Source organism: Argopecten irradians, chromosome 2, assembly GCF_041381155.1.
Source record: "Argopecten irradians isolate NY chromosome 2, Ai_NY, whole genome shotgun sequence".
Taxonomy (NCBI): Eukaryota; Metazoa; Mollusca; class Bivalvia; order Pectinida; family Pectinidae; genus Argopecten; species Argopecten irradians.
The window spans coordinates 19199449-19263020 of NC_091135.1; the positions used below are offsets into that span (position 1 = coordinate 19199449).

Genomic DNA, 63572 nt, shown 5'->3' on the forward strand with positions numbered 1-63572 from the left:
AGGGGTGTGGAATTTATCCTTGTTTTTTTCCCCAGATTACCACTATACTAGGAAACCTTAGGTATATGTTCATTTAAACCTTGTAATCTCAAATTCAGTGGAACCATGATAACACTTTGACTTAAACAAGTATTCAAGTTACGTTTATATGATTTTGAATGATTTAACAAAATGCTTAAAATAAACGTAAATAAATGTTTGCAAGTTATACAAGTTCAAGTTAACAGGATTTTGCTGTACATATGTGTTTATACATTTGTGTCAGGATTTGCACTGGGTGTTCCATAAATGGGGTCCTCCTTGGATAAAACAGGGTTCCCTTATGTTATTGGAATTGACTTTCAGAAGAAAGTGGAGTCCTTTTGATTTTCAATGCTTAGAAATAATATGGGGACATTGTAAATGCAAACCCTGTTTATGTGTTATTCATCATAATATAAATTCTTTTATGCATAGAAAATCATAAGAAATCATCTGTATTTTAAATCTGCTTCTAAATCTCTATGTTTCCATTTGTCTTGTTTCAGAGAGAAAGACAAGGTGACAACAACAGAACTAAAAGGAAGGATGGACTAACTGTAAATCTTATGCAAAAAAAAACATTTCATTTTCATATTGTTTGTTATTCTCATGATGACAGACACATGTTCAAAACTCAGAGTAGGAGTGAACAGTTCCATTAAGTTATATCTAGGAAAGACAGACAGGCCAGAGATTGACACTCCGGAACTTGGCCCATATTGACAGTTATCTTCAATCTACTTTTGTCTTGGGATTCTGAGTGGCTGTATCTTGGTGCAGTGTTGCAATATTATGAAAATAAGAATTTTGCAACTTTAATAATAATGAAAAAAAAAACAATCCAATGTTTAGTCAAAACGTAACTAAAACATATGTATTGTGTAGATATCTTGACTGTCATAAAGATGAAGAAATTAAAGATAAGTAAAGTGAAAAGTGCTAGCACAATAGTAAGTGCACGACACAGAGATTTGTCGTCATCATTTACAGAACTTGTATGTATGGATGGTTGACACTTGTTGTATTCATTAGTATGAATCTGTGTATGCAAATAAATTTTTGTGATTAAACGAAATTGTGTTTACTTTTATATGTCTTATTTCATTGGTAACAAGCTGTGTTATTTTTGCCCACTCATGCCTTCTTAAGATATTTAAGGTATGCACCATATATTGAAAATCTGTCAAAATCTTAATGTTTTGTTGGGGTAATAGTAAACCATTAGTCGTTGCCATTGTCCACGAGTTCGACTTAGTTTTCAGGACTGAAGTGTTACTCAGTACTGTGTCTGTCTGTCTTCATCGTTTTCTCAAAATGTTACACTGCACCAAGTTTTAAAGGTTAATATAAAGGCCATGTGTCTTTAAACAATGTAGGTCACTGCGACCCACATTTGGTCACTAGGATGTCACTATACCTGTTTTCACAAGGAACTTTATAGTTGGGCATGGATTCACCTACATGTGGATGAGCCAATTTGTCATAAACGTTTGAACCTTATACCACTGTATGGTGAATTCTAGATGATAGGATATACTGTAGGTAAAAAGTAGGTGATTGGGACCTACATTTTGATCTTTGAAGGCCTACTACCTTTTCGAAACAAAAATAAAGTTTATTAAAAACAATAATATACGAAAAAGTATATTATTGGCCTAAGAGGAGGTTATAACACCAACCAAATGCAGGATTCCCTAGGTAAACTGTTAACACTGAAGGTACATGTCCCTGTTTTGTCGTCTGGCCAACTGATAATCAACCCACGCACACTAATAAGGACGACGGCGGGAAACATAAAACGACCCGCGTTATTAGCATTTTATTGTTCATAAGAAGGTGATGGTAAGTGCAGTGTAAACGGTCACTCAATAAATTTTGTGGCTATAAAATTATCAATTTCGTTTTACATCCCAGTATTGACCGTTTAACATGCTTTTAACTAAATATTTGACGATGTCAATACTTATCTATATATGTGAAGTGTACCATTTTTATTCATTCATTTGACTGACTGCGTCCAAACCGTTTGGAGACTCAATATTTTATAATGGGTCATGCTGACAAGATGTGATCCAAGGGATTAAAAGGGTCAACGTGAATATTGATCTTCCTTCTTGTAGCATCCATGTAAGTCAAGTATTCTCAATCAGATGGTTGCCTTGCATTGACTTTAGATTGGACAAAAAAACGACCAATTTGGCTGTAAAATGCTTCTCTGACAATATTCAATGGATACTGCTTTACTGGAACGATTATCCTCGCCCATCCCAAAATAAAAGAATAAATAAATAAATTACACTTTGGGTCTGCACCGAAAGAAATCAATTTGGCTGCATGTGTATTGGCCAGTATAAACCACTTTTCCTATAAAATGGCTGAAAGCACCATTGTACGTGATAGACGGCGACCCCGTCATGTAAACAATTTCGAAAAGTAACTCAAACGGAAGCGATGCTGATTAATACTTATAAATAAGTAATAAATTGTATTTGTTTAGACTTTAAATATCCACTGCCGACACAATTTAACATTCCTTTTGAGACCAATTTTAAGTTTATTTTAGTTTGGACATTCTTTTGTCAAAACAAAGACAAAATGTAATAGTTAATAGTTAGTATTGATTGATTGGTTTATTTAATTACGTTCTATTAACTGTTAACCTCCACTATATCCATTGTCCCTGTGTGAATATCTGTATATTTTAGGAGGCTGCGTAATGTTTGTGTTGCATTTCTTTGCAACAGTGGAGACCTTGTTCTTTTTTATGCTATCTCACTGAAACATACCACCAGTGACATCGGACAGCACACCCAACCGGTCACATTATACTTATAAAGGGCAAACCACTCGTCCCACTCCGTTTATGCTGAACGCTAAGCAGAAGCAGACACTTTTATAGACTTAAGTTTGAAAGAAGAAAGTCAGAGAGAAGAGAAAAGATAAGATCCTAAATTTTATCGCTTTTAACGATCATACAATAAAGCAGCAGGTACAATTTTAACGCTGGCCTGATAAATAACGAAGAATGCCAATAGGTGTTATTATTTCTTATTCTATTATTTTGTTCACGATACATATCCTAGGGACAGCAGGTACATTTTTTACAGCCTACCTGCAGGTTAACAAAATGTACAAAAAGCTCTCTACTTACTTACCTACACTGATATAGATAAAAAGATCATGGACCTAGACAATATTGATAGACATTAGATACAAAAACGACCTTTTTTTCCGTAAAATTGAAATCTTTTACTGTACTTCAAAGTAGTGAAGCACGTGCAAGAAAATCCAACGTACTTTGGTTTATATGATTAGCATATCTCTCTACCACACAGTGAAATTATAGAATTTACATCAACATTGAAGTTTCTTGAGTTAAAAATCCAACAACTATTACCACAGCTACAATTTGGACTGTTGGTGAAATATCTGTATACGAAATAAGTCAAAATTTAACTGGCTGCATCGATGTTGCGACTTTGTTTTGTCTTTCTATATGAAAACATTTACTCGCATTTTGTACCCCAATACTCCTTTTGCAATTCCAAAACTTCTTGCTAAGATTTGGTTTATTTTGTCATGTGTGCAACCCTATCACATTTTAAACATCGGAGGAACTGATGTTATACAAAAATGATTACTTTGATATTTGAACTTAAATGTGCTAGTTTTATTGTAAATATGTAATTTTTCAAAAGGCCAATGAATTTAAGACTTATTAACTTAAGTACCAGTTGAATTTGTTTTGTTCGTCTTTATGTTGATGGTATAATATACAAGTTTGCTCTCCACATTTTGACCATTGTCATCACTTGCTGTTTATTGTCGATAATGTAGCAATTCATGTATCAAACTATTCTATTCTCTGGTATATTGACACGTTCTTTAAGTTGGTAGAAGATCGACACACGTCTTTCACTTACCCACAAAATGGTCAGTAAATCATCTACATATGTATATATTACAGATTAGTGATACGGATCATCCCCATCACCGTCCTGGGTTCTGTCCCCTGGCCGAGACACACCACAGTCTATAAAATTTCTAGTTTCTGCTCCTGCATATATATAGCGCTCAGCATAAAACAGAAGGACGATTGGTTCGGCCGTTGTCGGTATAATGTGACCGGGTGGGATGTACTTGATCCGTCTCTTCGGCAACATTCTTCAGTGAGATAGCGCTAGCATAAGGACAAAAGTGTCACTTTGTCAAGGTACAATACGAATATACCGCAGTCTCCTAAACATCCAGACATTCACACACCACAACACGAATATAACTAATTTAACGCAGCCCCCTAAACATACAGACATCACTCTTCGGCGGCATGCTTCAGTGAGATAGCACTAGCAGAAGGACAAAAGTGTCACTTTGTCAAGGTACAATACGAATATACCGCAGCCTCCTAAACATCCAGACATCCACACACCACAACACGAATATACCGCAGCCTCCTTAACATACAGACATCCACACAACACAACACGAATATACCGCAGCCTCCTTAACATACAGACATTCACACACCACAACACGAATATACCGCAGCCTCCTAAACATGCAGATATCCACACACCACAACACGAATATACCGCAGCCTCCTAAACATAAAGACATTCACACACCACAACACGAATATACCGCAGCCTCCTAAACATACAGATATTCACACACCACAACACGGATATACCGCAGCCTCCTGAACATGCAGACATCCACACACCACAACACGAATATACCGCAGCCTCCTAAACATGCAGACATCCACACACCACAACACGAATATACCGCAGCCTCCTAAACATAAAGACATTCCCACACCACAACACGAATATACCGCAGCCTCCTAAACATAAAGACATTCACACACCACAACACGAATATACCGCAGCCTCCTAAAACATACAGATATTCACACACCACAACACGGATATACCGTAGCCTCCTAAACATGCAGACATCCACACACCACAACACGAATATACCGCAGCCTCCTAAACATAAAGACATTCACAAACCACAGCACGAATATACCGCAGCCTCCTTAACATGCAGACATCCACACACCACAACACGAATATACCGCAGCCTTCTAAACATTTACACATTGTACGGCAACGGGCAATGGGGGGTTGTCTTAAAAGATAGGATGTTTAATCTAATATACCTATCATCAACACACAAGATCTGTGTGGCCGACTAGCCGCAAATGTTTAAAAAAAATATATTTGGTGTCATAAGTTTGAGAACATTGTATTTCTGTGGGTGGATTTCAATTCATCGATCATTAATATAAAAAAAAACTAGATTCAGGGTCAAAGCTGTTAAAATCAATGTGTGATTTTTGTAACCATGCAATAAATAATGTTTTGCCGATTCCGCGAATTTAGTTTGTTTCCTTTATACAGTAGATACGCAAATGCAAAGTCTAATTCTCAAAGTTAATCTGATCTGACTTTTCTTCTTTTCCCTCTCTTAATTATTGATGTACAACTCCGGAATTAGTTAAAGTGATAACATTATTATTTTATATCTCAATCCTGTGTTTTTTACACTAAAGGGCAATGGTGGCTTAGGTTACAGACTTTAATATTTTGGAACCGACCTGAAAAATGTCAAGAATGGATGGTAATTTATAAATATGCATTATATCTATGTACAATGTTTATGGATGGCGCGTGACTTATTAGCGTACTAGTACTTCATCACCGAGAATGACTTCATAGTTCACACGCCACGGTATAAATTCCCACAAACAACACCTATATCATATGGCTATTTTTGGGGGGAGTAATCTACTTCCTACCATGCACGGGTAAGTCATTTAACAAAAATGCCACAGGAATAGTTGCCTTATAGCTTAAAATCAATTATAAGACGAACCACTTAAAGTTATGGCTTTTTTTAATTTGTTTATTTCATAAGTTTATGTACTCTATATCATTCAGCACAATTTGTTACTTGTATATCATAAACAAATATACAGAAAACATTTTTTAATGGGATTTTTATTTTTTTTTCAAAGCAATAAATTTTCCGTTATCTCTTATTGTGCCCTATTTGTACCTAAGATAAAAGCACATTTAGTTTTAGCAGTAAAGTACAACAGTATTTAACCAGGACGGCCAGTGACTTGTTCGAGCGGAGAAAGACAACCGATGACATTCCTATAGGAAGGACAAAAACACAAGCGATGGATATTTGACAGTATATATATATACTCAAATGCCTCAAGTACTCATATATTTGCAGGTCAAATTGATACCAAAAAATGCATGAAAGAGAATATAATATAAAAGGCCGTTCATGTCAGAAACGAGATAATTTAACGCGTTAACATTAACGCGTTAAATATACTTTACATTCAACGCGTTAAAAGTAAGTTTAACGCGTTAAATGCTATAAGCTTTTAACGCGTTAAACATGTTTTTTAAGTTTAACTCGCTAAACATTTTTTTATGTTTAACGCGTTAAATGTTGCAATTATATTTTTAACGCGTTAAAGTTGAAAAACGAAGCTAACCAGTCAGAGACGTCGTTTCATGAGTTCGCCAGATCAACAATCAGCAGCAGACCACAGATCATAAAATTAGCCATCTTGGTGGACATGTTATATGATGCTGACAAAAAAAACACGCTATTTGTCAAATACATCACATATTTGTTTAAACTTTATGGAAACCAGACGTCGAATCACGGCTTCGGGGGCTGGAAATATACATTGTTGTTCGATGACAATGACGTCATAAATAAAGGAAAATAACTCTAGATCTACATGTTATATATAGTCATCGGAAAACATTCGTTTGAATGATCAAGGTTTTTTCCCTTTTATGTCGATGATTTATAAATAATTACAATTAAAGCGTTGCATTTTATGTTCTAGTATCTAGAATTTCATAACGAATCAGAAATTTAAAAAAAAAGAATTTATGACTAGTGAAATCCATTGTCTACGATGGACAAATAATAAACATGTACAACGATAATTAGATCTAGTATATATTGCGAAGATTGATAACACACACTTCCTAAAATTGATTCTAAAATTGCATTCATTACGCTACTTTATATATAAGATTTTAATAATCGTGGAATATATGCTTTAGTAACTTGTATTGCATCTGATATGACGCCCTCTCACTATAGATGTAACATTACAGAATATATATTACAAACATAACACGTTTTAGGTTTAAATGTTTAGATCCACGTATGGTCATATGTGTATTTATCTATGGAATGCCATGTAAATTATTTTAAATGTACGTATAGCATAAAATACAGTTGAGAGTTTTCAATACTGTAATATTCATTACATCTGAATTGTATAAATTTACATCAAATTTGTCATGAGACAAAAACTGTGAAGTTATATAGTGTCTTCCTCCCAACGTTTTGCTTGGTTTGTTTTCGTTTTGTTTTCGTACAGCATTTCAAAGTCGACCATTAAGATCTTTAGAAGGTAGTACTTTCTCAGAATGAGAACATGGATTTTAAAAAATATGGCAGTTATAATCGTCGAAGTGATGTATATATGTAGAAAATGACTATTATGTATATTTAACAAATATCTCTTTCATAACAACAGTGTCCCGATAACAGACAAGATATATATGTACGTTAAAATAAAAAATATACTTCAACGAATTTATCAAATGACAAATAATTAAGATTTGGTACGCAAACCTTCCCTTGAACCAACTTGAGCTACAATAATTTTCCTAGTTCTAAGTTTATTGATACATGTAAAACAAAAACAAAAAACCGTTCCACTGCATTCCGATAAAATTTATTAAGGTTTTTCACCATTATCGATATCTATCTCATTTCCATATTTAAGTTTTATCAGTAGAGAAAGAATTACGAGGCCAATGAATCATACGGAGACGAAAAGCGAAACCAAAAATCTCTAAACCACAATATTCTAACCACAGAACATATTGCCCAAATTAATAAAATGACTTTAGTGTAGCCAATTTCTTCTCTCACCAAAAAGTAGTTTTTTGGGTGCACGAAGAAAATAATGCCAGAATGACGCATCGGCGGGAACCCATGAACCATTGATGTAGTGTTCACCATAGGGATCTGATCGAGAATTAGTTACAGATTATATAATCATGGACCCACCTGAGTACTAGTACTATGTATAGAGTTTATTCATTCTAAAGACAAATAAAAAGACACACTATGGCAATAGTGTAATGTGTATACGATTTGTTATACTATTAAAGAAAAATATTCATGTGTTTTTTTCAGTTTTTAATAGAAATACACATTTATATACATGTATTTGTATGTCTTCGACGATGTTGCACCTCTGTCACACCAAAAGAAACGCATATCACAATACCACGTGATTGTAATGACTTATACGAAGAGAGTCGAAAGCTCAGAAACCCTTTTAAAACGGAAGTGTTTGATAGGAAAATGTTCTTACTAAATACGACGTGTTTAAAACACTTACCATGAAGAGAGGGAGAAAAGGATGTTGATTAAACGTATATGTGCCGTAACTGGGCAAAAAATTTTGACGTGTTATTTTTTCTTCATACCATCAGGTATGATGAATTAAGCTGGAAAATCATTGGACTGGATAGACAAACATGTATGATACATTGTAAACATTAGGTACAAAACTAAATTTATGCACTGTAAAATTCTTGTTTTTAGGCAGGTATATGGAAACATACCTGCAGAACTCACTTTACGATTCACTGTACACATATGAAATGGAATTTAAGACCTCAACTTTGCTTCATGGTCTAACCGTATGTTTATATCTTTAGTTGTGCGCTGCAGATGTTAATGTAATGATTTTGGCATTACTTCTTAAAGTCATTTTCAGCTCCTTTTTGTTTTTTTGGTATATATTTGTCCTTAAAAAAAAACCTAAAAAAAACCCATATTTAATACCCCAGACATGTTATACATCTAAAGTCTGCCAAGGTTGGGGCCTTGGGGTCAGCCTTCAAAAATATAAACAAATGTCCCCACACAGGAGGACTCTCATTCACCAAACCACTTACATACATGAAATAAATGACTCATTACATTCATACCATAAACATAGACATTTATCACAAAATAACTTTCACTACATCTTTCAGAGTCTATTTATAATTAACGGCTAGATAAACAAATTGAAATTTGTGTAATAGAATAACAGATCATCATATAAATGTAGTCTTTATAAAAATCATCGAATGTTTATACGTACATACAGTTTGTATTTATTTGTAGAAGATAGATTTATTAATTCTGTTTGAAACATTAAAATATTTGTTGGATGTCAAGTCATGTTAAAATAAATTCCTGCATGTTGTTTTGTTTCTGGGCAATTGTTTTATGTCTTTTGTGCATTTTTAATAGGTATGTTTCAAATGCGGTTATGTTAAAGTTTGCCTTGTTTCTTGACATCAAAAATATATAGTATTTTGAGTAAAGTATAATAATGTTGATTGGAATAAAATTTTCTTTTATATCTACATCTGCAAAACCAAATAATACCCTCTTTATGTCTAAATTCAAAGTTGTATGAAATGTATCAAAAACCCGCTGTGTAATATTTTTCCCATATTGGTTTAACTTTTAGGCAATTACAAAACATAAGTTCAATTAACTCTATCTCTTTATTACAAAGGCTTCATGGGTCATTTGGTACATTGTAGTTTATTTATCATTTTTAAGTATGAATTTGTTGGAAGTATTTTGTTTTGTAATCTGTATTGGAACCAGTGAATATTTGTGTCATTTGTAACCTGAAAAGGAATCTTGTAATGATGTTGTCAAACTTTCTGTGTATAGTGTGTCACGTTTTCCAATTTTATCTCTGCTGTGTTTCTCACTGTATTCACTCTATTTAATTTATCATACATGTCTTTGGTTCCTTTTGTGTTTTTAGTATAATCTGAATGTGGTGAGGTGTATAACTACCTATGAAAGGGTTTTGTTAGTTGCATTTTGATGTTGTTATGTCGATCGACAAAGTCCCTTAAATAATAAGAAATTATCTGACAATATTTCAAATTCTAAAGGTTTTTTTTTAATTCAAAAAGGGTCATTTTCAGTAATGAGGTCACAAACATTTCTTTTCAATATTTCATAAAAATTCTGTGGTTTATTTGCTATTTTAACTTTATTCCAAGCTGTAAAAATATCTTTCCAAAAAACATATCTTATTTCCAATTTATTAAAATAATCAGACCTGAAGTCATAAATGTAGCTAATATTACAGTTTTGCCTTTCAAAACATTGATCCATTCATTACATTGTGACCTCAGAGCTCTAAGTATCCATGTTGTCTTAAGTCAAGTAATAAAATTTTCTACATTTAACATTTTCAATCCTCCTTCAGTATAATCTTTAAATAGAATGCATTTTCTTACTTTGTCTATATTTGACTGCCAAAATAAAGTTATAAATAACTGAGGTTTTTTTCTCTATTTACTTTAATTCCTGAAATCTGAGCATATCGTTCTAGAGTTTTTAAGGTTTCTTTAAATTACATCTCTGAACCATTAAAGATGAAAGAGGTGTCATCAGCAGACTGTGAAAGCTTATGTTTCTTTTTATCAATATTTATCTCTTTTATTTTTTCTTGGTTTTTTACTAGAACAGCTAAGATCTCGAGAACAATCAGAAAGATATATGGGAATACTGGATCACCTTGTCTGCAACCTCTATTTATTGAAAAAAAAGTTGGAAGGAAAGCAGCTTTGTAATATTGCTGATGATGTATGTTTGTTAAAAGTTTTTATCCATTGTTTAATGCATGGTCCAAAATTAAAAGCAAAACAAAACAAAAACAACAAAAAACACAATTGCCCTCTCTATGAACTGCCATGCCACCGAGTCAAAAACTTTTTCGAAATCAACAAATATAATTAAGCCCGGAATATTATTTTCTTGATTAATTTCATGATATCATATATTAGTCTATAGTTATCGCCTAAATATTCCCACTAAGAAATCCTGTTTGTGTATCAGATACAATTTTGTTAAGAACCTTTTTAAGTCTGTTTGAAACATTCAGAAGTGTGATCGGTCCCCAGATTTTTAAGTATTGACGCGGTTTATTTCCTTTAGGTAAACATGTGATAATTCACTGTTTTTGAGTTATTGACATTTCGTATTCGTACAAGCTCCTATATGTACTTATAAAATTAAACCTGTGTATTTTAAGTATATAAATTTGAGGAAAACAACTTCAAATCTTGTATGTAGGGGCACATGCAGATTTGCGTAAAAAGTTTTAGATTGATCTTTTTCCTTTAAATTTCAATATTATTTAAAATTTGCATTTATATGAAATTAAAATGAACTTCAATCGGCCTCTATATGTCATATTTGTGTCTCCACCGTCAATAATAACACTGTGTCGTTAAATTTGAAAATATATTTTAATCTAATTTCTGGTAATATTAAGGTTGCAGAACGAAGATGGTTGCATAATAAATTTGATTTCACTCGATCACGCAAATTTCACTAGCACTAAAAGCACCCGATGTTTTGGCAAGCTATCACAGGAAACTTTCTTTTTATTCTAACTAAATAAATTCATGTACCAGTACTTAATCAATTGCTTAATTTATTTATTTATACATTGTCAGACCACCGGTATGGTATTTTTGCCGGGCGGTTTCGGCGATTTCTTCTTAAGATAGACTGAAAAAAATTCTATTGTAAGATGTGAATCTTAATGTCAAAGGTACTTTGTATAATGTTATATCTCTTCCTCTCACAATGTCACATACTTCACTCAGCGACTGGTCAAAATGTACACCATATATTCTTATTAAAAACAAATAACTCAAGACCACCTAGATGAATACATGATCTTGACAGATGATAAAGTAAGGCGGGACCCACGTGCACTATGTTAACAAAAGCAAATCAAAGGAATTTGAAATACTAAGAAACAAATCATTTATAAATAAGTGTGATCAGATTGTATCCTAGTAAATAAAAAAAATGCATCATAGTAATTAAAGAAGAAACAACTGAAAATTTCATTCCCTTCCAATAAAAAATTAGCATAATTATTAATAATTTAAAAGACCTATTCTAATATTCATACCACCTTTAGCCTAGATTTTTAACACTATTATTGGACCCCTATGAAGTAGTTCCTACCAATCAGATTTCTACTTAAACATACATTGGATCCACAGTCCGTATCGATAATGACCATTGTTCGATGCATCAGCAACAGTGACATTTTACGATGATACGGAAACAATGCAAGCGCGTATTAGTAATAACGGAATGAGTTTACATGTGCATTTTGTCTGTTAAGCATTGGGAAATAATCCCACAAGAAAATTTATATTGATGGTCTAGAATGTGGTTACATCACCAAATGAATGCAAGATTCCCTACGTAATCTATATTAGTAAAGAAGAGTAATTCGTCGCTTTACCGTTGGTAGCAGTGATAGTCAACTAATTAACGCACGTAGTTAGGACGATGACCGGAAACATCAGACGATATAAAAAATAACATTTGATTTATTTAATTAAATTGTTCAGAAGGATTATAAGTGTAATATTCACGGTAAGCTAATAACTTTCGTGACCCTACAGAAAAAGGATCGCTTTCTAAAATTAAAAAAAAAATAAAAGTCGTTTCGGTTTAGATAATATGTACCGTTCATCATTGATGAACACATCTTTCTTCATTGTTTGAATAGGAGATGTCAGAAAAGATAACGATGCCTTTACGCAAATTTACATCAATGCTAAAACTTGTCGTGAAGTTTACATTTTCATAGTACGTTATTGCCGTCTGTTTTATTAATAAACCAATTTCTTTATTTATTCATTTATTTTGCTGAAAAAATTCCGAAAGTTTTATAATTTTATATCACCAATCTGTCAGACAAACTAAGAGTTTTAGTATATATGTTGCCATCCGTTTGGACGATTTTTTCCATTGAAAATGTCTTTGTGATATTTAGATTGAAACAAATGTGTTGCTTTAGGCCTACCGTTGGATATGAATATCGACCACTATATGTTAAAAAGGTAAAGAAAAACACATCTATTTGATATCAAGACTTCGGAGAATATTTCCACTGAGAATGTCCTTGTGATTTTTAGTGACGAGATTGAAACAAATGTGTTACTTTTGGGCTATTGTTGGATATGAATATCGACCACTATTTGTTTAAAATATCTATTTGATATCAAGACTTTGGAGATTTTTTCCATTGAGAATGTCCTTCTGATTTTTAGTGAAACAAAAAGATTGAAACAAAAGCGTTGTTTTGTGCTTAGTGTGGATCTGAGTAAACATGTCATTTTCGGCTGACATGGCTGTCGATCATCCTCCGGATCATTACTCTCAAAGTAGAAATAACAAGCGAACAGCACCCAAATATAGTCTGTGACGTTTGCGCCAAGCCCATTAATTGTAACAGAAATCCGTCACAAACACATAATTTATGTCTCCAGATGTGTATATAAATACAATGATATGCGTTTATCGAAGGTCATTTGGTTTATCGGTATGACGCACTGCTGACTGCCTCAATTTGCACCATAAGACTTTAAAGCGGCAATACAGAAATACTTATAATTGAGGTACTAGTATCTATACAGTTGAATAAGTAATACGATTACTTAGATCACTTGGACACCAAATAATTCCTTCACATTTACTGCAGAAAATAATACCAGTTTTAATTGTATAAACTAGGAGTATTTAACATATTATTAAGCTGTTGAAATAACCGACTATCATTCCAGATATGAGAGCTGCAGATTATTTAAAGTTTCGGCGTATTTTTCATTGAATTGTTTATTTAATTTTAGTTATTTCTTGCACTTTTCCGAGTTTGATTAGTTTTGCGTTAAAGTAGAATTATGACCTCTCTTAATTAATTATTTTGCATATGCTACGAGTCTTAAGGCGAGTTTTTAAGAGTTTAACAATTTTCATATTACATAGCCTAGAGTGTTAAATATAACTATTATTTATGAAAATTTAAAATTAATTTCCAGTTAGCTCCATTATCATCGAAAAATCTTTTTATCCCTGAGATTGGTAAAACATTAACATGACATCTAATTCTGATATTGTATTGTTTGTACGTTCTTTAGAACAATCTGTGTGCAAAAACAAATAAACTTTGAGTTTCTTCGTAGAATTTTTCTTTGAAGTACATTCTGTACTTGAACGAGTATTTCAAACACAGAAGAATGAAAGAGATACCACAGTCTAAAATAGATAAATAGATAACGAGATTATTTCATAATGCCCTGTTATTAAGGATACTGAACTTGTGGTCTCCACGCTGGTGGTATTCCAGGTTTACGTATGTTTGTAGGCTATTTCTTGCTTTACTAGGGAGTAAACGTCAAAGCGGATAACTTAACTTTTCAGCACTCTATACGGATTTTGCTTAAGGCACCAAGGACTCCGGCGTCATTTAATACCATATATCGTATCTGTCACTGAGTCGCCATTCTACATTGCACTAATATGCCGCAGCCTCCCAATACATACAGACATTCACACGCAGCACATTGCATACAGGGAGTACCTTACCTGTTGATATGACGTCTAGCCAGTCACCCAACCAACCAAAAATCGTGATTTTAAGACTAGTCAGTGATTTCAGGGAAAGAAATTTAGATTACCGCAGTCTCCCAAAACACGCACCGCACACTATACACGCTACACATCATGCATACATGGGAGGCCGCCCTTACATGACATTGGCTGTCAATAGGACGTTAATTAATCAAACAAACATTTCCGACGAATGATTATTGTGGTAAAGTTGCGATTACATTTATTATCTTGGAATCTGCATTTACAAAATGGCATCTGGTTGAGATTTACATATATTATCTACAAATGATATCTAGTTGTTATTTACATTTACAAAATAATATCTGGTGGAGATTTTCATATATTATCTACAAATGATATCTAGTTGTTATTTACATTTACAAAATAATATCTGGTGGAGATTTTCATACATTATCTACAATTGGTATCTTGTTGTTATTAACATTTACAAAATAATATCTGGTGGAGATTTTCATATATTATCTACAAATGATATCTAGTTGTTATTTACATTTACAAAATAATATCTGGTGGAGATTTTCATACATTATCTACAATTGGTATCTTGTTGTTATTAACATTTACAAAATAATATCTGGTGGATATTTTCATATATTATCTACAAATGATATCTAGTTGTTATTTACATTTACAAAATAATATCTGGTGGAGATTTTCATACATTATCTACAATTGGTATCTTGTTGTTATTAACATTTACAAAATAATATCTGGTGGATATTTTCATATATTATCTACAAATGATATCTAGTTGTTATTTACATTTACAAAATAATATCTGGTGGAGATTTTCATACATTATCTACAATTGGTATCTTGTTGTTATTAACATTTACAAAATAATATCTGGTGGAGATTTTCATATATTATCTACAAATGATATCTAGTTGTTATTTACATTTACAAAATAATATCTGATGGAGATTTTCATACATTATCTACAATTGGTATCTTGTTGAGATTTATATTCATCATTTTTATAATTCTCATTATTATCTACAATGATATCTGGTTGACATTCTAGAATCCGGATGAAACGCGACAAATATCTCGACTTTTGTTGTTTGTATAAACGTGTAATGATAAACAGCTGAAATTTTTATTGTCTAGGAAAATGCAATTAAACTGTAAAGGATGTGAAAAGAAAAGAATTGAAGCATGGATGATTCATTAGCATGTTCATGCATATGCACTTTTGTTATCGATACTATCTTAGATAAGCCTTGGTAATTCATATCAAATTAAGGATAAATATACATATTTATATACATATATACTATTGTTCTGTGAAGTTCACATAAATGCTTTCTTGGTTCTTAACTGTGGTCTTCATTAACCGAACGCCAGGTCGTATGTAGCTACACCTCGTGTTCGCAAATGCATGTCACCTGCCAATGTCGGAGCAATCGTCGTAGCATACACAAAATGTAAAGTCACGTGCGGCACCCAGAGGGTTTGATTGACAGCTGGCGGTCCGTCCATATCATTAAATGTACATTATTTTATGTTGGATATATAGTGTTTTATATAATTGGTTACACAACGTCTTAGTTTACGTGATATTTGTAACCTTGGGATAGCGACATATTTATCACCGTAACGTTGCTTTGATGATGTATAGCACCCAATAAAATACATTATTTAGTTAACAAAAATAGATGGGATTTAAAAGAAGATGTCATTATGACTTTTATCATATGATGGAACACGTATGATTGTTGTCGGTAGTGTGCAATTTCTGTAAAGTTTATTGAACAATAAAAATGCTAATCATATGCAATCCATATGTCTTCTTCATAGTATATGCTTTAAAAATCCGAACAGTTGAACAAAGACCTTTTATGAACCATTTATACCGACTCCAAATATGCAACTGATATCAGAGTATAAACAGAGTGAACTCATCTATAATGAACATACTTGTATCCGTATCTTTATTTATAAGCCGGTGACATAGCGTCCTACAGTAACGTGATGTACTGAAGCAATGATGTATGGACGTTTATACCTTCATGTATTATAGCTTCAATCAAGTCAATAAATAGCAATAAAAAAAATCAATGAATTAGAACGGACATTGACAGAAACATATTCAGACGTCATAGTTAGTGATATGTTTATTTATTCTGTTACATCTCCGAAAAAATCTTCACCGTTCACCCAGAGCAATTTGACTCATGCAATAATATGATAGTTAGATACATTTATTTCAACAATGTGAGAATGAGCGATATAAATATCATTTAATTTAATTTGTTTTCGTCATTTTTTTAGAAGCTTTGTAACCATTTAACCTTGAGTGCGTCTAGTTCAGTTTCAACATAATACAAAGGATTCGCACAAGTTATTGAACATGAAGCACTCTTCAACACAATTTACAGTCATTTATGAACAATAAGCGGATGTGTTTCATAATTTTACAGACAATTTATGTCACATTTTACAATAATGATGATCAACCTTAACACGACTTAATTAAGCTGAGCATTTCATTATGAAACATAGTTGTGTGATTTATGGTGTCGAAGGTGTCCAGAACAATGATCGATAGATCCTAATATTAGGCGAATCAGTTAATGAATACGTTATCAATGAGGTTACTGTCACACCTGTGTAATTACTTTTATGATTTAAATATTCCGCATTCTTTTTATCTTATTATTACATATTTCGAGAATCATGCGGCCATATATACGAAAGAACTTTCACATCTAAGGTAAAAGCTTTAATTTAAGTGTGCGTGTCGTCATTTGACGATATGTACATAAATCAATCATTAGGTATGTCCAAAATTGTAAACCAGCTCTTATTCGCGTGCGAATCACTTTCGCGAATGTTGCGAATGACTTGAATTCGCAAGGGTTTTTTTTACCTTTTAAAATTCTATATTCCCCAAATATGTCTATATAAGTTCAAGGCTGCTAAGGTTGGGGCCTTGGGGTCAGCCTTCATATATACATAATGTCCCCTCACAGCGGGGGGGGGGCGGGGGCTCTCACACATCACACATATCTCTCATCCCAATCTAAACATCCGTAGGCTTAAATTTGTTACATTAGTTTCATGCTATTCTTGCTTTCTAACTACTCCCATGCCTCAAATCTGTATGCTTATGAAATGTCCTTATGTACACTTTCATTCATTCATTCATTCATTCATTCATATTTTGTCCGTATTTGATTAACGTAATAAGCGAAATGAATTTATATTGTAGATCTACAGTAAGAGGGACCCTCCCATGTAAGCTATAGAGCGTTTACACCCCCTTCCCCACACCCAAAGATGATAACTATTATGCCTATGAAAAGAGGACGAACTTAAATAATGAGTAGAAATAATATATAAATTTCCAATATTGTGAAATTCAAAACCTGGTGTGAAAGGTATGCTCAAACGCTCCCCATTTGTTTTTGAAAAGTTGTAAAGATCTGTTTTTCCCCGATTTGTTTTTCTATAGTCATATTGTTGGCAAAAAGACTCAAACATGATCCGATATTTGGAATGGAATCTTTCATACGACAATAGTATGTATGCTGTTTAAGCAAAATAAGAAAATGATTTAACAATCTTTCAAACTTTGGATTTCCCAGAATGATATCTTGATCGTTAAAATTATAGTAAGGCTGTGTGTTGTTGTGTTCGTTGATTACCAAGCAATAAACTGTTCAAATAATCTTTGTACATTGTTATGTATGACACTAAATACATGTAGTTATGAGATAAGGGAGATAACTCCTATAGCTTTTTTTTATCAATACATCCTATGAAGGTCATATCATTGATTTAGGTTATAGAACTTTCTAGAATATAATCATGTATAAACAAATATGTTTGTAAACATGTTGATTTTAAGTAGAGATCTAGAATGATCTATTTCCAGAAAGTTATGTGTGTTTTATTTGTTACTGTGTTTTTAGTTAGATATTTCTAGAAGTAGAAGGTTCTCCAATATTCTTGAATTAGGGTTTAGCTATATATACTCCAATAAACTGAGCCCTGTAATAAGACATATCAAGAATTGTACAGCGCCATATAAATTCTATTGGGAGAGCTATTGTGACTTTATCTGTGGATTATTACAACACTTTGTGTGGATTTATTCATATTGCCTGGAACTTTACAAATCATCTGTGGACATTCAATTTTCCTTGTGGATTTGTGATTATTGTTAATTTGAAACCTGGAAGGATCAAGGATTATACCAGGACATTCGCATACAGATAAGTAACACTTTAAATCATCGTACTAGTCTTGTACCCACCACCAATTACTTTAGATATCGTAAACCATCTCTGTATAATATTGTATATATAATTAAATTGTGTTTTGAATTTAGCTGCTGGTTTCTCCTTTCTGTTATTCGTTCATGTAACAGAAATTGGGGGCTCGTCCGGGATCGATATTCAATTTGTGAAATCTAACTTTGAAAAATTAATTAAGAAATTTTCAAAATTTGTGTACAAACTTTGAGTTTACATTTGAAACCAACAGCTAGATAAATATGACTTCTATGCAGGTAGAACAGTTTGTTAAAGCGCCATCCCTGGAAGTTCTTTTGCAAGTTAGTAAGAAGGATTTACTATTATTGGGTAAACATTTAGGCCTTACTATCAAAACTAATTTGAGGAAAGCTGAAATTAGGAATGTAATTATAAGATATTTTGTTGACAATGGCAAATTTGACTCTAGTGCATTAGATAGTATAGAGGAAACAGTCACTTCAGAAATCCAAATTAGACAAATGGAACTTGAACATGAAATGAAAATGAAACAAATAGAGAATGAAATGAAAATGAAACAAATAGAGAAAGAAATGAGAGAAAGAGAAATAGAAAAGGAGTTAAGAGAAAAAGAAATAGACAAAGAAAGAGAGTTAAGAGAAAAAGAAATGGAAAGAAAATTAAAAGAAAAAGAGATCGAGAGAGATCAGATGTTAGAACTAGAGAAGCAGAAAATTCAAGCTGAAACAGAACTTAGAATTAAAGAATTAGAGCTAGCTTCTCAAGACGGTTCAAGTAATCCAACTTTTAGGGGTTTACAAGGAAACAGAGGTTTTGATGTCAGTAGAAATATTAGGTTAGTTCCTCCTTTTCAAGAGAAAGAAGTTGACAAGTATTTTCTACATTTTGAGAAAATAGCTGATAGTATGACATGGCCTGAAGATAAGCTTACAATGCTTCTTCAGAGTGTCTTGATTGGTAAAGCTAGAGACATTTATTCTTCTTTATCTGTTGATGATATTTCAAATTACCAAGTAGTCAAGAAAGCTATTTTGAAAGCTTATGAGTTAGTTCCTGAGGCTTACCGCCAGAAATTTCGAAACTCGAGAAAGAGAGATGAACAAACTCATGTAGAATTTGCCAGAGAAAAGGAACAATTATTTAATAGGTGGTGTGATTCTAAAGAAATTGATGAGGATTTCGGTAAATTGAGGCAATTATTGTTGATAGAGGAGTTTAAACGTTGTGTCCACTCAAACATAAAAACTCATTTAGATGAGAGAAAAGTTGAAACACTTAGTGAAGCAGCTACAATGGCTGATGATTACGCTCTCACCCACAAAGGCTCATTTGTTAAAAACAGTTCTCAAGACAAAAACAGTACCACAGGTACTAGTAAATTTGGTCAGCCTAGGAACCCAACCTTTAGTGGCCCTTCCAACGACAAACCTAAATTAGGTGATAAAACTAAGTCTGCTTCTAAAACAGATGATAGGGTAGGTGTGGGGTCTCCTTCTGGTCCTGTTTGTAATTACTGCAAGAAAGTAGGGCATGTTATGTCTGAATGTTATTCTCTCCAGCGTAAGGAGCAAAGGCGTAAACAGTCAGTTCCTTCTGTGTTAGCTATGTCAAAGCCTAGTCAGAAACTTAGTGATATTGTGGAAGATTCTAAAGTGTCTGTTGAGATTAAGAGCTCAGAGTCTGATAGTGTCTTGGAGAAGTACTCTCCCTTCATTTCTGAAGGTTTTGTTTCACTTACTAGTGATATTACCAACTTGAAACCTGTGAAGATTTTGCGAGATACTGGGGCTTCTCATTCTTTGATATTAGATGGCGTAGTGCCTTTGTCTGAGGAGACCTCATCTGGTAGTAGTGTTTTGCTTCAAGGTGTAGAGTTAGGTTTTGTTAATGTGCCTCTCCATTGTGTTTATTTAAAGTCAGATTTGGTTACTGGGCCTGTCACCATTGGTGTTAGACCGGAACTTCCCATAGAGGGCGTGTCGCTCATTTTAGGCAATGACTTGGCTGGAGAGAAAGTTAGGGTAGATCCCTTAGTGTCCAGTATTCCAGATAAAACAGATGATGCTGAGACTATTCAACAGGAATTTCCTGGTATTTTCCCTTTTTGTGCTGTAACTCGTTCAATGAGTAAGAAGGTTTCTGATGTTGCAGTAGTTGAGGATCATTATAGTCCAGGGTTAGGTGACACTTTCTTGGCTCATGATATAGAGGATGTCGGGAGCAAGTGTGATCTTTTGAGCAATCCTGTAGACTTTGATAGTGATAGAGTTGTTCCTAACAAGGGTACTTCTTTGTCTGACATGATGAGTAAATCATCTTTGTCTAGAGAGGAGCTTATAGTAGAACAGGAGAAAGATCCTGAAATCTCCTTATTGTGTAATCGGGCTTTGAGTGAGGAAGAGGCTGAGAAAGTCCCGGTTTGTTACTTCCGTCAGTCAGGTGTGTTGATGCGCAAGTGGCGCCCCCCTGATGTGTCTCCCGAGGAAGACTGGAAGGTTGTCAATCAAATAGTTGTCCCACCGAGGTATAGGCAAGATATTCTAAGTTTGTCTCATGACGTACCTATGGCAGGGCATCTAGGTGTGACCAAGACTTATAACAGGATCTTAGATCACTTCTTTTGGCCCAAGTTGAAACGGGATGTGGCTGATTTTTTGTAGGTCTTGTCATACTTGTCAGGTGGTAGGGAAACCTAATCAGAAAATCCCTGTTGCACCTTTGCACCCCATTCCAGCATTTGAGGAACCATTTAGTAGAGTCATTATAGACTGTGTAGGTCCTCTACCCAAAACTAAGTCTGGGAATGAGTATCTTTTAACTATTATGTGTGCTTCCACACGCTTTCCTGAAGCCATTCCACTCAGGAATATTAAAGCCCCTAACATAGTCAAGGCTTTGGTTAAATTCTTTACACTGGTTGGTCTTCCAAAAGCTGTCCAATCGGACCAAGGTTCGAATTTCATGTCTGGTATTTTTCAACAAGTCATGTACCAGCTCCAGATCAAGCAGTATAAGTCTAGTGCTTATCATCCAGAGTCTCAGGGTGCTTTAGAACGTTTTCATCAGACATTGAAGAATATGATGAGATCTTATTGTTTTGAAAACAAAAGAGATTGGGACGAAGGTATACACATGTTGTTGTTTGGCGTTAGAGAATCTGTACAAGAATCTCTTGGCTTCAGTCCCTTTGAACTTGTGTTTGGACATACTGTACGTGGTCCTTTGAAAATTTTGAAAGACAAAATTTTGGACGAAGATTCTAAAGTGAATCTCTTAGATTATGTGTGTAACTTTAAGCAAAGGTTGACAAGGGCATGTGAATTGGCAAAAGAAAATTTGGCCCTTACTCAAACCAAAATGAAAACATGGTATGATAAAGATGCCCGTGCAAGAAGTTTTGATCCAGGTGACAAAATTTTGGCTCTATTACCAATACCGGGTCAGCCTTTGCAAGCTAGATATTTTGGACCTTATATTGTTGAGAAAAAGGTCGATGATGTTAACTACATTGTACAAACTCCAGGGAGGCGCAAGAAAACTCAATTATGTCATGTTAATATGCTTAAGGAATATGTAGATAGAGAAGAGAGCAAGACCTCTCAACCTATTGCTACTTTGGCCTCTGTACCATCACAAAGTGAAAGTACAGCTGATATTTGTAAATTAGACTTAGATGGTGGTGTACAAGATGTAGGTTTAGACTGTGGTGTTAAGTTAAGGAATTCAGATGTGCTCGCGAACTTGGACAAGAAACTATGTCATCTATCGGAAAAGGAACGCAATGAACTTAAAGATTTGATACTTGAGTATAAACATTTTGTTTCCGGATACACCAGGCAAAACAGATGCTATCTATCACGACGTGGATGTAGGCGATGCGCCACCTGTCAAGCAACATCCTTACCGTGTTAATCCTTTGAAAGAAGAACACTTAAAGAAAGAAATTCAATACATGTTGGACAATGATATTATTGAACCAAGCAAAAGTGAATGGAGCTCTCCATGTGCTCTGGTACCAAAGCCAGACAAGACATACCGGTTCTGTACTGACTTCAGAAAAGTAAACTCTGTCAGTAAAACAGACTCTTATCCAATTCCAAGGATTGACTCGTGTATTGACAAAGTTGGCAAAGCCAAGTACGTAAGCAAGTTTGACCTGTTGAAAGGATATTGGCAGGTGCCATTAACAGAAAGAGCTAAAGAAGTGTCGGCATTTGTAATCTCGCAAGGTTTGTACCAGTACAAAGTTATGCATTTGGTATGAAGAATGCCCCGGCAACATTTCAACGTCTTCTTAACAGCGTGATATCAGACCTGGAAGGCTGTGATGGATACATTGATGACGTCATCAACTACCACGAACACGTGGGAAGACCATCTACGCGGGATTCGTGAATTCTTCGAAAAGACTCACTACCATGAAATTGACTGTAAACTTATTGAAATGTGAATTTTGTCATGCAACTGTTGAATTTTTAGGCCATGTTGTAGGACAGGGGCAAGTTAAACCTGTTCAGGCCAAAGTAGAATCAATTATAGATTTTCCAGCTCCTGGAGGCAAGAGAGAGCTGATGAGGTTTCTTGGTATGGCTGGATACTACAGAAAATTTTGTCAAAATTTCTCTGTTATAGCAGCTCCACTTACTGCTTTGTTAAAGAAAAATGTCAAATTTGTTTGGTCAGACGAATGTAAGTCTGCATTTGAGAAATTGAAAGCCATACTATCAAACTCACCAGTTCTGACTGCTCCAGATTTTAACAAACAGTTTAAACTGTTTGTTGACGCCAGTGATGTAGGTGTTGGTGCTGTTTTGATGCAGGAAGGTACTGAACAAATTGACCATCCAATTTGTTACTTCTCGAAAAAATTTGACAAACACCAGAGAAATTATTCCACCATTGAGAAAGAATGTTTAGCATTGATTTTGGCCTTGAACCAATTTGATGTGTATCTCTGCACTACAGTTGTGCCTGTGTTGGTCTTCACCGACCACAAACCCTTTGACATTAATTGGGAAAATGAAAAACAAAAATCAAAGAATTCTCAGGTGGAGTTTGACTTTGCAAGAATACAATCTTGACATCAAACATATCAAAGGGAAAGACAATATTCTAGCAGATGCTTTATCAAGGATTTAAATATTACTTGATATGTCAAGAAAGTTTCCTTTTCAAGAAAACTTTCTTTTCTTTAAGGAGGGGTGTGTTATGTATGACACTAAATACATGTAGTTATGAGATAAGGGAGATAACTCCTATAGCTTTTTTTTATCAATACATCCTATGAAGGTCATATCATTGATTTAGGTTATAGAACTTTCTAGAATTAATCATGTATAAACAAATATGTTTGTAAACATGTTGATTTTAAGTAGAGATCTAGAATGATCTATTTCCAGAAAGTTATGTGTGTTTACTTGTTTACTGTTTTTAGTTAGATATTTCTAGAAGTAGAAGGTTCTCCAATATTCTTGAATTACGGTTTAGCTATATATACTCCAAGCTGTCCAAAGCTAATCAGAACTGTAATTAGAACTGTAATGAGACCTGTAATAAGACATATCAAGAATTGTACAGCGCCATATAAGATTCTATTGGGAGAGCTATTGTGACTTTATCTGTGGATTATTACAACACTTTGTGTGGATTTATTCATATTGCCTGGAACTTTACAAATCATCTGTGGACATTCAATTTTCCTTGTGGATTTGTGATTATTGTTAATTTGAAACCTGGAAGGATCAAGGATTATACCAGGACATTCGCATACAGATAAGTAACACTTTTAAATCATCGTACTAGTCTTGTACCACCACCAATTACTTTAGATATTCGTAAACCATCTCTGTATAATATTGTATATATAATTAAATTGTGTTTTGAATTTAGCTGCTGGTTTCTCCTTTCTGTTATTTCGTTCATGTAACAATATTTGGAATATCGAGGATAAAATGATAGTGATATTAATTACTGTGAATATAGATGATATAACGAAAGTGATTTTTATATCTGGACTATCGATGATATTCAGTCTTTGCCTATTACAGAGTTAGCTCCCTTGCGGGTAGGTATCGATTGTTACGTCATTATTTTGTGATCAATTCACGTCGATTTCTCTGAAATGTATGACGTTACGCTCGCAAAACCACATGACGTCACAAAGAGTACCTACCCGCAAGGGAAGATAACTCTGTAATATGCAAATACGGAATAACGACAGTGAGAGTAGTCCATGGAATTATCGAGAATAAAACGACAGTTGTAGTATTCTAGACTATCGATGATAGGAATGGCCGTTTATCTTCTGAGCTCATTCTCATGATGAATAGTATAATATACACATAAATTCATTCACCCATGAAGACACGTTTGAGCTCTTCTAACAATGGCTGTAAGTTCATTTAAATTTGAAAAAGTGAATGAATAAGCCAAACGCTTCGTCAGATAACGTAGAGAGTATTGCAGTGATAATGGGATTACAACACTTCCATATTTATTAAGCATTTAATCCATACACAAGATAAATTTCCTCACGTGAATTTTACGTGAATTGGAGCAATTTTGAATTTTAAGTGAACATTTTACATGAATTTCACGTTAGATTCACGTGAATTCCACGTGAATATTTTTCACATGAAATTATCGTCATATTAACGTGAAATCACATATTCAAGTGAATTTCACGTCAAAGGAAATATTCACGTGAAATGCACGTGAAAGGCCATATGAAATTCACGTGAAGTTCATGTAAAGTTCATGTAAATTTGACGTGAAAAAAAATCAAGTGAAGATAAATTGCCTGTGTAAGCTTTATCGGTAAATGCACCATCGTGGAACATTATCAGAATATACAAGGTAGCATGTTATTTGATACATATTGAAGGTGGAATTTATATACATATATTAGTAATATATTTACCGCTTTTCATTTTCCCACGTAGCCTTCCGGGATGACTTTAATACATGGAATGCCAGTTCATACATCGTGGAGGTATCGGCTTGGGGCGGAGGGGTAGGTACGCGAATGAGTGTCCATAGACGGTAATGTTAACATTTGTCAGTGTGTCAATGTTAAATGGAGTTTTCAACAAACCGATGAGCCGAAAGGCCCAAGGTAATAAAATAATTGAATAGAATTAAATTGAACGAGAATTGATCCATTAATCGCTTATTTTGAAAAAAAGGTTATCTCATACAACTATGTTTTGCAAATTAGGATTTACCATGTAAACCCGTACATGGGAGCTACCATCTTGTAATCAATTCCGCAATAAATACTGATAAACATTTTGAACAAAATTTATTTTGAATGCAATTTTACGAGGAACTTTTTCATAAAAAAAATTGTGAGGATAAATAGTTATTTCTGATATCATAGGCCCAGTATTTACTAAATTGTCAAACTTACATTCACAGTTTAATGCACACAACCAGTGTATAAGTAGTTGGATGTACGGGATCTTTAATAATTCTTTATTTAGGATAGTATAATATTTCATTGTTGCGATGCTTGCTATTCAAAAAAATCTCACATGTCATAATAACAAAGTCAAGACATTTTCTATAAAAAAGAAAAAAAGAACCCAACAATTCCTTTCATTTTGATGTATCAAGTTATTTTGATGTATTTCAACCTTCATTTCAAATGTTTGGCTGATAAAGTCGCCATAAAAAACCCATTAAACTAAACATTTTGCGAATAAGCTTAATGGTTTTGAGAATATACTAAATACTTATTGGAGAATTGTATCTAATATTTCTGAGACTGTAAATCGATATGCATTTTTTCCCGTATATAGATTACACCGATTTTTTTTTTTTTTTTTTTGAAATTTCAGAATAACGAGTTCCAGGCTTATACCAACGATCCTAGCAATATCTACGTAAAGGGAGGCAACTTGTATCTCCGTCCGTTAGTTAGTATTTTATACTACAATGAAATATTATTAGTGAGAAAAGGAGAGACCTTCTTTTATATGATGTGTTATTGATTAAAGTTAATTTAAAGTTACGTTTATGAATTGTGACGTCATTATCATATCATAATGATGTTCTTTAAAATTTAATCCTAGAATAGTTAATCATATTTTGACATAAAACATCCAATATACTGTGAACACTTGTCGTTATAGCCAGGCGGTCTTGATACCAAGGGAAATTGCTCTTGACCTTCATCATTTGGGACCCATAGAAACTGATCTTAATAAAGCAGTAGGTCATTATACAGAGGTGGGGACTAAGGCATGATTTACAGTAGTCTCTACAAATGTTTACCTAATTGAAAATGTATACACTATTATAAAAACAGAATACATTCTTTAAATGTTGACAGACATTCACCGTAGACCACGCACAAGTTTTGACGAATCTAGACTTTATGATGGAACTATGGATTTACGCAGTAAGTCTAGCCGCCACAATCTCTTCACTTGCCAAAATAAAACTTTATGTCCTACAGTGAAATTTACATTTGCTAGCTTTACATTTCGCAATTTCAGTATTACTGTAAACAAATCAGTTTTTTTTTTTTGCGCGCAATTGATTCTGCGTATTTTGTGGCTGATAAACTATCTCAACAATTCATGTTTTAAAACACGCGCTAATTCATGTATGACGCGAAAATTTTTCATAATCCTATTTCCTGTATTTTGTCACCGAATGAAAAGCATAATTTACTTTTTGTATTTGTGCTACAATTCGACTGCCCAAAAATAAGTACGTTTACGGTACGTAAAAAACACAATAGTCAGTTGATGACTATTGTAGAAGAATGCATCCTCTCCCCTTTCCCGAACGACCAGTGAAGCAAAGTGATTACTGATGACGTCATATATTCACAGACCTGTGGCACACGTGCACGTATTCCGGGTATATGTGAGAACAAATGCCTTAAAGTTTCTGGTTCCTTGTTACAAAATGTAAAATGTCTTTTATTAGATATTTTCATTTTTACTAACACATCATTTGTTGTAAGAATTCTATGATTAATTTTATATTGAAATGTTTGTAATTTTGTTTCCATCGAACAGTTAAATGCATTTGCATACACATCACACCATTTAAAATCACCACTGATATAAAAATCAGATTTCCATTTGTCTTGACTTATGTGTTTTTTCACATAATGTTCAACAATTTCCAGTAGATAAACTTCCAGTCAGTTTTACACGATAAAAGTGAAACAATATCTATTTTCCTGGATTGTGTTGTCAGTTTCATTACGCTCAACAGAATCATGATAAACTTTTTTCAATGTCTGTCTATTTAATTTACTTTAGCATAGTACTGAATAAAATCTAAATAAGGGATATTGTCCATATCATGAAATTCTCTTACTGAACCATTTTGAAATAGATCATCAGCTGTACCAAGACAGTGTTTTCCTTTCCATATGTTACAAAACTTTATCTTTTTAACTGGAACAAAACTGACCAAGGTTTTGCCTAATTCTAATTTTTCTGCAAGAACATCAGCCTAACTTTGTATTTCTGATAAAGCTGCTTTCAGATCTTTTCAAAAAGAGTTTTTAATTTTCTCTCCTGCTTCTTTCATTTTACTTCTGCCAAGTTCATATAACAAATCAATTCAAATGGCAATATTTCCTTTAATAAGGTTTCCCTTGTATCTTCAAATTTTCTCCTGATCCATTTCACTTTCAGATATTTAATAAAAGACAAAATATGAGTCGTGTGTAAACCTCCATTTTCCTTTCATGCAATAAGACCAATAAAAGCGTCACGTATATTTTTTATCAGACTTAAAAGTGCATATGAAACCAAACAAGATTTTGTTTAAATTAGTAATAAAATATTTTGATAGGTTCCGAAGTGTCGAAAACAGATATACAAATTTGGGTAATTAGAGGGTCTATATGATAATGTTAAATCCAATTAAAGTAAGAACTCCATAAGTCCAGTATCTTAAAAGTTTGTTTATCTCACGGAGTTTGTTATCATAATTTATTTGTTCCATGTTTTCAAGGTTTAATGGAAATACCATACCCAGCAACTTAAAATTTCAAGAAGACCAGTTTATATTCAATTCAGGACATATTCTGTCATTGGAGTATTTCTTGCTACCAATACACAGGACACTGGATTTTTGTAAATTTATTTTTAATCCTGATACACAAGTGAAATCTTCAAGTATCTGAACAGCAGTGTATAGTGACTGACATTTACCATCAAGTAGGAGATAAGCATCATCAGCATATCGACCAAGTAGAAACTGGTTACCTTTTACGCTATACCTCTAATGCTAACAGTTCCATCCGAATCATGAAAATATAAGGTGACAAAGGATCATCTTGACTACAGCCTCTACTCAAACTAAATAAGAATGACTAATGACCATTACTAATAACGCAACTTTTATAATTATTATAAAATATTTCAAACCATTCACAAAGAGAATCTCCAAAAATAAAAGTCTTTAAGGCTTTCAGTATAAAATTCCATTCAATAGAGTCAAATGCCTTCTCAAAGTATAAAATAAACAAAAAAAGTTAATCTCGGCGAACTATTATCGATACATTTGTTCAAAAATGCTCTGTTAGCATTAAAATAATAAGATTTTGTTCAGAAGTAAATATATGTTCAAACTAAAAGAACAATTCACACTTCAGTAAAACTAAACCACCCGTATGAGACAGTGTTTGTGTCGGCCGCCATGACATGCCTTGCGGGAATCTTTGACATTGAGAAACTCTTGATGACAGGGGTCATTTCAATATCGACATACAAATCATTTTTACTCCCTTTTGGAGTTTTCTCAAGTCTCAGTATTTCTTAGTGATGGTATCGTTTAGCTGCATATAGTAGACGTTGTCTTGTTTTTAACCACGCTAACATCGACATGTTTACCCTTAGCTTTTGGTAAAATGACATCTTAACCTCCGCAGCCCCTAAAATGGGATGGTGTAAAGGGAAACGTTAGGAAGAAAGAAGAGATAGATCCTAAATTTTGTCGCCTTTTAGGATAATGCAATAGGGGCAACAGGTACAACAATTACGATCTACCTGCAAGGTGGCATTTTTAAGAGCTCTCCTACTTTGATACAAATGTAATATATCAGCATTTCTCTTTTTTTTTTATTGCATAAATTATTTGATTAAACTTCATACAAGTATCAAGTCACGCTTGTATCAACAGGAATGTAATTTTAATCCAAATTTAAATACTAGGATCAGTTTCATTAAAAGGAGATAACTTCACATATCCGCTTCCACTGGTCATTCACCGAAAATATTCTTTTTATAGAAACACTATTTCACTGTGACCTTTTCGAGACTTGTTGACATGTCATGATTTACATGTAAACAAATAAAATGTTTTATTACCCGTGTCCTTTACATATTCTGGTAGTAAGAGATATGTAAAAAGAATATCATTGAAAAAATGATAAAAACTAGAAGACATAACGACTACATTCTTATTCAAACGACGACGAAATTGAAATTGATGGATTTCCGGTTCTTTATAATAGAAGTAAATTTGCAACATGGCAGCGGAGTGCGTTATTGCTTCAACTCCGGAATGCAAACATATGCTTTGGCTAATATTAATTTTGAAAAACCATTAATAGAAATGAATAATAGACCACTTCGATACTGAAATGTTTAGCCCTGAATATCCATGGCTTTAGGTTTTCCATTTGCAACTTCCTGACGTCAAATGTTGATGGGTCAACCTGTGTGTCAGAACATTTGTTACACCGATGTTAATGTCAGGTAAGTGTGACCCTCATGCACTGACCATATCACAAATCAACAAGTATACAAATAAGTTAAACACTGAATAGTAATTGTTTCCACGGAAAAAAAATGATGGACTGAAATATATCCTTATGCATTTGTAAACCACAAATCAACTGAACCCCCTTCTCAAAACATTGCTGATATGCTTGTTTTATAAACTGATTGCACTCTCAATGGTATGTGTCGTTTAAATGACTAGCACTGTCACATTTTACAGACAAATGGCCGGGCTGACCAAGAAAGCAAAGGTGTTACATATACACGTTGTCGTATTCTGCTGGGCATTGTCACAATCAATGCTGAAGTTAATTGGCGTATTTTTGAAGAAAATTGAACGTAAGCAGAACTAGCTTCCGGAAATTGTGTCCATAAATATATCCATTTGAGGTTTTAACGGTGGTAGGGAAGAAGTCATTAAGTGTACAGTAGCACCCGAGGGTACGTCTATATAAGAACCGGTCCATATACATAGGCATTGTTAAATGGTATATATAAACATATGTAACAATGGAACAGAAACATCGCCGAAAGCATATACACTAAATCGTAAAAGTAATTCAGGGGTGGCACTTACGACAAGAGTTCTACAACAATAATCATTATCTCTATTAGAACGACCCAGAATTAAAATGAATGATTTAGAGGCAAAAAGGTCGAATAGAGAGAGAAAGAAAGAGAGAGAGAGAGGGGGTATTTAAAATTTGATGTATGATTAACGTGCATAGTTATAAATCTTGTTTTTTTAATTTTAGATAATGCATGTAATTTAATTTCTCTTTCGATTAATTAAGAGGTTTTTATTGCGTATGTAGTATATACGGTAGGATACGCATCTTAATTAAACTTTTCGTGATTTAGAATAATTCAGAAATATAGCTCACTACCATGTAGAATTTACATGTAGGCTTGAAGTAGAGCTGAACAATAAACGATCGATAACTGTTCATTCACCTGCTGGGTTTCTGTTTTAATAGCATGCAATGTTTGGGTAGGCTTGACCGTATGCATGGTAAGTGACTGAAAAAAGAAAGCTTTCTTCTTTCTCTCACCAAAATAAACCTTATTTTGTCAGATATACTAACCATGTATTCTCTATGTAATCTGTTTTTATCTTTATCGATAAAACCAAAGTAACATGTGGTTTCAGTAATCAAGCCCTGTGAGGTTTTATGTGTTTTCATATCCTTCAAGTCAGCCAGCAGTTAAAACGTAGACCTTGATAAATAACGATGAATAACAAACAAGTTTACGACGAGCTTTAATTATAACATATAACTGTTATTATCACACTAACAAGGTAAATGCTTTTAAAACCAATTACTTAGTTTAACATATGAACATTTATGAAGTCATGATGAATATAATTCAGAGATTTTACATCTATTAAAATAAATAAATACAGTTAATGTTACATAATACTTGCAAGTTACTTGCATCACGATAAATAACAAACAACCGCTTAATGTTTTTCACTTTAAAACCCACTACGTTTCCGATGCGGCTTTTGATTTTCAAATTTTAACTGTAAATCGAGTTTGATACGTTTTTTTCTGCTTACCGTTAATACTGCACTTGTCACATCCGTAACAATTTTAAACAGGTAAATTAAATGTTTATTTCCATGTGTCTTTTTTTCCCGGTGTTGTCTTATACCACGTAGTAGTTAACTATCACAATACCACACGGCGAAACAGGGAAATAAACGCAGATTTATACAGGAAACTTTTGCATTTGTTTGGTGTTTTGACGTAAACCATGAATATGAACTATGAATCAGATGTACTGTCGTTATGGCTGTTATTGATTCGCGTTTTAGTGCGGAAACGTAGTAGATATTTAGGTACTCTCAATTAACCACATTACTAACACGAGAGAGAAAGAAAACAATTCCTTTGATATCTTAAAACAAACATGTTTAACGTAGTCAAAATATAGTTTTTCAATGTATTTGATCATGATGTAAGTTATGCAGTTATTCATTGATAAAAAACCGGAACAGATGAACATATTTATTTCTAAAAACTTAATATATACTATAAAATAAAGGGGTACAATATCGTAATCATATATCATACAATATGCAATTATGCACCAAGACATTGTCTGAGCCATATTTATCCAGATAATTTTACTGCATCATATGCAGTGTTCACTAAGATAGAAGGCTCATTTGTCCTAGGTGTGGCGACTTTCTGTTTTTATGTTTAACTCACATATGCATTTTCTATCTAACTCTGTGATAAACTTAAACCGCCAAGTCAGTAACGCTTATTAGCTAATTATCCTATGTACGGTATTATTTTCTAATTTATATTGATCTTCAAAATAAAGTATATCCATATTCCCTTTATTCAGAAAGTTTAAATGAAGTTTGAAGTTTAAATTATCTACATATCAGATTATTATATCACATAAAGTATATTTGTACCAACTGAATTGCTCTTATGTTGATACAAACTCTTTTGTATACGAAGATATATTCACTACAGCTCTGATAAGTATTTTATGACCTACAACGGATAGCTCCCATCAGGTGACATTTTTACACGATCACTCCAATTAATCAGCCGTTAACATGAGGCATTCATTAAATGATGGACGACACCTAGTCTTCTATTTCAGACACGTTAATGTAGTTCGGATTGTGAGTGCCATTATTCCGATGTTTCGGGACTGCTATATATCAACATATATGTAAGACATGTAGCTATTGTACTGGGATAAAAACAGGGACTCGGCCCCAATTCTTGTGACAAAGATACATGTCATACCAATGCGAGGTATGTTGGTGTAATTTCAATGACCAATGCAGGGATATTCTACTGTTCAAAATATTAAAGATGCTCCACCGCCGACAGAGCATAAATAATACTCATCATTTGAACAATAATTGGGGTTTAATCGTGTATATGTATGTCTAATTAACACAAAAAAATAATTTGTTTTGATTTTGGTGCATGCGCCAATTAGTACTTCATTCCATTTAGGATATAGTTTCAGAGAATTTTTTCGGGAAGCAATTAATTATTTTTTATATTTAAACTTTAAGTAAAATTAGAAGCCCAAACTTTTCAATGGTGGAAATGGTGTAAAGTAAGTAACTTTTGTAACTGAAAAAAAACCCAAATCGTCTGCTTCTGTTTATGATAGTGAAAAAATACCCTTTGTCAGCTGTGTAGCATCTTTAACTTTTCATTAAAACATGTACTCATGCCAAAACTATATTACATGGAATTTGACCTGATGTAATACGTCATGAGGTGTTTCATAAGCGTTTTAACTGTTCTTTTCATTTTCAATCAATATTTTGTTATTTAAGCACTAATCAAATCTTTTATATAATAACAAACAAAGAAAGGTATGGGCACAGTAAAGGATACTGGAACCATATTGACAATTGGGACTCGTTCATTGTATGTAGCACTATGGACAGAGATATGATAAAACAATGGATGGCCATCTGTTAATTTACATAGGAATCACTTTGAGGTGAAAGATGAGATTTTGGGACTTAGTATTTAAAGTAAACAATGCGAGGAGGCGTAAAGTTTGGTTTCCGAGATAAGTAAGAACTTTGGTAAAAATGACAGTAATTCAATAATTAGAAACCACATTGTGGCCAAGTCAAAACAAAATCTTTATATTGAATAATTACATAAAAAACAACCTTTTTCACGACTTATAAATTATAAATAAATATTGCCGTTTAAGAAAGGATTAGATAACAATTATGCATATACATCCTGAAGTTAACTATATCTGTTAGGAATGGCGACTTGACACATTTCAGAGGTAGTTCAATGAGTAATAGAATCTTAATTAAATTACACTATCATACAGGTGACGTAAACAGGTGATCCCAGGACCAAACGTACGTACTTAAAGCGCATGTTCCTCCTTAAGTTCACCATTGACCAATAGTCCTATCCCAGCCGTTGGGGTTATAGTGGTCATTTCTATATCGCGATCCTCTTCAGCATTGTCTGTAATAGGCTCACAAACATCATTTAAGTCACCGTCTTCAATTTCCAAAATGGATGATTTGGTTTTAGTATTTCGACGATCTAAGTAGTTATCCTCCCAATCTTTCTGTATTTTAGTTGCATAGCACTTAAAACAGCGAGATAAGAGGCGATAATATCCCATTTGTACTTCCCGTAATCGCACCGCATAAATAATTGGATCGCACACACAATTTAATAATAGTAACGCGTACAGGTACTTGTTAGCGCGAAGTAACGTCACAAACAAGTTTTTCACCATCTGCCGATTTACCTGTATTTGAATCACCATGACGATTTGGAAAATACAGGTAGGGAGCCAACATACGATGAAGGTTCCTATAATTAGTAAGGTTGTTATCTGTGACTTCTTGTTATGGAAGCTGTCCTTCTGTAACTGCGTTAGTCTGTTGTTGATGGCTTTAACTTCACAATAGATCCGTAAGTATATAAATACTATTGATACTAGACAGATGAAAGTTGTGATCATGATGAGGTACTCTCCGTGGAAATCATTATACATAATCACTTCACAATAGTTCAAATAGCGTGTACGGGCTTTCGATGAACCAAGGCCTGTCAAAAAGTTACAGAAACCACCGACGAAAGCAAGACTCCATAAAAAGGCGATGATCACATTGCCTTTAACCCGGCTTAAAATGACATTGTAATACAAAGGTTGAAGAACTGCGACATAATGATCTATAGCCATGGCTAAAAGATTAAGAAGTGATATCAGATGTGCCATTGTATTAAGTCCATTAATTAATGCAAACATACACGATGACATTAATCGTTGATTTGGCTGCATCAACGGGGGTATTTTTGCTGAGTTAAAAACTTTGTTGAGCACATGAACAAAGACACTTATAGTGATAAGGATGTCTGATAGTGCTAGACTGATGATCAGCTTTGAATGTGTCGTCAATCCTCGAGGAATATTCGACGTGGCACAGATCGACACTATGTTGATTAAAAGAGCAAGAAAGCTCATCACTAGTATAAGTATTGTCTCTGGCTGTGATAGAATGACTTCCGCTCGCTCGTGTAGGTTCTGAGGCTGAAGATTCGTCAAAGATGTGGCGTTTATCACACGAGAAAATTGTCTAATTAAACTCAAGTCAGTGACATTCAAAATAGTAAACAACTCTTGGGCAGTTATATTCATTCTGGCAGAGTATCATTACGAAATCACTTGCAGACCTTCAACTAGGCGAAAGAAGAGCCCATGATAATTGCCGCTCCATTTTGAGGGAATAGCAATTTAATCAATCTGTATACGTTCGATCGAGATTTCTAATAAATCCTTTGAACTGTCACGTGAACATTTAATTAGCACAAATAAATCATTTATAAACCTGCTCCATCCATCTTTCATTCTAAGACTGTCTGAAGACATGTTCAACTTGAGACACTTAGTCTTCGAATTGTGTGTAAAATAGCTCTCCGAACTATCTAAGATTTAACGAAGAATATGGTATCGTGCGTGTCTTTTTACTGTAAAACTTCAAACAACAGATTTGTGGTATCAAACGCAGGTCGTAATATCCACATAATCATTTTCAAAGTTTACATCCGAATGTATTGAAGGAATTGGAAATAGTCATGTATATCTTACTATCGCGAAATACACAACGGGATATATCCACGTGTTTTAATATACATGCCATCAAAGCTAAAGTGCTGTGAGGCAAATTAAAACTAAAGGCACTTGAACTAATCATCTATCTGTGGAATGATACTGATTTGTAGGAAAATCGCACGCATGAATGAAACAGTCACCACTAAATCACGTTGCACATTTTCTCGTGTTTTTGATCCACTTAATCCTCATGTAAATATACTTCTATCGATACAAAAGTAGAATTGGTTTCCGTCAAGTGTTCCTATGGAGAGCTCTATGACCCTTTGCTGAACTGTTCCTAATACACTGGGCCAGTCCTCAGTTGTATAACACAATTTATATATAACATATTTGGAGAGAAATGTGTATTTCACTGTAGACTTCGCAGGTGACACGATAAATCAACGGAATGGCTAAATATAACTTTGTCAAACCCAGAGGCAACTTCTTGTGTAAAAACCTTAGAATGACGCTCAACTATATGAACCTGAGTATAAATATATGTAATATAGATAAAAATAGTTTTCTGTATGAAAATGGTATATTAATGTGACATGTGAACGCCTTTCTGTCGCTGACAAGCTCATCATTTACCTGGCCATATATAGATCCCCTCACCTAGTACCTTGTGATTGCTATTTTAGGAATATTGATGCATTCAGATTATTCTAGATCTCTTTTAAATCACTTGAACAAAAACACAATAGTCGTTTCCATAAAAGTATCACGAAACTATTATGACACATGGTATCAAAATTCCAAGGTTTTTACATAGCAAATATATTGATTGAAAGCGAAGTTGCAGGTACTCTTTTGTATAAAACATTAATATGTATGTATACATCTGAACGGGAACTATCACACATTAATTCTAGCTGCGTTCATTTGATGATAATTACAGTTGTATATCCTTGATCTATAAGATATAGTTGAAAGCATATATATCATTTATGAAAAAACAAATATCTAAATAAATCTGTCTTCGCTAGCGCGTTCGCAGCTACCGCTGCACTTCAGGGGATGTTTTTTAATGACGTTGATAAGGTAACAACACAAGAATTGATGACACATTTTTGTGTTGATACCTTATCAACGTCATCAATAAACATCCCACAAGGAGCAGCGGTTGCTGCAAAAGTGCTACATAATAGGAAAGGCAGGTTTGTTTTAATATTTTTTTTTTAATTTTCATATATCTATATATATATTGTTCCATCACAAGGGCATACTACATTTATTTATTCTATATATATATATTATTATATATGTTATTAAACATTAAAAGTTAAGAACATTTCGTTAATTACAATTACGATTTCTGGCAGTCATTTTTAAGCTACTGGCGTAACACGTAAATAGCGGAACGAAATATGCAATATGGTTTTATAACGAAGGAAATAATAGATCCTGAGTGCACTTTTTTGTAGAAGAAGACCAAACAAGATACATAATTTATACAACGTAGGTAGAAAAACTGTAAAGTTTTACAATCGAAGCCCCAGGCGATATAATTTCATTGCATTAGTTTTATTAACTTGGTGACGTTAACGTTATTTTATTTAAAGTTTACCTAACCCGGAGATTCGTTTTAACATTTTATCTATGAATGAAAAATATATTGACATGGCTGTCATGATATTAATCCGATGAATCGTTGCTTCAGGGCTAGGGTATTTCACACATAGCGAGTTACATTGACATACCATTTATATCCTATGATACTATGAAAGGTTTATGATTAAAGGATTTGTGCAGCCAATTTTTTTTTTGATAACACGTTAGCTGGATATTGCTTTGGATGAATGAAAAATCAAGTCCCATCCAACGAATCGCCTAGCTTTTAGCGCTATCGGTTGGTTTTGGTCGTGATTTACGGGTAATGTCGACAATGGTTCAGAGATAATGAGCTGGGCGGACACGTGGTCTTGTGATGTCACAGTAGTCCGCGGCTACACATGTAAGCCTAGTACATATGTACTATACATATATACAGCTCATATACAATGTACGTATACATAAATGTACGTTAGATCTACGATTTGAGTTTTTCGAGTAAATGGTTATTCTAGCTTCGTGATGTAGATATTTTCAGTTTCAAAACATTCCATTTACACCATTTCTAACATTCAAACAAGCATAAATCTAACTTTAGATTAGATAATCAGTCCAATTTGATAGCGATATCAAAATGATGTTCGGAACAGTCTGGACTGAGATTTAGATAGCATATTATGTAAATTTCTGTTTAATAAAAACAGTATAATGTAACTCGATATTTTCACGAGTAAAATCACAAAAATAAACACGAAAATATCTAGAATTTGCGTTTTTATTTGTTCAAACTTCTGCCATAACGATGCAAACACGACAGTTTTGAGTAAAAATAAAATGTGGACGGTTGTCAATAATGTTATGTTATATTCATTGTCGATCCTTTGTATATCATACCGAGATTTAAATAGTATGATATATAAACATTTATCGTATAATCCAAAAAAGTAACAACTTAAAGTGTTAAAATGAAAAATGAAATTACTTGTATACAGGCATTATAAATAGATATAATATCTTGTACCTTTTGAAAATATACTCAGTGATTTTAGATAAGTGTATTTAGTGTGGTTATGCTGTGACCCTTCATGCATGCCTATACATGTAGATTCGAAACGGTGAAAATACATGCTTAGAATTCTTACTAATACCTTAGAAATTTCGGAAGATTGCTATTTGCAACGATTCCGTAATAATTTTTAAGGTTAAAACCTTAAGTTGAAATAGTTCTTAGAACCATTTTTGTTTCTGAATAAGTTAACTTCCATTATTGTTTTACCTGTGTACGACATACATAAATATATATATGTTTACATGTAATATATATTCCTAGGTATGATCAGGGATATTTTATTTCCACTTGCTTTTACATCTTCATTTTGAAAATGGATGTGACAATAAAAATAGAGTATAGATGTACGGGGTTTCCATAATTCAATTCACAATTAACGGATGTTCTAACCTGATTGACAGTAAGACAATATCAAATGCCCGATATAGTCCACCTAATAGCAAATTGCCTGCGGCTAATTACAGGGGAGTTCGATGAATGGCGTTGTGTACAGGTAAACAACATCCTGGTCCAGGTATTACGTAGCCATCAAAACAAAGGCATGGCTAATTATATATCTATATCGGTGTATCTACTCGGACATCGATTAAAATTTGAAAGCGACCGCACGGTCTGAAAAATTATAGTTTGTTTTGCTTAATATCTCAATATTTTGATCTTTTATTACATCAAAAATAAATTCTTTATATCACATGTTGAAACGTATTGTGGTATTGTAATAAATGTATCACAACTAATTCGATTAGCAACATACAACATAATGTTTGTTATGATTAATCATCGGTGTGTACGTACGTCAAGCATCATATCCTTGATGTTTTAATCAAGGATTTCTTTAATTGTTATGTAAAATTTCATTTTACAATCACAAACTTTGCAATTCACAATGTATCTACAGACTACAGGAAAATATTATCTTATTAAAACTCATTCATTGCTGAACTCCTCCACAAAAAAATCCGAAAGGGCTAGAAAATATGCATAATCGGGCGATCAGAAAATTTGACCTCGATATCGACGACTTAGAGGTTGTTTCCTGTCGCGCGCGACACAGAGAGGTTTCTACACGTGCTAATAAAACCATTTCCAACATAAACTGAAATTATCATTTTTGACTGCACAAATCCTTAAAGGCAGTTTAAAGCAATTAAATCCAGAAAATAAAATTATTACATCGATACTTGTGCTCTACTAGATACTTTAAATATTATCTATTTTCTAAAAATAATACAAAACAAATGCAAGTGAAGTTGTTGGTTTTAATGATAAATTAACCACATTCATACTGTAAATAGGCTGTAGATCATACACACGTACACACGACGATATCAATTAGATAATTATGTCTTATATACAATTGTAATTGTAATTGTAATTTATCATTGATTTCTGAAAATATCAAAGTTCAGATAAAGTTAAAAATATGCATAGGAAGCTTTGTAGGATTATAACTCATAGATATGTGGTAATTATTTTATTAGCATGGATACTATTATTGCATTGTAAAAATGATCTAAATAACTCTAAGAAAGAGTTCTTTATCTAAGACTGTAGTCTTTTAATAAATATTCTACAACTAACATAAACTAACACAAACAAAACGAAACAACTCAAAAACAATGACCCACCATGAACATGGCAATGCCATATGCTTGTAAACAGAAAATAAATCAAATGTAATACATAGATATTGAAAAGTGTTTTGATTGCGTTAAAGGTGGTATGAACGCAACGGGATACAGACATATTCAATGTAGCGCGTTAGCGCTACCTGTAGAATATGTCTGTATCCCATAGCGTTCACACCGCCTTTAACGCGAGGAGCCTGTTGACGGTATGACCGTTAAGCTGCTGAATGTTTGTAATTCAGTATCGGTCTACGAACGCGATATAGACTAAATTCTTCACAGTCTTGACTTTTATTTTATTGTACGGATGATAGACAAGAGTTTGCATGGTGTATGACTGGCGTAACTATGGAATTTCCCGAACATTCCTGAGGAAAGCCCCCGGTTGTAGCCCCGACCAGTGATACTTTTTGTTATTTATTACCGTTACTATGCTTGAACACATATTCTGTTTTGATGTCAAATAAATATTTAATTGGATCTGATAACAACTCTTGTTATCTATTGTTATTTTGAAATCCGACAACGAGGAAACTTTGTTTACACTTCATACAGTACTGTCAATCGAGTACCGACGAGCATAACATTGTCTGTGCCGCCTAAGGACCAGTCTTGAGACAACAGAAGACCGAAATCGTTTTTAGTTTATTATTAATTCAAAGCAAATCTGTTATCTGTGAAAAGGTGAAATGTAAGTTAAGTAATTAAAGTTTATTGAGATTATCATTTATGACGAAAAATCTTACCGAAGCGTGAACTAGAAGTAGTCCGACCCTACTCTGTGTTTGTATTTATACGTCTTTGGGTTTACGCTAATTTGAACGCAACTCCTCTCCCGTTGACTATATGGCGGCATATGTAAATATATGCCCATGAGTAAGCCTCTATCTATGTAAATTCTAATATATTGCATATTTGGTACATCGTTAATATGCGTAATTTGACCAATGCACTTCCTTTTGTAAATCAAGCTTGCACTGAATTTTCATTGTGTTTTCATGTGTTATAGTGTAAATTGTCGTGACAAAATCCTTTCATGGTTATGATCATGGGAGCATGGTTTATGAGATCTGTAATCTAGCAAATGACATATATCAAACATTTAAATATATTGTATAACCAATTACATTAATCACACACTTTGTATAAATTTGTTCCGTACACCCGTACCTAAGTAAGACGTTTTCCCCGATATCAGATCTTCCAGGTTTCTTGTCCATGTCCACTTTTGAGTTCTAGAATCTGAACACGGATTTAATTTGACTTTCTGTTTTCCCTCCAAATCCAGGCATAGATTTTGTCCCCTTAGTACCAGCTGTTTGTTCTGGAGAAACGTAAACAGACATAATGGGATTGTGTTGACAAACACCATGCATTTGTACTGCTCTAGAGTTTCGCTGAACTCTTTGAACAAATGATTATTTTTTTACAATATGTACTAGAGAATTAAACAACTGGTGCTGATGCATAACATTTGTCGACATCATACAATCATGTACAAGAAGAAGTAAACAAATTGTACTAATAATAAGGTTCCATATCAAAATTAATTAGTAATTTTTTTCTTTGTTTCTATACCAAATCTGGCTTTCTGATTGGCCAATATTCTTTTTGACTACCATAAAAAAATAATCCGAGAATAGCGCGAAACCCCGACGTTATTGTGGCGTCATAATAGAGACATTGACGTTCAGTACTGATTCGGAAAAAGATTCCCTTGAAAAATCTCTAGAACAGTACATTTAAACATGCTTTATTTGATCAAACAGATTATAAAATTAATTATAAGCATTGATGTCACTATTTTTTAATTTTATTGGGGTATCAAAAAAATTGTTTGCAAATTGTGTGAATCCGCAAATTTGTTTGCAAACTTTTGTGAGAATCCACTACGAAAATTCAAAATATATATAGATATATATATATATAATAACCTTGATATACTAATATTTATTCTAAAAGATAACAAGCAGAATCAATGAAAACATACCTCTGTGTAGTCCCAAACTTGTAATTGGCTTTCAGCACACCTGTTCCAGGCTATGATGGTACTAGCCTCTCTTGCAATTAGACATCCTGTATTCATCTTTATATCACCGTTCTGGTAGTATCTAAAGTACTGAAACATTATACACATTATCTTTATTATAAACAGAAAACATTGCCACTTTATCAATTATCAATTATGCATTGCGCTATGATCATTAGCACTAATAAAAACAAGTGTACATCCGAGCATTGCACACTATCGTCGATTTACCTTTTTTCTTTTTCTTTCTTCATTGACATCTAAGACATGTTTTATCTTTGTCACAACTCGAAGAACTGGAACGCCTGTCATTCCTATTTAGTTGAATAGTTTTCTTTTTGACTTCCAATATTATATCGTCTAATGTTGGAAAAACACTCCATACTCATATATGTATCATCCCTATAAATGTATTATAATTCATTTACATAGGGTAGCTATGGTTAAATTCCAAGTATTGGTCAAAAAGAAAACTCCTTATTGTTATTGTAAAACCTATCTGGACTATAGTTCTTTTTGTTTGCTTGCTTTTGTTCTGAATTTTTGCTTTTGTTTTGCTTACATAATGTTTAACAGTTGGTAAGTTTACCTGATTACCACCAAGCCCGTGACATGCCGTGGCTCTCGGTAATGATGGAAATGATCCCATTCTATCCAAACATTGATCACTTGCTACATTGCGGATCTGGATAATGAAGAATAAAAGAAAAGTGAATTCCTAATGACATAACTTCAATCTAGTAAACAACAGCAAGGTTGGAAATACATACTTTAACAGTTTTATAACTAGGCTATGTTACGTAGTAAAGATATATCCTATTATATGAATTACATAAATATTTGTAGAAAACATAAAATCTATATTAGCCGCAGTCTGTGTCATGCTTCAAAGTTCACCATTAGGTGTATGTATATAGAGATCCAGTCGATAGTTCCAAGGCCGTTTCGGTTTTTTTATTTATTTAACGACCTTTTAACAGTCAGGGTCATGTATGGACGTGCCAGGTTTATTGATGGAGGAAAGCCGGGGTAACCGGAGAAAAACACTCACCAGCGGTCAGTACCTGACAACTGACCCACATGGGATTCGATCTCGTAACCCAGAGTTGGAGGGCTTGGGGTGATATGTCGAGAAATCTTAACCACTCGGCCACCGCGGCCCTAAAAAGGTCATTCCTATATATCAGAACGTGCGAAACATGTTATCGACATTCTGTCACATGAAAACATGTCAGTATTTATGGCTTTTGCTTAATGTCAATAATATCGGTAGGTTTCTCTGCACAAGATATTGGTTGACATTCATATCTTACTGCAGAGTGCAGCTATAAGCCTATACTATTGTATAATCGTTTTGGCGTCGGGTGTTTGATAAGTCTGTGGGTTACATGGTCAGTGTCATCATCTCAATCAAAATGTCGTGCTCGGTTATTCTGGATAATTTATCGTCTACGCTTTGATGTTTTCCCTTTGTTTACAGTCGGGTAAAAACTATTTTAGTAATTAAATAAAAAACTGTACACTGACAAGATGTAACACTTATAATGAGTAACATTATGTTAGCTTATATATTCTAGACTTAACAGCATATCCTAGAGTATAGCACCGTTCTTGTTTATAATCATATTGGTAGATATCGGAATAATGCTTTTCTTTATTCTACTGCTTGTTAATGTATTCATAGAAAATACACATCCACATTCTTACGATTATATGTAGGCAAGGAAAGAAGAACCTAAATTTAATTGCAAAAAAAGTTTGCAGCAGTTTGCACATATATCTAGCCGCAGTTTTCTTGAAAACGGATCTGTTTGCAAAAATAGTGCGGCAAAGGTTATGATGTGTTCTATAATGAGTGGTCCTAGTTAACCTAGTTTAGGAACCATTAAAACCCAAACCCAACCCGTATTCTATCATATTTTGATCATTTGGTGATTGGTTTGACATTGTGAATAAGGGAAGTGTACAGACCTTCTATCACCTTATTGAAAGTGCAAATATATTGAAGATTATGGAAATAAAGTTATTGGATAGATGAGCGTCTATATATTATCAACAATTAATTGTAAGTGTAAGTGGTGAAAACAGTGAATTATAGTGAACTTTCAGTTGATGAAGTTTAAAATCAACATTAACTATAATAAAAGAGATACTTATTTCTTTAAATAAGTAATCTCTTCTAAATCCTAGAATACAAAAAGAATTTGAATTAACAGTCATTAATTGAATGGTCGATAATTCTGAATTTACCTAAATTACAAACAAACTGCATGTATATAAGAAAAACGTCTTATCATAAGCATAAAAGAAATTATCATAGTTCCCAACATCTATACATATATAGTCTTTAGATATATATATTAAGAGAATCATTATCAATTTACTTTACAATGTTTTCTTTTTGTGAAATTGTATAAAGTTATACACATGCAAAATTGAGGCAAATCTTAACATATGAAGTTTTGAATTGGGGATTTATAAATGAGGATTATTTTTCTTTAAACACGTAAACAAGCTCAGATTGGATTTACTGCAAAGTGTTGCGGCAAGCTTGCGGCAACTGGTTGCGGGAAATAAACTAATGTGAGCTTTTTCAAACTTGCGGAAAGGTTGCGGCAAAATGTGCGGGAAGATTGCAGCAAAGTGTGCTATAAGATTGCGGCAACTGTTTGCGGGAAACTAATGCGAGCTTGGTGGTTGCAGCAAGCCTTTTATTTTTGTAAAGGGAGATCTAGGCTATATCATAACAGATCATCATGAAATGCATGTATAATAAGTACATATGATAAAGGGAGATAACTATATTCTGATAACGTCCTTATCAATAACAAATAAAGTTTTTTATATCGTGGTTCTATTGCCTTGAAATTTGACTGAATATTTACGGGGCGAATTTTCCTCAGACGACTGCTGTTTTTTCATATAAAGAATTATTAAAAAATGACAGGTTCATTTTTTCGAAACTCTGACATTCGATGCATAACAACATATTTACTTTATAGAACGAATATAATAAATATTGAACTACTTATTGTAAGTTTCAAGATTAATTTTATAAGTTTGAAATATTTGTTTCATATGAGATCATCCTACACGAGTTGAACATCTGTGTTGAATTGATATAGTCGAAGGTAACGATTCGTATCTGGCTGATGTCATTAGTAGACTCCAAACATCGATGCTACCATGGATATGTTATTTGAGTGATAGTATCAGATATTAAATGATTGTCAAAATTAATATAAGAACTGTTTCACTCACCTCTCCAGAGTAAACAACGACTTCGGGAATCTTCATTTCTGGGTAGATATTTTTGACATACCACGAGAACGGTTTACATTTCAGTGCCTGTCTGAGGGCTTTTCGTTGTGTTACGTCACCAAAGTTACCCTTAAAGAAAATCATGCAGGAAAGTTCATTGGGATGTTATATATGTGTTTTTAGTATACTGATCGTAATGTATTTATTTATACACACATGTTGATGAGTAGTTTCGATAGTTTGCTTTTGTCGCTGTTATCCTTTACTTTTATTTTTATCATCAACTATATACACATTTGTGAGTGAGATTTCCTATATTTTCTGAGCTGTATTTAACCTTTGATATATTCTATACAAGTGAATATTGGGAATTCACCATTAAACAGCCTCAAAGGGCGAACTACAACAAATAGCTAATCTTTCAATCAAGCAATATTTTTTTGTATTATATACATGTAATTGTTAATGATATATAGCGGCGTATATGTTTAAGATACCATGACCATACTTAACAGACAGCTTTTCCTAGGGAAGATTACAACATTATAATATTACATATTATACACAATAATTTTACAAAATATTAACCAAAGGCATGACGCTAGTCTGTTTTACGGAAACCCTTAGCATACTCATTTTATTCCTTATCTGTATGAAGTAGTTATCCTCATACGGCATATGACATTTTTTAGTATCAATAAAACAAACACTTAAAACATTTAGATGGCTAAAGTGTCTCTCCCAGCGTCTTTACCAGTCTGTACTGTAGTTCTTCGTAAAAGAAGAATCTGTACTCGTCAAGCCAAACCTCGGCCAACCTTATGGTGTTCTTCTTCAGGATCACCTGAGGGTCACGACCCCAACTGTAAGGGCTTTTAAACCGGAAGATGTGGCTGACGTGTGAACAAGGATGGAGTTCTATTGAGCCACCACACGTCCACAGCTACGTAAAGAGAAATGGAATAAACTAAATGCATATGGAGCTTTCATGATATGTATTTTACACAAAATAATGAAATTAAAATGCGACAAACTTGCAAACTTGAACTTTCATATTGTCGTAAAAATATGCGTGGCATATCACGACGGTGAACAGATGCAAGGACAAATAGATATAAAATTAAGGATTTCATACTTTACCGTGTGATACATACACATGTATTTTAGATAAAACAAAATAAATGCAAAGGAAAAAAAATGGAATTCAATATAAGATCTTACCAAGTATACGCTACGTCTTGTATATTAAGTTACACTATATTTAGGTTCTTCCTTTCTCTTGCCTACATATATTTTGATAAATTAATAAACAGCTATGGCTACCTACCCTAATAGACATTTCCACGTTCTCCGCTCCCCAAATCTCCATTCCAGCATCATATAATCCCATCTGCTCAAAATAAGCCTTTGAAATTGAAAATATGCCACCAGCCATTGTTGGAGACCTGAGGACACAATATGTGTAATGTAATTAACCATATATGAATATTTATCATTCAAACGACAATGGCAAAATGGCACAAGTTTAATATAACACTTCATTTGTAGACGACAAAAATAAATATATATTGTAGCAAATGTTTCAATACTGTAAAAGAGCTTGATGACGTCTGTTTTAAGTGACTGATATTTCTCTGTGAAACTGAACAAAAATTTTAATCTTCTCATCCTTGATTTACAACCTTGTTGAACTTAACTGCCAGAAAAAGTTTCTTATGCTTCCATTTTGTGGTTCATAATTTTATTAACATTCAAGGAAATTCGGTTAATTCATGATAACTCACTGACGGCCTCTTGCCCCGCTTGGTTTGTTTCATTTCTGCACATTCACTATTCAGTCAGTTATGATTTACGCTATGGTCCAAGATGATCTTTGCCTGTTTAAACGTTATAGTGTTATCTCACTGCAGAACACTGTTAACGTCTTATAGGATAAAACCCTATGTTTACTAACCTGTAAGGGTCATTGGGGGAGGTTCGGCGCTTCTCCTCTCGCTCGGGTATTCTGTCCCAGTGGAATGACAAATTTTCAATATGGAGGATCCCAATGTCCCTAGCCTCATGTTGGTCCACTCCGAACGCATGGAGCCCTATAGAGTTGATGACAGGGGCAACTGCTCGAGTTGGATCCTCTGCTATTCTCGTTAACAGTGGTTCCAACCAACCTTTCATTGTAAAAAAAAATAAAAATGACTATAAAAATAATCCACTGCTGATTCTTTATTCTAATATCGTGTCGACAATAACGAATCCGCTGAGTACATCACTCTGTTTAATATAGATTACGAGGTAAACTTATAATCAAAAGCTAATAATTGTGACGTAAAATAAAGTAAGGACTAATCATTGTTTACCTAATTAGTGGTTCGTCACAAATGTTTTAGAATGTTTTATTTTCGAGCAATAACCACTTACCAAAAAGGCATTCACAGTGCGAGTCTAAAAATGTGAGAACTTCTCCTGTTGCAACTGAATAGCCAAGTAAGCGGGCCCTAATCAGACCTTCCCTCTTCTTTGTTCTCACGATCTTGACAATCTTTAATTTGGCCATATAATTTTCTAACGGTTCCTTCAACTCTTCTGTAATAATGAAGTAGATTTTTACGGTCAAGAGTATTTGCGAAAATAAAACAGCAAGTTAAACAATTTAATAGAGTCAAAAGATAGAAACAATTTCATAAATATTTTTTCAACGTTTTATCATCTTCGGTGCGTGCACTGTACATCGACGTAGAAGGTGTTGCGAGGTTAATGCTTTGGCAGTTATGTCTTGTTGTGTGTTTTTTTTTTTTTTTTTTTTTTAAATTACTGAATTGAATAATTTGGGTGAAAATGTACATGCCGAAAGAGTAGAAGAAAGTGTGTTTGAAATACAGTATAGTAAAATAAAAAATCAATATTCGAAAGAAAACTTTATGGACATATCGTTATCTGTGGTCATTACACTAGGTATTCTAAAACATATATGTCATAGCAAAAATACGTCATTTACCTAATGTATATGCAATTAAACAAACGTGGAAATAAATAATTCGAACTCGTTGAAAACGTCGGTAGAAGGAAACATCAAAATGGCGAAGGTCTTTGCCATACCTTAACCTTTTACGTTGATGTTAATTATGTTTTGCAAAAAGTATTTATATAGGTGCTATTTAATTTAAAAGCTTTCAGACTTTTTTAATGTTGTTTCTTCTATACTGCATGGTTACCCAGGAAATCAGATTAAATCCCCAGTGGATATTGTGTACACTTCATATTGACCTGAAAAGGTATTAAAAACCTATCTAAATGCATGTGTTTATATAAGATTTATACCATGATTAACATACCCTAGACAATAAATTTCACTACAAAACAAAATCGATCTAAAAAGAAAAAAACAATCTACCAAAGTATATTATGGAATTAATGCTTAAGCCCGTTTTTTTCCATGTTGATTGGTTACATAGCCTTAATTAGTTAAAGTACGAATTCTGTAGCATTTTATGTCTCATATGTTTCAAATATGAAAAGACTTGTACCAAAATTCCCATTGATAAATATAAATATAAACTTTATTTATTTTACACCGATAGAGAAACAAGTTATATAACTTATATAATTCACTCTCGATGGCCCGGAATGGACGCGCGCGCGGGGTTTTAGTGTGGGAGGAAACCGGAGTGCCCGGGGAAAACCCACGTAATCGGGCAGGTGACCCCTGACCTTTTCACGTCCGTGCCGGGGATCGAACCCCGGCCGGCTAGGTGAAAGGCGAGCGGCTTAACCACTACACCACCCGATCACCCATTCATTCTCTTTGTACAAATTAATTAGGTAAATGCGAATCATCTACGTTATCCCTACTAGTAAACCGAAAGCAGCAGGGCATGCTCTTTTAGTTGATAAAAAACATGCCCAGATATTCAATCCATATAAAGTTGTGAAGACTTCATAAAAATGAACATTATACAAATGTAACTCACTGACTGTTGGAATGCTGTTTGTTGCTATTTTTTAAAATACAGGCGCCAACATCCATAATGTAAAAGACATACGGATTTTGAGACTAGTATGCCGCATGACCATGACCTACCAGAGGACGAAAAGTCGTCAACTAGGATGATTTCATTGATGAGATTGATAGGAGATCGGTCAAGGACACTCCAAACGGTTCGTAACAGGACGGACCAAGCCTCATTATGGAAACAGATGATGATACTGGTGGTTGGTAAAGGTTTGTTGAAAACTTCATCTTTACAGCTGTATTTAACACAACAATATGTATGAACAAGACAAAGATAAACAATGTATTGATATCACAGATATTAATAAATCGTACGGTTTCAATATTGTTTCACTTGTACGTAATTAATGATACACATAATCATACGTCCTACTTACAAGATCAGTACAAAAGGTTATGTTAATGCCAGCTTTGGACGTTCTGGCACTATTATTTTCAAAGGCTTCTCATCTATGAAGAATGTCCTTCCGATTTTTGTTTATAACTTATTTTATAAACCTAAAAGATATTGATACCAATGCTTAAAATTATACAAAATAACATAAACATTAATCATTTATTTGAAATTGAACATTCAATTGATGATGCTGTCAAATAGTAATATACATTTGAAAACATCTTCAAACTAAAATTGGATACACCTTAGTAATGAAAGCATGCTTACAGTAAGTGTTGCAAGCAACACACGTCCCCTCTTATTATTGCTTAGTTCTGCTATCATTGTATGAAGTTTGAACAAATTCTCTTGGTGTGTTCTCAAGTTATTGTCCGGAAACTTGTGAAACAATCTATTTTTAGTAACATTGACCTTTGTAATTGATCTTTTGACCCCAAATTCAATCCCAAGCTATTTTATCTCTTATGTTACCATTGTATGCTTGAACAGATTCCTTTCATGTGTTCTCAAGTTATCGTTCGGAAATTAAAATTTGTGGAACAATCTATTTTCAGTAATAGTGAGCTTTGTAGTTGACCTTTTGACGCAAATTCAATCACGCGTTGTATTTTCCCATATGCTACCATTGTGTGAAGTTTGATCAAAATCCATCAATTCCTCCTCAAGTTATCATCTGGAAACAAAATCCGGATAGACAGACGGACGTACGGACGGACGGACAGACGGAAACAGACACTATAGTTCCCTCCGGTTTCACCGGCAAGGGACTAATAAAGAGATGTGCAGGCCTAGTGATATCTTGCCAACAACAGCTTAAACAGCCTTAAATAATATACTTCATGCTTACAACATTAAAACATAGAAACAATGGTCATGGTCGTATACGTTTGTCTCACCTTTGCTTTCTTTTATCGGGGAGCCGTCTCCTTACTGATATCATGTCACTGACATATTTGCTGAATTGATGCTTTTCAAACATACTTTCGTATTTTGCTTTCTCAGCGGGTGGTAATTGATCTTTTTTGACGACGTAAGAATATCCCATTTCACCTGAAAATAACAAGTTCGCTTTTTTAAAATCTGAATAAAATAAAAATGGGTTACGTTTTTCATTGTAAATGTAATTGTTTAAAAATACATAAAAACATCACAATATCTTATAATTGTTGAAAGTTTAGCATTCAGTGCTCAATATTATTTTTAATTTGTAATGTAGTTATGTATTCAATGCAAGTCTGTTAAAGACAGCCTATGTTTACTTTTGTGTTGCAATTTCCCATATAGACTACATTTTGTATTTTGTATTTTAATCAGATCTGGTGATATGACTGTAGGTTATATGATTTGCACATTTCCCACATTAGCATATGATCATTTAGTTCAGAATATCCACTTTGGTTTAAATATCAGAGGGTGTAATTGTCAAATTTGATATAATCATCAAATTATGTTTAATTATAGCTACACGTAGTACACATTAAGATGATTTAAAATGATTATAAATAGATGAAATGAATATATTTGCATATTTACATAATCTTAATTGAGTGTTCATTTCAAATAAGATGAAAAGGCCGACGACGTTCCCGAAACAAAATATAACTTATAATGTCAAAACATCTATGTAATGAAAGGTCTAAGATGAACTTACAACGCATAAACATGCTAGATTCACTGCGTGAATATATGTTAACAATGACGGCTCATTTCGTCGTTTTGCCACGTAGTGTAGTTATGTACTGCACATCAGTTAAGTATGACGGCGGAAAACACAAGACGACTTACGTTATTGAAATTCATATTTAATTCATCTATTTAAAATAGATTAAGAAGTTAAGAAAAATACAGCACTAAGTGGTAAGCTAATGACTTTTGATACTTCACAAAAGTATCAAACTCATTTTAAAGTTAAATATAAAAAGGTAAAAGTCGTTTCGGTTAAAGTATGTGACATTAAAGAAACAGATATTAGATTTTGTTTTCTTCACGTTTAACAAATATTTAAAAACAATAACAAACAAATGAAAAAAAAACATGTATTTTAAAAAAATGTTTTGACAAAAAACTGCTTTAAAATGGGAACAAAATCTGACGACAATAGCCATCTTTAATTTAACGTAGCATCATTTTTCACATACCGCTGACGCTAGTGAAAATGAGATTATCATAGGACTGACAGGAAGTGTAACGATATCACGTGTTGTATAATGGAACAATGGACAATATTATCATTCATTCCATTATCTTTCAATTAATGTTAATGGTTTTTCTCATGCCAGTAAATACAGAAAACATGTCATATTACAAGGGCTTATGAAATCCAGAGTGCTTATCACAAACCAGGAATTTAATTATTTACTTTCAAGTCACATATATAATGTAGACACGGAATGTTAGAAACATGAGAGAACGTCTTTATATGAAAAAGATGTTATCTTTAACACACATCTAACCACAAGCACATTTTGCACAGTTACTAAATGCTTTGGAGTATTAGATTACTATTGTATAAGTGTTATATTTATACTAGCGCTCTGACATCGAACTTTTGCTATATATAGCTGAAAACTTTATACAATAACGCCATTTTACGTCATCACGATAATAAAATCGTTTCATTGATGACATATTTATTTCCAAGCCATCATCTGAGATTTATGCACTATGTATAAAACGTTTGACTCGATTTGTATCGTTATATGAGAGATAAACTGCAAGACTAGGAAAGGGCTCACCATCAGTTGGATAACATATTCTAATAATTGTGTATATTTTAGATACAATTAAACAAGGCAATAGAAAAATACGAACTTAAAATGTAACTTAATCTGGTGTTTTTAACCAATTAAATCTGCTGTGTTTAACCAACTAAATCTGTTGTTTTTAACCAATTAAATCTGCTGTGTTAACCGACTAAATCTGCTGTGTTTAACCAATTAAATTTGCTGTGATAACCGACTAAATCTGCTTTGTTTAACCAACTAAATCTGCTTTGTTTAACCAACTAAATCTGCAGTGATAACCAACTAAATTTGGCGTTTTAAACCAACTAAATCTGCTGTGTTAACCAATTAAATTTGCTGTGATAACCAACTAAATCTGTCGTGTTTAACGAACTAAATCTGCTGTGTTTAACCGACTAAATCTGCTTTGTTTAACGAACTAAATCTGCTTTGTTTAACCGACTAAATCTGCTGTGTTAACCGACTAAATCTGCTGTGTTTAACCAATTAAATTTGCTGTGATAACCGACTAAATCTGCTTTGTTTAACCAACTAAATCTGCTTTGTTTAACCAACTAAATCTGCAGTGATAACCAACTAAATCTGGCGTTTTTAACCAACTAATTCTGCTGTGTTTAACCAACTAAATCTGGCGTTTTTTAACCAACTAAATCTGCTGTGTTAACCAATTAAATTTGCTGTGATAACCAACTAAATATCTTTTGTTTAACGAACTAAATCTGCTGTGTTTAACCAACTAAATCTGCAGTGATAACCAACTAAATCTGCAGTGATAACCAACTTAATCTGGCGTTTTTAACCAACTAAATCTGCTGTGTTAACCAATTAAATTTGCTGTGATAACCAACTAAATATGTCGTGTTTAACGAACTAAATCTGCTTTGTTTAACGAACTAAATCTGCTTTGCTTAACCGACTATATCTGCTGTGATAACCAACTAAATCTGGTGTTTTTAACCAATTAAATCTGCTTTGTTTAGCCGACTAAATCTGCTTTGTTTAACCATCTAAATCTGCTTTGTTTAACCAACTAAATCTGCTTTGTTTAGCCGACTAAATCTGCTTTGTTTAACCGACTAAATCTGCTGTGATTAACCAACTAAATCTGGTGTTTTTAACCAATTAAATCTGCTTTGTTTAACCGACTAAATCTGCTTTGTTTATCCGACTGAATCTGCTTTGTTTAACCAACTAAATCTGCTGTGATAACCAACTAAATCTGCTTTTTTTAACCAATTAAATTTGCTGTGATAACCAACTAAATATGTTGTGTTTAACCAACTAAATCTGCTTTGTTTAACCAATTAAATCTGCTTTGTTTAACCGACTAAATCTGCTTTGTTTATCCTCCTAAATCTGCTGTGATAACCAACTAAATCTGCTTTGTTTAACCAACTAAATCTGCTTTGTTTAACCAACTAAATCTGCTGTGATAACAAACTAAATCTGGCGTTTTTAACCAACTAAATCTGCTTTGTTTAACCAATTAAATCTGCTTTGTTTAACCGACTAAATCTGCTTTGTTTATCCGACTAAATCTGCTTTGTTTATCCGACTAAATCTGCTTTGTTTATCCGACTAAATCTGCTTTGTTTAACGAACTAAATCTGCCGTGTTAACCAACTAAATCTGCTTTTTTTAACCAATTAAATTTGCTGTGATAACCAACTAAATATGTTGTGTTTAACCAACTAAATCTGCTGTGATAACCAACTAAATCTGGTGTTTTTAACCAATTAAATCTGCTTTGTTTAACCGACTAAATCTGCTTTGTTTAACCAACTAAATCTGCTGTGATAACCAACTAAATCTGGCGTTTTTAACCAATTAAACCTGCTGTGTTTAACGAACTAAATCGGCTGTGTTTAACCAACTAAATCTGCTTTGTTTAACCGACTAAATCTGCCGTGTTTAACCAACTAAATCTGCTTTGTTTAACCAACTAAATCTACTGTGTTTAACTAATCTGCTTTGTTTAACCAACTAAATCTGCTTTGTTTATTCTCAACGTCCTATGAACAGCTAAGGTCAAGTTAGGACGGTCTCTACATTATGCAATACATTAGGTTTGTGGAAGCATTATATCTTACCTGGGGCGTTCGGTGCAGCTCGTGGCTCAATAGCGTCGAAATCTATACCTAATGGGTTGAAATACGTTGGTTGCTTGTTATTTTCTTTATTCCCTAGGTTTCCCAAGTTTCCGCCTTTGATGACGTTCTGGATCAGTTTTAATGCTTCATTCATTGAATCATCATCCCCTAAAACGTTCTTGATTTGATCTATAGCCTCCATGTTCACTGGATTATTCTTTCCCTCCACCGCAGCCTCGCCTGCATTTTGTTCTACTTTTTCCTGTTTTTGATCACTTTTTCCATTTTCGTTTGTTTCACCTGGATGTAATTTATGCTCATTTATCTGTTCTTGATCATCCTTTACTTTCTCATCATTAACTTCCGGTACGTGTGGTTTGTTATCCGCCATGTTTAGATTTTCATTCTTTGGTGCCTTGTGTTTGTTATGCGATCGATCCTGATCTTTGTTCTCAACTTTAGCTATATCGACACTGGGAACTTTGTTATCATTGACATCAGGTACTATCGGTTTATTATCCGCCATGTTTTCCCCCTTTCGTTCACCTCTGAATTCATTTTTAAATATATTCACACCATCGTTAGCTTCAATACCGACAACGTCTTTTAATTTCAGTGATTTCTTTTGTGGGGGTTGGATGACTACGCCATTTCCATTTCCAACGACAGATTTATTATCTTTAATTTTGTCTTTGTTTTTAGTTAAATTTTTCATCTCGTTAAATTTGTTATCATTTAATTTTAATCGTGGCCGATTACGGGGATATTTATCAGATTCGCCTATAAAAGGTCCTAAGTTATGCATTTCATCAAGGCGATCGTATTCTTTATTATAGTCCCGAAGTCTACGAGACTTCATTTGTTCTTCATGGTACATAACAATAAATATTGTTATTGTCAGCCAGACTAAAGACACTATAAGCACTGTGCTTAAAACAGTTTTCTGATACGACTTCCTCCCCATATTACGTGAGTATGACGTCACTTCCTGTTAACTTCTGTAAGCTGCAGCTGACTTTGTCATTTCCTCACGACTTTGTAGAATGTTGTTTGAATCTAAATTGGCATTCTGTAAATATATTAAAGAATTTAAATTATTATAATTAGTTATAGCTAATTATAAGGTATGTTTTTGTTTTATCAGTGGAACGGAAGCATCCTTTTAAAAACACCAAACAGCACATTCCATCCCATTACGTTAGTTCACTCCCTTTTTGCTGAATGAGGATTACATGCGTCAAGGAACATTCTAGGAAATCCCATCATTCAGTATAAATGACCAGTGGTATACTCAGTGGTTGCACTTTGTTGTACTGAGATATGCATTTTGGAACAAAATATGAATTATACATGCACGGTGGTTTGGAGGCCTATATTAGTGAATAAAGAAGAGTGATTGATTGGAAAAAATTACAAATGATATCGTCCTTCTTCAGACTAAGATTGCTTGCAGTCTGTTATTTTCCCGTCTAAACAATGATATCGGGAAAATGGCGAAAGGCGTGATTCTTACTAAAAAAGATGTACATAATGAAACTGTTGTTCTTCCGACAATTCAAAGATTTTTGTCATCATTTTTGTTGAGCGGAGCAAAGCATAAGTGCAAATACTACACTTTCCCGCGCTAATTAATGGATCTTGGTCAAAGTGAAACTTACTGTGAAAAACTTACACTATTAATCTACTAGCCAAGCTGACCAAAGAAACCAAGGCCAAACTACGCTAAGGTAATGTAAATAGGTGATATTTCAGCAAGGCCTTTTTCACTGACTTTTGTGTAGCATTGACCAGTCTGTACTATGTTGCATATGCCACAGTATTTTGATTTTTGATTTTTATTATCACTGTAAAACGCCCGACATCAGCTACTCACTTAAATATTGGATATAATCAGTGATGTGTTTAAGATTTAGTCAGCACATATGCCACACCATACATTTGATATAATAGTACAAAGAACGGGGATCTGGATCAATTGTTAACCACCATCACATCTGTTTGACTTAGTATCTGTGCCAGACTGTGATGATATTGTCCATGCCTTTTCCCCCCTTGTGCACGCTGAGGACTTATGAACACATGTCATAACCCTACCCCGGGAGATAAAACGAGTAGTAAAAACGAAAAAAATCGCTCCTGGAATGTAATACTATTTGTAACCACAGTAGGCATTCATGACATTAAAACATACGATAAAAAGAAGATATCAATGTCCAAATACAAAACCGTCAAAGGAATTTTAAATATTTCAATAGCTTGAAGAAATGACTTAATATCGCAGGCCCAGGGGCCCACAAGTACTTTTTGGTGATTTTAAGTGCACATACCCTTACTCATTTAAATGATTATAAAATTGTTTTGCGACTAAAAATACTCTGTGTCCTAAAATAAGGATCCCAATCGGAAAAGGGGCAAACTTTGTGGGAAAATTAATAAATATTAATTTAAGAAATGTCGGAAATTAAAATAGCTTGCAGTGGTAATTTTGAATCTATAATCAATTATAAACGAAAATTGCAAATTGATCAAAATAATTTTCCAGAATTACCTTTGTTTAGATCCCAACGTTACAAATCCTCCATTAGAATGCGTTAACCGGAAATGACACGTGCATACACGGCTATCCGCCATCTTACAAAATGGCGTTGTCTAAGGATTGATCTTAGCAATGACTTGGCAACAGGTTGTATGAAGTTGACAAGGAATCAATGAAAATATAAATAAGAAAATATTATATTGATCTTAACTGTGCATCAGTTGTTATTTTGTTGATTTAGTTAAGTGCTGAAATACACTTATATATAGTTATAATGTTCCACATATACTAAAGGGGTTAACGTTCGTATTTGAATATTACTATGAGGCTTGGAGCATACCTACAGTCCATTCTTTCCTATCAAAAATCTAGGTGAGAGTATAATGAAACCATTTAGATCTTATTTGAGACACGTGTTATTTTGATAGTGAATTCTAACTGGTGTCGTTTAGATACTGTATGATTAAAATTGATAATATCGATACATTTCAAAGATGAATATGGCCGCAAGGACAGGACACGTTCGAACACTTAACAAACGAACACGTAACGACATATGCGTGTTGCCTAAGGGTTTCAAACTTAGTGTTGAATGAAACAAAAAGGCTTTATTATATATGTGGTCTAAATGTATGTACTTTTCGTGTGAGATTCGACAAAATTCTATATATACTTAAGGCATAATATTTGTCTTCCCTAACTTACACTAGATCATTTACTTAGAATCCTTGTTTTAGTATACTGCAGTTAATGTGAAAATGACAGGAAATGGCATATCGTGCGATTCAGATTAATAAACATCACTAAAAATGCGCTACACGTGTATTCCTATCTTTCTTTCCTTCAATTGTCTAATGCTAAGAATACAGTTGCTAAAAACAGTTACAAAATGCAAGTCTTTCTCCTTCTTCTTTTGTGACTATAGTTGAAAAGTGGTATTTCAGTTGCATAACGTCCAACTAGGTCGACTTTTGGATGGGTGACCGCTCCGTTGCACGATATAATGTTTCATTTATTCTACTATGTATTTCTTGCATTTTGTTTCTATGTAATGTTTAGGCTTCATTTTTCAACGAGTTTTATCGAAATTGCTGTAGTCTACGACACGTTTTTTCTATTCAATATGATAATATTTATATCTCTCTGTGTGCGTTTAGTTTTTCTGACGGGCGAAATTTGCAATATTGCTTGAAATTTGCGTTTGGCGTTCTGGCAATAATATATAACATAAACATATAAAATACCACCTATATAATATAAAAAATACAGTGTAAAAGAAATAATATGCGTGCATGTTAATATCATATATTATTGACAGAACGTCAAACTCAGTGATATGACCAGATATTAGGCAATGAGAAGTTGGAGTCAATAGGCCAAAATCCACATCAATGAACGATCTTCAAATTACAATTCGAAGACAAATAAAGCACATTTCACGCATTCGTGTACATATGTTGCCTGGTCTGATGAAGAGAACAGTCAGTGCATATGCCGTATCAGTCATCGAAACGTAACATTTTTAAATACCCATTGGTTGTGAAACAATACCCTTACATTAACCTTACTTCCCAACCCGAAGAAAATACTTCAAAATATACAAAAAATGTCAAAATAAATAAATAAATAAATAAGCAAGTAAATAAATAAATAGCTGGTAGTTATAATAAAATTTGTTTTTAAACATCGTCGTTAAAATTCATTGACAAATATGGGAAAAAAATATATACTGTAGCACTGATATCAAGCCCTACGAAGAATTCAGACCAGGATCTGTAGGTAAGTACCAGTCACACGGCTTACACATTCGCGCAGTCATCCAAACCATAATGATATTTAATCTTATACCTGTATACGGTTTTAACGTACTTTTTAATGTATTGGTATTTTTATCGGTACCATTTACATTGATTTAGATGCTTTAATTGAACAACATCCTACATTACAAAACCACTTACTACTAACACATACGAATACTGACTTACTAGTGTTAATTATTCCATTTATTTTGATTATCATAGCCTGCTATATATAGGTGTATCAGTGATGTACACCGTCATATCTGGTATGTTTATGAGACGTTGGTGTCACCTATGTTTACGAGCTGGCGTGGATTCCGCATGTTGCCCACGCACAGATCAGGACGACATATAGGAATCAATTTATTACCCTCCAACCCCACCAAACTGACTATGAATGTACAATGACAATATATGTTTTATAACAACAATTAAATAGTAATTTAGTGTTTTTTAGTTAAAAATCTATTAAACTATGGTCTTTTAGGACGTGCCAGATTTAGGATATTTTTTTCCGGTTCTAGTATGGTTTGGTTGCAGTCTGGTTGGAATATGATACGCTCTTCCAGCGGTCGTTCAGTGAGTTTTTTTTTTTTTTTTTCATTTTGTTTATTCTTTTGCTATACTGTTTTCTCTGACAAACAGTTCCAGTTCAACAATCTACGAGTCAACAGTAATATCTAAGGTTAGGACAGATGCATAGACACATTTATTTATACAAAGTTATGTTCAAGTACACCTAAGAAGAAATATATAGGTATACAAATAAACTAGTTGAAACAGGGGCTTAAACCTTAATTTATACTGGGTTTTCTTTTCTTTTGATTTTTATCGATGACTCCTAGTTCTGCTCAATGCTGTTTTTAAATACATGTAGTTGCTTTTTATCATATTTGTCGATGTCGGTTTTAATTCTGTAGACTTTAATCATCTCCATTCGAAGTTCTCTATATTAAAGAGTTGGTTATCGAAGTCAAGAAGTCTCTCTTGGTAAGTTTTATACCATGTACATCTCACAAGATTTATTTCTCGTCTTTGGACATTTTACATGTACCGATTTTGTACAACCTGTACTGGAGAAAAGTAATCCAGCTGTGTTTGAACTAAAGCCTTATAGAGATTTAGTAACAATTTTGTCTTAATTTCTGGAAAGATCGTTTCTTAACTCCTAGATTTCTGTTTCCTGCTTTTCACTTGATGCTGTGTAGTTATGATGATTAAGGATTGTAGACAAATTCCTACCCCGTATAATTAAAACTGTGGTTACTTATCCGCAAATCATATTAAATATGTAAACGCGAAAAAAACGAGTACCCTATCTATAAATGCACTGTATCTTAATTTTGCTCTATATCTCTCTCAATCGCAATAATATACCATCGTTTATGAGTATGTTAATAGATTTCAAGAAGACCCCACAACGTGCTTAACCTCGTATGATTAGTCTAAAGTGTCATATTCAAACTAACGTTGTTATGCACGAGCTGGTGGCTGACCATAGCGGCGAAAGACTGACATGGACAGCAAATGGCCGTATAGTAAATAATTACTTCAATGAACTACAGTTGTCAACCACCTTAGTGACATCAAAATCGCTATAAATCACAAGATACAGATAAAAAATTCTTTTACAACGCAGCCATTTTATAGGGGTTTGATAAGTACTGAGATAATGTTTTTGTACAAGATAAACCAAAGCTAGACATTCTCCCGCGTTTTATATAATATAGAATCAAATTTTATTATTCCTATTTAATGATTATAGTTACGTCAGAACGATGACCCAATATGACGTTAAATACCGAAAAGCAAATCTATGTTGACATTGAAGGTTTACTTCGCTGTTTTGCCCCATGGCGTCGTTATCGTCAAATGCTACATTGTAGTTATGATGAAATCCATGCCACGTTATGGGAATCTATATCTAATAGCATACATGAAGTGATAACATGCATTACCAGTTAGTTTATAACTTTTGGGACTCAATGAAATTATAAAATCATTTTACATTTACATGTTCAAAATTAACATCAAACTGTAATATCAAAAGCATGGAAATCTGAAGTTCTATCTAATCAATGCAATTTTAGTTGTCAAACTTTTGTATGTGCAGTTGTCACCGATATTCTAAATTTCCGTGATAATTTCATAATAACTTATTATGTGCGTCACAGATGATGATAATTCATAACAGGTAATAATCTACTTTTGAATTCGATGTCAAAGTGATGTATCCAATAAATATTAACCTACAATAGTGTACCTATTTTGGAAATTAAGATTGATGACACTTCATTGCTGCGATATATAAAGATCAATTTCTATTTGTTATGAATATATATTTCATCCTGTACCATAGCAGACGAGGTGATATATTTGCCACCTAGAGATGTACATCCGTTAATACACGTCCCTTTCATTTCCCTATCGACAACAATTAATTTTATCAATTTTCAAATATTAATGTATGGTCCTCTAATGCAGGTTTTCTTTTGCATTATATCGAAAATAGCTGAAGTTTTGAGAAGAATTGCTGCACCATCCAAAACAAGTAATGTGAGGCATTTCAGGATTTCAGCATTACATCTTTTAAAATGAATCGAATTGCTTCGAGATAAGTAGCTTAAAAATGCTAATGCCTTTGGTTAGCAGACTGATCTGATATATCAACGCTGTACCGTAAATTCGGAGATTCTTAGTAGTTTATAAAACGACGTAAAATTAAATCCTTTAAACAAAAACAAAATTTAAATTTGATATCAATCGGGTGTAAAATTTGAATTTGATATTAACAATGATTGAAAAACATTCGCCGAGCAATGTTATATTGAGAATTTTCATCCATCGTAACACGATTCTCATAGTGTTTCAATATCACAAAAAACTAAACTATTATGGTTCTAGTGTAGCTATGTTTGAAACATTTTTGCTGTGAATAATTTTTACGATTTATTAAAATAAAAAAAAAGAAAGAAAACAACATGAAATTGAATTCCATTAAAAAAATCAGCTAGTTTACATTTCCAAAATTTGAAGACTTTTTTTTCACTTATTTACTATGAAAGTAAAAAATAGCATACGACAGCATATTCGTGTAATGTATCGCCGATAGTTTCATTAACACCATAGTTAAGTACAATTTCAACACTAATATGAAACTTAACAAAACACTCAAAATCTGTCCTTCACTAGCCATATATGACATCTGCCTGCATTCAAATTACTACATTCATATCACGTTATATAGAAACGTTTGGCCTCCAACTTTACAAACAAGGATATAGATGTGGCAAAAATCATCATAAAAGGAAAGCTGAGATATTTTTAGAGTCGTAAATAATTTCAAGGCAATTTTGTATGTAATTAATCAATTTCATACAAAAAACAGCTCCTAACTGTCAGTGACAAATTATAATCAATATTGGAAGCTAAAAAAGTAATTGTAATGCTTTGTTCTTTGATGTATGTTATCAATGGATCGAACACCCATTCTCGTCTCAACTCAAGGACAAGATAATAACAGGTTCTGTATGATATATCTAACAAGAGGTCCATGGGCCTTAACGGTCACCTGAGTTTGAATATATAATGAAACAAATACTGAAACAAATTTAAAGACATATAAACACTATATACTGGGCCTTAAAGTTGGTCAGTAATTCATAAATTTTTATTTACTTTGACTTTTTAGTCTATGAAGAGTATTTGCTTCCATCAAACCTGTGAACTTAGAAGTATTTTTTGAAATTTTAATCATTTTGACCCTATTTGGTCCTGCCCCTCTGGTCCCCCAGGAGGTCATTGAGGACTGATATGGATGTTAAAATGCTATATCTCCGGCTAATAATTCTAATCAAGTTTGACTCATTTCCTATGAAAATAATGTTCATAATGTTCATAAATATATTTTTCCTATATAAACTAAAGTAAACTTGACCCCCTCCCCAAGGGGAAACGTGAGACCCCAGGGTCATGTAATTCACAATTTTTATAAAAGACCTTAAGACCTTTTTATCTATAAAGTGTATTTTATTCTACCATTTCCAGAATTTTAGAAGAAGATTTTTGAAGTTTTAGCATATTTTATCATTTTTAGCCCCGCCCCTCTGCCCCCAGGGGGTCAGCCAGGACCAATATGGATATAATGTTAGAATGCTATCTCAGGCTAATAATTCTAAGCAAGTTTGACTCGTTTCCTATGAAAATTGAGCAAAAAAT

General features: G+C 33.4%; 3 protein-coding genes across 3 annotated transcripts in view; 1 reads left to right on the forward strand and 2 right to left on the reverse strand.

Moving 5' to 3' along the window:
- LOC138314724 (proteasome subunit beta type-3-like) overlaps positions 1–1096 on the forward strand; it is a 5383-nt gene extending 4287 nt beyond the window's left edge. The window contains exon 6 of the mRNA XM_069255210.1: positions 528–1096. Coding sequence (XP_069111311.1) covers positions 528–576 — 49 coding nt within the window. The 3' untranslated portion in view covers positions 577–1096. The remainder of the gene's footprint in view (positions 1–527) is intronic.
- Positions 1097–31873: 30777 nt separating this feature from the next.
- On the reverse strand, positions 31874–37254 carry LOC138314726 (melanocortin receptor 5-like). The gene has a single exon (XM_069255212.1). It carries the CDS (start codon positions 35783–35785, stop codon positions 34496–34498), a length of 1290 nt encoding a protein of 429 aa, XP_069111313.1. The 5' UTR covers positions 35786–37254; the 3' UTR covers positions 31874–34495.
- A 1298-nt stretch (positions 37255–38552) lies between these two features.
- Positions 38553–57735, reverse strand: LOC138314727 (polypeptide N-acetylgalactosaminyltransferase 13-like). The gene is made up of 12 exons (XM_069255213.1): positions 57568–57735; positions 55020–56088; positions 51082–51235; positions 49858–50024; positions 48198–48362; positions 47737–47947; positions 47110–47227; positions 46537–46725; positions 45783–45911; positions 43111–43206; positions 42483–42611; positions 38553–41816 (listed from the first exon to the last, which is right to left on the reverse strand). The coding sequence occupies exons 2-12, from the start codon at positions 55981–55983 to the stop codon at positions 41625–41627; spliced, it is 2514 nt and encodes an 837-aa protein (XP_069111314.1). The 5' UTR covers positions 55984–56088; positions 57568–57735; the 3' UTR covers positions 38553–41624.
- Positions 57736–63572: the final 5837 nt, after the last annotated feature.

Excerpts from the sequence above, each read along its gene's own strand:
- LOC138314726 (XM_069255212.1), bottom strand. The coding sequence starts at position 35,785 with ATGAATATAACTGCCCAAGAGTTGTTTACTATTTTGAATGTCACTGAC.
- LOC138314727 (XM_069255213.1), bottom strand. The coding sequence starts at position 55,983 with ATGGGGAGGAAGTCGTATCAGAAAACTGTTTTAAGCACAGTGCTTATA. Across the intron at positions 47,228-47,736 it reads TCCCCCAATGACCCTTACAG|GTCTCCAACAATGGCTGGTG; the intron begins GTTAGTAAACAT and ends TTGTGTCCTCAG. Across the intron at positions 45,912-46,536 it reads AAGAACTACAGTACAGACTG|GGTAACTTTGGTGACGTAAC; the intron begins GTAAAGACGCTG and ends ATTTTCTTTAAG.